Genomic DNA, 61259 nt, shown 5'->3' with positions numbered 1-61259 from the left:
AGAGCCTCACTGCATCAAATCAAGATTAGCAACACTGAAAATATAAAAGAAGAGTAATTATAATTATATATAATAATAATATATAATTATAATTATATATAATAATAATATATAATTATAAAATACTTATAATAATATTATAAAATAATATTATTTTTATAAAATATTTTATAAAAATACTCTTCGTAAAATATTATAAAAAATATGATGTATAAATCATTTTCGAAATAACAATTGATCGAAACGTGTTCATCGAACGAGTTGCCCTTCCCAGAAAATGTCCCCAACCCAAAAAGCCTAACTATCTCCTTACTGGAGTAGCTTTTTGTCCACACACTAGGCAACACCTCTTCACAAGAAAAAAATTGTATGAAAGAGACAAAACGCACTCCTTTTCTCTTCTTACAGCGGTGTCGGAGGGTGAGCTTTCAAGCATTTTCAGGGCCGGAACGTAGATACCACCTACATCTTTCTTTCCTTGCATTTGTAGGAGATATTTTACTTATCAAAAGTGGTAAAGAAAGAAAAAAGAAAAAAAACATGTTCTGCACGAAAACGAAGTTCAAAGCTAGCATTACAGTTATATCCTTAATATGCCGAGTAGCATAATAACAGCTTCATGCTGATCTTACTATATATGATGTTTGACTAAAACATTATCATCAAATGTCAAGTTCTTTTAGTGATTGATAATATTTTGATGAGATTTTACACGATCTATCACATTCATGGATTTCCATTACAAAGGCGTATGTTGATATGTATTAGGATTGAGCTTTCAAGATGGGGCTAGCAGAACCCACAAAGGATGATCCTAAACCACACAGAAACCTGACCTCTAATAAGAAGACACGATTGGCTATTGCCCATGAGAATGGAACCCACATATGTTTGTCTTGGTCTTCAATCTGTCACTGTCGGTCTCTGAGTGCGTTCCACATAGCATTTACTTCATATAGCACATTCCCATTTAAGGTACATCCCGACCAGAGGGTAAAGAGAGGTGATAACTTTTTTTTTATTTATTAAATAGACTTCATTTCATTTTATAAATTAAAATTACAGTTATAACTTATTAATACAGAAAAAATCTACACTATAAATCAAATTACGCATATGTTTTAAAACACTCTCACATACAAATTCATTTATGACAGATATTATCGTAATTTCTATAAAACTCTCTCTTAATAGAGAGAGCGCTCTGTAAAAAAAGAACTAAAATGACCTCTCTTCTAAAGAAGAGAAACATTAACTCTCTCCGTCCTTTCAAACAGGAGGAATACGAGACTCTACTATTATAGATATAAAGTCCAAAATAGCCTATTTATTTTTTATTAAAAACTAAAAAACATAAAACTAAAATCTAAAAACACAAAAAAAATATCAAGTGGGCCAGCCACCCCCTTCTACTTTTTTTTTTTTTTTTTTACTGCCTTCTACTACCTTCTTCTTCTGCGTATTACGAAGCCCGTCGCCCCCTCCGCCGCTCTCTCCCAAGCCCATCTTCCTCTCTGTGACTGCCACCCTCCATGAGCACCGGCATGAGCCCAGTACAGCACGCCCACCGCAAGCAGCGGCATCACGATTCAGGTAGGCCCCGGTTAATAAATTTCAGAAATAATGTTTGCTGAGGTCTTGCATTGGAGAATGTCTCGTTAACCGAAGCTCCCAAAAGATTGCATATTTTTTTCTTTCTTTCCTTCTGTTTTAATAGAATGTGAGATAAGAAATTTAATGATTTTATATAAAAGTTAAATGTTAAATAAAATAATATTATTTTGTAATTTGAAATGGTTAATTATTTATTTTATTTTATATAATAATTTAAAAAAATTATAATAATAAGATAAGATGAAATAATTTTTATATCGAAATAAAATTTTTGAGAAGTGAGTAATCCGATAAGTTGTGCAAATGGTATATATATATTTTTAAAAAAATTGTGATTTATTATTCAAAATTTAATTTTTTATATAAATTTTTTATTTATTATTTTTTTTAAAAAAATACACGAGGCTACTCTATAATTCTGCAAATAACATTTATCTAAATTTTACGTATTCACGTGGGTGAGTTGTAACATGTAAGAATAATGATAGCCTCCTAACTAAGGACTCGTTTATTTTTAGAGATAAGATGAGTTGAAATTAAAATTAAAAAGTTGAATAAAATATTATTATAATATACTTTTTAATATTATTTTTATTTCAAAATTTGAAAAAGTTAAATTATTTATTTTATTTTGTGTAGAGATTTGAAAAAATTATAATGATAAGATGAGATAAGATGAGATGCTTCTTGAAAACAAACGAGACCTAAATAACAACTTGTATACAACTATGTAATAGAATAATATTTTTTAAAATTTTATTTTGACTTTTACTTTTAATTTGATATGATTAAATCTAATAAAATATATTATTTCATTTAAAATTGTCTATAAGTTGTGAATAGGTTGTTAGCCTATCACTACTCAATTTGTAAAGGCTCAATGCTACAGTGAGAACAGTAAATGAGTCTTTGAAAGAGGGAAAATGATGTTGATATGTTTAACACGTGATATATAATATGTATTTAGAAGTAGTAATATATGATACGATTCATTAATCCACCACGACATGATAATAACATATTTAAGTTTAGTTTTAATGAATTCGGATAAAAATGAGTTGATCCGTTAAGATACGATTGCTTAACGGGTTAATAACGGGTCAACCCGTTATGATCCATTAGAAAAGTAAAAGTTACAATTATACCATTATACCTAAAAGTAAAATTGTTGAAATTTTAATTTCGATATTTTTATTGTTTGGATTATAATTTTAGATTTGTAGTTAGTTTTATATTTTTTTTATAGATATTGTGATTTTAATATTTATATAAAATTATGCTAAACTTAATCAGGTCAAATGAGTTAATTTCAGGTTTGCTCAATCCATTTATATAAAATGGTTGAAACGGGTCGTCGTGTCGTATTAACTTATTTCATAGTATTTACTAACGGGTTGACACGATACAATCCATTATGTTAATCGATCGTGTTAAGGTTTGAGATTTGGACACGATAAATTTAACGTGTCGTGTTTGAATTGATCTATATAGTATAATATACATATTTTGATACGATAGAAATATAACTTGTTAATACGATTTGACATCCCATTGTACTATGTATCAGTCTATCATATACCTTAGATATATGTCAGTCTGCTTTTTGAATAACTGGCTTTGTCCCGATATTGGGCTAATGGGGCTGGTTTCACAAGTTCAGTCATGAGATAAAGATTACCCAACAGGTTTGGTCATGAGATTTGGCCCATTTCAAGAACGATCGGAGTATGATTGGAAGGTTGCTGATACCAAAAGCTTTCACACAAGTCTTTAATTGTTGTATTCAGACTCAGAGGCCCAAAAGGCTCCCTTTCGGAAGCTACGTGCACTCTTTTTGAGTAATATTAGGTATAAATTCTAAATATACAAATTTTGTGCAAGACTTTTGTGAAGAGACAAAAGCCCAACAAACAAAATCCGGACCTAGGCCCATCCAAAATTTCCCCAACACTGGCAAGTTATTTGATCTATTTCTATATGATGTAATTATAGCTTTTTGGAAGGGAGAACTGATTTTTATAAAGTCTACCTTATAAAGAAAACCCTAAAATCAATTTATAGTGGTTTTTTGAAATTTTGAGAGGTAAGCCAAAATTAATTATTGGATTCACTATATGAAGAACATTAATTTATCTCATAAAAGGGAAAAAGAAATTAAGCGCTCGTTTGAATAGTGAGATGAAATGAGATGAGATGATTTTAGATGAGTTAAATAAAATATTATTTTTAATATTATTATTATTATTTTAGGATTTGAAAATGTTGAATTGTTTATTATATTTTGTGTGAGAATTTACAAAAATTATAATGATAAAATGAGATGAGATAATATCGTCTTTGTATCTAAACGAGTCCTAAATTCTAAGCTGTGTCCAACACAATAGAGGTATTGATAATATAACACTAATAATATATAAGAAATTATTGACTTGGGTCAAATGTCAATACTAAAAACTTAAATTGGTCGAAGATGCGACCTTTATGCCTCTTGCCACCAACCTAAGCTTTAAGTGATGATAATGGTGCTCGATCAATTGATTCATACCTACTTCCAACATTTGTACAGATCGTTCTGTTTTATATGGCACCTGAAACCATCATAGAGATCGTGCGAATGACTTTGTTTCCGGTATTCAAACTATTACTTTCTAGACACAGTAGTCAGAATTTCTTTCCTTTTTTTAAAAAGAGTTGTAGTGTATGGGCCTATGCTGATATCTGATCACGGGAATGAAAAATTCTATTTTATCAAAATTGGGTATCACATACTCCTTCCTTGTATTTCCAATGTAACGTCCCGATTGTGGATGAGCCGGAAAATTACTAATTGTCACCTAAAATCATCTCTCAATTGTAGAGAAGTAAACAACCCAGAAACTTACAATGGAAACTTCACACACTTTATTGATAAAATGCATGTCCCTTATATAGACTTTACAATTCTATCTAAGGAAATATACAGCTATTGAAAAACTGGAAAACAAATCAATTACAGAATATAATTACATAAATGAATTAATGTACATGCATGATACTTGGCTTGATTATTGCTGCAGTTACTTCCGAATTTGCTAGGAATTTGAAACTGATACTTGATTTGTGTCACATTCCTTAATACGTCCCTGCAAAATTGAGCTGCCATCAACAAGACCAATTTTGGTTCTTAAAAATTCTGTGCGTTCCTTGTACAGTGGCTTTGTGAGTAGATCAGCCAGTTGATCTTGAGTGTGGACATGACTCACTTTAAGTGTTCCTTTTTGAACTTGATCACGCACAAAGTGAAGATCAATTTGGATATGCTTCATTCTTGAATGGTGAACGGGATTAAAACTTAGATGGGTTGCTCCAAAATTATCACATAAAAGAAAAGGTGGCACCTTTAATGGAAAACCCAGTTCTTGAAGAAGTGCAAGTAAACACAGTGTTTCAGATGCGCCATTTGCAAGAGCTCAGTATTCTGCTTCCGTAGAGGATCGAGCAACAGCTCTTTATTTTTTTGAACTCCATGAGATTGGATTGCAGCCAAGAAAGGTAATATAAGCGTACGTGGAGGTGCGATCACAATGTTTCCAGCCTAGTCGGCATCACTGTAGGTTGTTAAGCACGGAGCTGCAGTTTTCTTGATGTGAATGCCATGAAAGATTGTTTTCTTGAGATATCGAAGAAGCCGCTTAGTAGCTGTCCAATGGGTAACCGTTGGCTTGTGTATAAATTGACAAAGCTTATTTACTGCAAAAGAAATGTCTGAGCGGGTTAAGGAGAGATATTGGAGGCTGCCAATGATGCGTCTGTACTCGGTGCTATCTACTGCAGCCATGCCATCCACTAGGTGAAGAGGCTGACTAGTAGACAAAGGAGTAGAAACATCCTTTGCACCAGCCATGTTTGTAGTCTCCAAAATATCTCTGACATACTTGTGTTGAGAGAGAAATAGACCTGCAGCAGTGGATATAACTTCTACTCTGAGGAAGTAGTGAAGTGAGCCCATATCTTTTAATGAAAATTGAGCACCAAGGTTGTTAATAACATGAGCTACAAAGTGGCTGCTATTCCCTGTAATGATTAAATCATCGACATAAACAAGGAAATAGCATATAACATAATCATGGCGATAAACAAAAAGGGACGAATCAGCTTTAGAGTTGTGAAACCCAATTTCTTGAAGAGCATTTCTTAAAACTGAATACCATGCCCTTGGGGCTTGTTTAAGACCATAATTTGATTTCCTTAACCTGCACACATAATCAAGTCTAGACAAATTTTTGAATCTTGGGGGTTGCATCATGTAAACAGTTTCAGACAAATTTCCATGCAAAAAAGCATTGTTTACATCCATTTGTCTCAAGGACCACCCATTCATGACTGCAATACTCAACATAGTCTGTATTGTTGCTGGTTTAACAACTGGACTAAAGGTTTCTTTATATTCATCTCCAGAACGCTGATTATAACCCTTTGCAACAAGTCTTGCTTTGAATTTATCAATAGAGCCATCTGCTTTCCGTTTGACTCTAAACACCCACTTACAACCCATTGGTTTACAATTTTTGGGTGGGGGAATTAAATCCCAAGTGCCATGGCGCATGAGGGCTGTTAATTCACTGGACATGGCTTCACGCCATTCAGGATGAGATACGGCTTGACTTACACATGTTGGTTCTAAAGGTAACGGAAGAGGATGCTTAGAGACAGTGTGCAATTGCTTGGGTTTGAAAATATTATTCATGGAACGAGTAGTCATGGAATGGGTTCGGGTTGATGGGATTTCATTTTGAGCAAGAATTTGTGAATCAGGGCCGAATATGTGTTCAGGTTCGGGTTGAGGTGGGGATGAACCATGTGGTGCAATAACATGTAAATCAGAATTTAAAGTCTCAGCACCAAGAAATTCATGAGATTCTGAAATATGAGGAGAGAGAGATGAGGGAATACCTGAAGGAGGTGCAGAGATGGCAGCAACAGCTTCCATGCTCGTCGGTGGTTGCGATTGACAATCGGGGAAGAGGGATTGTGCAGGAATCAACCGATTGAGCTGCGAAGGAGGAACATAGAGATTTGGTTGAGCAGGGACCGAGAGAGGAGAGGGGAAAGTGATAGGGCATGGGTTCATCGAAGGCAGGAAATGGGTTTGGGGACATGGGCTTGTTCTGGACATTGGGCCGTGTATGTAAGTTTTTTGAGTGGGCTTTGTGTTTCATCAAAGGTCACATGTTTGGAGAAGTAAATCCGGTCCGTGGAAAGGTCCATACATTTATATGCATTCTGTGTTTGGGAATATCCAAGGAAAACACAAGGAATTGATTTTGGTTGTAATTTGTGAGTGCTGTATGGCCTTGTGAGAGGGTAACATAAGCATCCAAATTTTCTCAGTTTAAGGTAATTTGGTCATTGCCCAAAAAGAATCTCAAATGGAGATTTGTTTTGAGAAGAGGAGTTGGTTGCCTAGTTATGAGATAGGTGGCGGTTTGAAAAGCATGAGGCCAATAGGAAAGTAGTAAGGAAGCATCATGGAGAAGAGTAAGACCCGTCTCGACAAGATGACAATGACGTCTTTCGAAAATACTGTTTTGTTGTGGGGTGTAGGGGCGGTAGTGTAATGGCTTATACCATGATCGGACAAATATTTTTTTAAACTTAGAAATTCTCCGCCATTGTTCGAGTATAAACTTTTGATAGAAGATTGAAACCTTTTTTCAACAAACAATTTAAATTGTGGAAAAATGCGAGAAACAAGGGATTTTGTAGACATTGGATAGAACCATATGTATTTGGTATAAGGATCCACGAAAATAAGATAATATCGTGCACCATTTAACCCTGTGATGTGGGTGGGACCCCAAATATCTGTGTATATAATTTCAAGTAGAGAATGACTTTGAAAACTTGTAGAACCAAATGGTTGTTGATGTACTGTATTGATAGAACAAAAAGTACAAGAAGATGGTAACTTATTTATGGTAAGAGGAAGAGAAAAAAATTGACAAGATTTTGAACAACTTTAATCGATGGGTGTCCTAGATGCTTGTGTCACCTGTCAATTGAAGTCCGTTCATGCACATAAGCAACCATTTTGGGGGTGGAAGAGGCCACCATTGAGTTTGGAAACATGTAGACGTCATTCTCACACGCTCCTCTTAGAAGTATCGCCCCCATGGATCGTTCCTTCACAAGAAAATAATATGGGTGAAATTCAAGAAAAACATCATTCTGTTTGGTGAAATGATGAACGGAAATAAAATTCTTGTGAATATGTGGAACACATAGGGTGTCATGTAAATGGAAGATTTTTTTGGGTGTGGGTAAGGTTAAAGAACCAATATGTGTAACTGCCAAACCTGTACCATCACCAAGAATGACTTCATCAGTGCCATCATACTCAGAGTGAATAGATAAATTTTGGAGATCACCTATGATATTATGTGAGGCTGCAGAGTCAATTAACCATTTTTGTTCTTGACCGTCAGATGTTCTTGCACAATTAACAGTTATTTCAGATGATTGTAATTTCGGGCAGGCCTTATCCGTGTGGCCCACTTGGTCACAGTATTGACATTTGGGCTGGAAGCGGCACTAATTTGGATTGGACCGGCCCGAAGAAGTGTTGCGCCTTTGCTCTCGAGATGGCCCATGAGAAGGACGAAACTGGGTTTGTCCTTGTTGACGTGAAGACCCGTTATTCTTAGGGTTCACTTTCGGTTGCTGGTTTGCAGAGAAACCAGTGCGGCGGCTTGTAAAATTTGCAGCAGCTACGAGCTGCTGTGTGGCAGCCTCCAGCCTCCTCAAGTAGCTCTCATGTCCAACAAGTAGATCATGGAGCTCTTCAAAAGCAAGGGATTTTTCTCTTGCCTGAATAGGAGCAGCAATCTCACGAAATTCGAGACCTAACCAGTTGAGGACATAGAGGGTGAGATCATCGTCGGAGATTGGGTGATCAATGAGAGCTATCTCATCAGCCAGTCCTTTAACCGCATGTAGATACTCCGGGATTGGTCGAGTTCCACGCTGAATCAAGGTCAGTTCTTCCTTGAGCTGCATTGCCCTTGTACGCAATTTACTTGCATACATAGTGAATAGTTTTTTCCATGCCTCATACGAGGTTTTGGCTATGGCAATGAGGGGTGTGATTGTGGGTGAAGTAGATGCAAGAATAGCGTTGAGAATTAGCTTATCTTGCCGAACCCAGTGATGCTTCTTGGCTATAGACGATGGAGTCCCATCGGAAGAGGGACAATGCGAATTTCCATTGACATAATCCATTAGATCATAACCAATTAGGAGTGCCTCAAATTAAGCTCGCCATTGGGGAAAAGATGAGGGTGTAAGTTTCTTATTAATCTGAGTTGTGATGTTAAAAACGACAAGGGGCAATTCTGAGGAAGAGATAGGTTGATTTTCGGAAGACATTTGGGTATTTTGGGAAGTATGGATTGAGGTCTCGTTGGAGGGTTGGTCGTCTGATACCATGTAGAGAAGTAAACAACCCAGAAACTTACAATGAAAACCTCACTCACTTTATTGATAAAATGCATGTCCCTTATATAGACTTTACAATTCTATCTAAGGAAATATACAGCTATTGAAAAACTGGAAAACAAATCAATTACAGAATATAATTACATAAATGAATTGATGTACATGCATGATACTTGGCTTGATTATTGCTGCAGTTACTTCTGAATTTGCTGGGAATTTGAAACTAATATTTGATTTGTGTCACCTTCCTTAATACCAATCACATAATATATATACTGTAAATTCTCTATAAAACATAAAATTCATTGTTTCAAATCAAATATCAAGTACAATTAATTTAAGACACCACAAAGTCATCAAAACATCCCAATAACCCAAGTCAACAGAACAAAACAAATATACTGAATACAATTATCCAGTCATCAAGGTACCCTCTTTTTACTTAATCCATTATACTCATATAGCCTTACCCATACTTCATATCCTTGATTCTCAGTTTAAACATCCAAAATATATGAAAAATATTATGGAAATAATAAGTGAGTTATCAACAACTCAGTAAGCAAAGAACATATATTAGTATGTAAACATGAGTATTTTCACAGAATTCAGAATGTAGAGCAAAATATTTTTAATTTCAGAATGCGGAACCAAAACATGTTCTCAAAATATGAGAGCAACAGTTTGGAAACATTCATATTCAAAAATCATTTAGCATAGTATAACTAAATATCATCATCATATCATCTCATATCATATTGTATCAGATTTCATATTCGCTCTTTTTGTACAGTTTAGAAATAGAATGTCAAAATTTTGCTCATGTCTACATGAGTCATGACAAAAATATTTTTCTCTTTTCTTATTCAGATATAATGAGTGATGCAGAACAAAACAACCAATGTTGTTTTCTAATTTTCTTTTCATTACAAAACATGCATATTTTTCATAAATAAATCACAGTCCATCTCTTTTTATATTCCCGACACACTCGTTTTGAGCCAGATCGTCGTAGGTGACACGGTTCAAATACTACATTTCTGATTGGGATATACTTTGATACTATTTGTATCTTTCCAATATAAGACATACAATTGGAGTCCTATTGGAATATTATAAAAAGCAGTAACTTTTCAATCACATGCAATGTATGATCTCATATACTACCTATCCTTGGAACATTAATTTATATTCCAGTAAAAGTTTATTTTTTTTTACCCTGTTAAACATTACGGGATAGAGACACAGACATGATTGATGGGAATGCATCAATTGAAACGCCAAACCAACCCCCCTTTTCGGTCTAGTTTGTTTTCACAATCATTCTCGTCACATCTCATCTAATTATGATGATAATTGAAACGCCTAACTACCCCTAATTCCCTTTTAGGTCTCATTTTTTTTTACAATTATTTTCATCTAATCATTACAACTTTAAAATAAACAATTCAACTTTTTCAAATTCTAAAATAAAAAAATATAAAAAAAATATTCTAATAATATTTTATTCAATTTTTAATTTTTATCTCATCTCATTTCATCTTATCAATAAAAATAAAGGAGGCCTTAGAGACTATTCAAGCGTGGCGTTGTCATCAAGCTTTTCTCTTCACCTAAAATGTTGGGCTACTGAGAGAGTACATGAGAGGGAGGGAGAGAGAGAGAGAGTACGGTTATATTATTACAAGATTGAAAGAAATATGTTAGACAACATCAACAACATTGTATGCGAGACAGGAAACCTGTCCTGGTAAAAAAAAAATTAAAATCCCCAAACTAATTGAAAGCAGTTTCAAGTTAATATGGGTAAATGATAGAAACATAACTGTACATAACCATTTATTTTAGAATAATATCAATATACTCTCTCATTTTATTTTCTCATTTTGACTGCTTATATATTTATTTATTTTTAATTTTTTAATTTATTAATTAAAAAAGTGATTATTAATGTAATGATATATTTTTTTAAATGTTTAAAGATATTAAAAAAATATAAAACAAAAAATTAAAAAAAGAAGAATGCACGCCTAACGGAATGGTGACAGCCTACCATTACTCTTTATTTTATTCTGATATGATAGTTTCACATAGACATAAAAGTCATATCTCTAACATTTTTTCTTGTATTATAATTCCCTGAGATCCTAAATTAATTAATCAAGACCTATGCATGCATGCCCACTAGCTAGCAGTGCCGAGTTGCCTGATCATTTCCAAGTCCCATCATCACATGGAGAGCAACCTTCTTGTGCAATATCAGAGATCTGAACTCCAGTGTCATATACTCCTGCAGGTTTCCAATCAGCAGGAAGAACATGTTGAGCCCAGATCCACTTCCCATCGTACCCAGCTGTTACTACAAACCGGAATTGCAGTGGCCCAGATGGCACTCTACTTGTGTCCCAGACTGCCCCATGATTTCTACTCATGAAACCCCAGTTCGACGAACCAACCTGGGAACATTGCAGCAATGTTGCATCAGTTTATGGTTATTTATATACATTTTAACAGTTTTAGTTTAACAAAAAGTCATGTTGCTATGCTTTTTGGCTCACCTGAGCTACATCAACACCTACTATTTCTGTTTGGCCACCTTGAAACAGAAATTTGATTGCCAAGTAATGTGGCTTTTGGCTTGATTCTTCCACTCGCAATGCCAAGTTCTGATTCTTGTATTGGCAGGGTATCCTGGTTTATGCAACCAAGAAGATTGGATTTTAGTGCTGCGTTTTTCCCCCTAAAGCATCTGATGCAGATTCAATATGATTCTCTAATGAATATATATTGGACCGTTACGAACAATAATGTGCTTGGCTTTTGTCTAAGGGGACATTTCTGGCCGATTTTGCAGAGGCCGCAGTGTCAGGTGGCCCACATCCGGAGTTAATCCATCTATTGTTTATGATTCTTTAGCCTAGAAGTGGTGGCTAATATTGAAATATCTTAATATCCTTACCTCTTGTACTCTACGTCGACAATCCCAAGTTTCAAAATGTGTTGGTCCATACCCTTTTGAGCCATAGCCATGAAAGCTCTGCTGCTGAGGACAAAGTCTGTTTGGTTATTGTGATTGAGATCCGTCAAAATCACTCTAGCCCCTTCTCTGCGACAAACGGTTGTGTTTTTGCATCTTACCTGCCAAACGAGCGTGGCTCCGATCAAAACATAGATAGGTAAAAGCATTCTCAAACAAAAGAAAGAAGGTTAATCTATAGACTATACAGACCTGAAAGCATGCTCCACAACCAGCTCCATCTTTGTAAAGGGAAGGAATACCAGCTGCAAGATGTCCACTGTTGAAACCTAATGCCAAGGAACCATACCCACAAGCCCCAGCTGCATCAAAGCCACAAAACAAGAATGACCCACTTAATATTTCCCTAAAACTTCGTCTGGGTCAATCTTACTTTTTTCCATTTCGTACCATATTGGTAACAATGAACTCGATCAAACAAACGCGATAATACAAGAGGAAAGAGAGGAAAACAAAGGTTGCATCTTACATAAAAGTGCTGAAGCTTTACTGAAATATGCAGCCTTAGTTTGGTGCACACAACGATCACAAGCAGTGGCAGATGAAATAAGAAAGAAGAGGAAGCAAATAAAGAAAGCCATCTTGTTAGTAATTCTATGATAAATGAATACGCAGGAGGAGCTAGGCAAGAGGTGAATATATATAGATGTAAAGGCTATATAGAAGAGTGTGGACTTTAGGTCAGCGTGTCCAATAAATGCTAGGATAGTTCTTTTAGATGGATCAAAGATTTGAATCCATTTGTTAGACCGTAACGTGCTTGCGTTGGAAGGCTTTTAAGTGAGAAAGAAAGAAAAGCATTTTTGCGCAAACGCGGTAGGACAAAGAAAAAGGGGATGGGGTCTCTCAGACTCTCACCGACTCTCTGCCTTCTGCAAACACAGCTATGCTATGAGAGAGAATTTGTGTCTTTCGGAGCCTTTAAATGGATATTGTTTAAGGGGACATACTCTTTGCACTTCCAGATGTTTCTTCCCTTTTTATTCCTCAGATTCTCACACTCCGAGACTTGTAAGTAGAAACTTAAATCAATAGAAAAGTTACATAGATTTCCAAGTACTCAAAAAGTATTGTGCCTCTTTTCAATCGATTTTGAGTCTTTTTTTACATAACAATTGGGTCGTGCATGAATGACTCAACCCTCCTGATAATTTAGCTTTTGAAAATGGTCGCTTCTACAACCATACAAGCAGTGTGGGACCTGTGGGTTGCAATATGCAAAAAATTGATTAAGAAAAGAAAAAGGGGAGAGAGAGAGAGAGAGAGAGGCATTTTGTGTGCTTTTCTTCACGCGTATGGTAGAACAAAAAGGAAAGAACATTTAAGTTTGAGATAAGTTTGGTGAATGTGAGGATTCTTTGTTAATGGGTGGTGCAAAGATAAGAACAAAGTCTACCCGAACCCCACAAGTAAAGCAAGATTAATAATGCTAAACTTGGACAACCATAGTGGGCAATAGAAACTTCTGTCATATTTATTATCTTAGACCATCCTTCTCATTTAGGTGTCGGTAACCAGGAAATTATAAAAGCAGCAGCAAGAGCACAGTAGCCACAGAGCATACAAATAATTATTATATCAATATAGATGTTCATCCTTTTACTGGCCATATTCCAAGATCTCTCATAGCCGAATGCCCAACTTATTTTTCATTTAAGACAGTGTATTTAGTATCAATTATTCAGACTAGTGAAAAAAAAACTTTTCCGGGCTCTGTTTATGTCAACAGAAGAAAGAAAAACTTCAAGACCTCCACTACCGAAAGTGTATACTATGGGTCTCTTGAATTTTTCCCGTGAGTAAAAGGGAATTAACAAAACACAGAGTAGTTCATGGGGATAAGACAGGGGTTGAGGGTAAATGAATGTGGGGTGGGATTCTCAGTATGAGAGAATGCATCCAATAATGTTGTTGGAGGCAATCCATATAGCGAGGTTGTGCTCTGGTTGGCACTTCTTACTTTATGCACACCAGCAAGAGAAGTCCTTTAGGATGTTGATGATATCCTTGACAAGGGGCTTAATCCTCCAATCTGTTGACACTCCTTGTTAGTAGCAAGGCAGATGTTCAAAGTTTGGTGACTGCCAAAAATGACTTTATTTTTCTATTCAATTCTTTCTTTTAGCTACAGGGACGTGTGCATAGGAATGGCACTTAAAAAAGAGTAATGGAAGTACAAGTGTCTCGTGTAACGGTGTAAATTTTGTGTAAAAAAATGAGTCATACTAATAAAAAATAATTTTATTTTTTATATTTTCTCCTTAAAAAGTCGGTTTCTGCACCGAGGATATGTCAAACAATATGGTTCTGTCTTTCAAGTTTCACCACCTACCTTTTTTATACGCGTTTCTCTGAGTTGTTTCCATTGAAGTCAAAGTTTTAAAAACTTTTTAGAAAACGGGATGTTCGTGGTATCATCATTCTTCGCTTTTCGTTAATGGCCTCTTGGGTGTATACCACTGCAAAGCTTTCATTAATTGCAGAGCTTTATTTAAGTGCTATAAAACAAGTGTTATCATATTAAAAACTTCACCTTCGTCTTTTATTGGACTGCTTAAATGACGATAAATTGCCCAAAAAAAAAAAAAAGAAAAGAAGAAGAAGTAATATGGAGCCCAAAAACGCTAAACCTTTGGATCCAGTTTGATTGCAGGATTCAACTGAGATCAATTCAATTCAGTCTAATTTTAAATTGAGTTTAATATTCAAATATCAAATTCTTAAATTATTAAACTTATCTCAACTTAAAACTTTTTTACACGTGAGACTCACAATTTTTTTCAATTTTTCATAAAATAGTACTATACTCATATTAATATCTAAACATATCTAAACTCATTTTAGATGAGCCTCGCATAACTCATTTCACCTATTCAACTTACTATTATTTATAAAGAATTCAGCTTAACTCAATTCAACGTCTAAACGAAGCCGTATTCAGTCTTATAGTTTTTATTGAATTGGATATGTAGAACACCAACTTCACATTATGAACAAAATTAAAAGAAAAATCTTTCATGCCAAAGAACCAAAAGCAGCACAGAGCTCGTCGAGTAAGCAAACAAATTACAGTTTTTGGATGTGGTTTTACTGCTAATGAATCAATCTAAAGCTCGAAGTCTGTGCTCACACTTAAAAAAAAGCTTTACTTTAACTATTTTTTTCTGATAGAGAACGAAAAACAAAGGGCAGAGCTTGGAGAAGGAAGTACCAGTTGAAAGCATTAATTTGCGGGTCATTTGGAAGACAGGCTTGAAGGGAGAAATGAGAGCAGGGTTAAGAATTTAATATAAATAATTAAATCGACCACTTTTCATCGATTTAAATTTTTGAGATAAGGTTATTTTTTCACATAGTATTAAAATAGAGGTTTTGAGTTATTCTATACTCTACTCCTGATTTATTGAGGAAGAGTCTGACCCACAAGTGTGAGAGAATATTAAAAATATAATACAAATAATTAAATCTATATATTTTTATCAGTTTAAACTTTTGAGATAAGTGACGATTTCACAACAAGAATATTTTTTGCCTATCTGGCTGCTGTGTAGAGAGTGTGGGAGCTTCAGGGTTTCCATGGCTTCTTCCCTATGATTTGGTTTTGATTTTCAAAAGGGCGTCTATAGTTTATATACGTTGAAGTATGAAGCATGGTCCATGGTATAAGCCACTTTTGAGAGGTTCCAAGTTTTTAGAGTAAATTCAAACTTTTTGGGGTATTTTTGAAGCCTAGGCTCGGGGAAGGGCTTATTGGGTTTCTGCAGGATCTATTCCCAATTCAGGAATATGGACTTCTTGACACCCGAATCTTAATTTAAGGACGTGCTTAAGTACACCAGTGTAGGAATATTCCTGGCCTCTCCAGTAGCCAAGGTTACATGAAATTAGAAATTTGAGAGTTCATTAACAATTTAGGAATGATGAGCTACAAGAAGATGGAAGAAAGAGGGGCAGTAAAAAGAGGAAAATGGAGAAACAAACATGCATCTTGTCTTGGATCTTGTTGACAAAAGTGTTTTGAGTGATCATAGCTTTTATCTGGGGCCCAAACTGCGGTTGCATGGATTTGGAAGAAGAAAACAACAGCATGAATAACGATAAACATCAATGGCCTACCCTGAAGTGTTGATTGCTTAATAGGGACCAGACATCCCCACAATCCCACCCTTCGGTTTGGTTTGATAATCACATGGCTATGCGTTATATCAGTAGAACACAAAGGAAACAGCAGAGTTTGGTGCTGTCTAACCTGGTGGATATATATCATAACCATCTATGTCTTCCCACAAAGCACTAGATCCAGAATCTGAAACATCAAACCTCTAGTACTCCTCTTACTTGTTGCTTATTCAGAACCCTCACTCTAAGCTGCAGCCATGATCAACCCAAAAAGGCTAATCCCAATGGCAAAGAAGTGGCAAAGAATGGCTGCAAATAAGCCTAAGAGGATTTCATGTCCAAAAAGTGATGTAGGTTTGCAGTCTTCAGTGGCCAATAAAGGCCATTTTGTTGTATACACCACTGACAATAAAAGGTTTGTGGTTCCCTTGGAATATCTCAGCAAGAATGTCTTTAGGGAGCTCTTGAGAATGTCTGAGGAGGAGTTTGGACTACCCAGCAATGGACCAATCAGATTGCCTTGTGATAGTACTTTATTGGAGTATGTTATTTATTTGGTTCAAGCACACATGGCTGAATATCTGGAGAAGGCTTTGCTCACTTCAATGGCAAAGTGTCACTGCTCCTGCTCGGCTTCATATTGCATTGCTTTAGGACAGAACCAACAGCAACCCCTTATTAACGGCTTTTGAAGGAATGCCCATCTCTATATTCTTTTGGAATTCTTGTATTATGCAGAAGAAGATCACTCGGTTCTGTAAATTTAGCAGCAGGAAATTTTGTTACATGATGAACATTTCTTCATAAGATGTTATTAACCGTTAAATAGTTCGTTATAAACATCCTTGTGCTGTATTGAACATATGTTCTCCCAAAGATGTTGCTAGAGCATTGCAACTATGGAAGCAAGGCTTTGTTTCTAGGGTTTGGTTTGGGTTCCTGTTAATGACAAATGAATTCAGGTTTTGGATGGTAGGCCTTAGGATGATGAGCTTAGAATCTCAGTTGAGCTGAAAGAGCAAGTTATCTCTCTCCTACTAGTTTTAGGCTGCGTTTGGATGTTGAATTGAATTGAGTTGAGTTGAGTTGAGTTGAGATGATAAAATATTATTAAAATATTATTTTGAGATTTGAAAAAGTTGAATTGATTATTATATTTTGTATTGGAATTTGAAAAATTTGTAAAGATGAGAAGAGATGAGTTGAGATGTGTTTAATAACCAAACGAAGCTTTTGAGAGAGATTTTTTTATTTATTGAAGTGATACAGTCACAAAATTTTTTTATAAGAATAAATTTACAAATTGACATGATTTCATATGATATTTTAGATCTATTTTACTTACAATAGAAATAGATTTACAATCTAATGTATCACATCAATTCATGTCAATTTGTGAGTTTATTTTTACGAAATTACTTTGTTGCTAAATCATTTCTCTTTTCTTGTTAATGTATTTTGAGCTCTATTTTATTAGGATGCATTATGTTTCCATTTTGTTCTCTATCTATATCAAGACTGTAAATTAGGGATTATAATTTTTTTTATAATGGCCTATTAATCCCGTTCCAAATTAATTAAACAGAGTTTAAGGTTTAGAACTTTAGATTGTTTACTTAAATAAGTTGGATTAAGATTGACTTAAGTATGATTTAAACTCGATATTTGATATTAACAACTGTACCTTATATCACGCAAACATATAACATCAAATGAATGGATTAAAATAAAAAAAATTTCTTGCTGTAAAATGGAAGAGAAGTGTTAGTTCTTATTTTATAAAATAAATTTAAAAAATAATTTGGTTTGATATAATAAATATCTATTTATAATTTCGAGTGTTATATTAAATTATTTTAATTTATAAATTTATTTTAAGAATTGATATTTGCAGTATTGGAGTACGCAAGCGCCGTGTAATCTTTTTGAAAAAAGTGAATAAATACGAGACTCACATAAAAAAAATTAATTTTTTAATAATAGACTACACTTCTTTTCAAAACGATTGTGTGACACTTACTTTTTTCATAATTGTACGTAGTATTACTTATTTATTTTTATAAGATTTCGATTATTCGACCAAATATTTAAAAGAAGAATAATATTATATACAATATTCTATGTAAATATTGAATAATTATTTTGAAAAATAGAATGGTTTATTATTAAATTTTTTTATATAAATTTTAGATTTATTATTTTTTTAAAAAATTGGAAAACGTTTACACGTTCGACGATGCAAATATAATTTAAAAATAATGGTGAAAAATGAAAATAAGAAGAAGAAGTAGTCTCTCGCATTGAGTACGCAAAGTACAAAGCTCAAACCTCGCATAAAAGCGGTCTCCCCCTTCCCATCGCTCAGTTCCAATCCCAAATCTTACCGTCTTTTTGTTCTTTGGGAAAGATTATATATTCATTTGTTTTTGTATAATTTTTTTAATATTTTCTGTCGATTTTGTTCTCATATAATCATTAATATATTAGACAGTTTTCATTCCGGAATACCAATTCTTCCTTCTGCCCACTCGGATAGATCGATTTTGAGGGCTTTTGATTTGCTTATTTCGCTTTCGCTTTTTTTTGGACCGATCGATTACTATGGGTGCTGAGGGGATTCGAGCGTGCCGAGAGTCGGTGGTGGTGGTGAAGAAGAACAAGTGGTGGCGATCAATGTCCGGTGCTCCAATGGTTCGAAATTCACCGTGAGGACCAGCCTCGATTCCACCGTTAGAGCATTCAAAGCGGTTCTGGCTCAGAATTGCGACGTCCCAGCTGATCAGCAGAGATTGATTTACAAAGGTCGCATCTTGAAAGATGATCAAACCCTAGAAAGCTATGGTACGTGTCTCGATTCCTTGTGAAAATTTTTGTGTTGGCTTCATTTAATTTAATTTTATAGCTAAAGTTTAGTTTAATTGGAGGTTGCAGTTGTTCCTGATATTTTTGCTGAATCGATGAGCTAAGTTTTTATTTTACTTTGCGTGTGAGAGTCATTTGAATTTCAACTTTTTATTGTGGTGGATATTTGGTTTTTTTTTTTTTTTTTTTTTTCAGTTCACTTATTAATAAGATCTCCTATTGCTTATCAATTTTTTTAGTTCGCGGAAAATCATTGACTCTCGGAGTAGATGATTTTCAATGATTTTCCTGTAGAATGTCCGTATTGATAGGAAAGTGGAGTGGGTTTTGTTAATATTTTGAGCTGCTAAAGTTTGTTTCTTTGGTTGGTGCTTCGTTTTTTAATGAGCTTTGTGAAACTCTCGGAGATTTTGAAGTTTTATTAAACTGTATGATTTTATTGAAATGCATCGGTAGACTATCATAGAGAAGCGTACAAAGCTTTATTAAACTGTGTGGCTTTGGAGGGCTATAAATACATTGGGTTTGGTATAAAAATGATATAAGCATAGCCTTTTCATGTGGAGGACATCCTCAATCATTTCACCTTTGAGGGCATGATTTTCTTTTGGTGGCAGAGTGAGGGGAAGGCAGAGGTGAAGCCACCACTGTTTGCACAGTATTTTTTTGAACAGCGGCAGGATATATTTTTTCTATTTTCTTTTTTGTGCTTGATTTACACAATCAAACAAATTAGGTTCCTGGTAATTTATCTGAGCCTTGTTTCCAGTAGCTTATACATGTGAATCATTAAAGAGTTTGCAATATGCTTTACAAGGGTCGGTCTGTCTTCTCCTCAGGTTGATCTTTTTTACCCTTTTTTTGTTGAAGGTTTGCAGGTGGAACACACTGTTCACATGGTTCGTGGGTTTGCTTCAGCTGCATCAAATCCTGCTGCTGCAAATGCTACTGCTGCTGGTAACTCTGGGAGTCCCAACAACAGTCCAGGTGTTACACAGGGTGTTGGTTCAAATGAACGTGGGGGATTGGGAAATGCTGGTCCTGGTGCATCTTTGTTTCCTGGACTGGGCTTCAATGCGTTAGGCGGTGGGGAGGCATCTGGTTTGTTTGGAGCTGGACTGCCAGAGTTTGAACAAGTGCAGCAGCAATTGACTCAGAATCCAAACATGATGAGGGAGATAATGAACATGCCTGCCATGCAGAGCCTAATGAACAACCCTGACTTAATGCGCAGCTTGATTATGAACAATCCTCAGATGCGTGATATCATCGACCGTAATCCAGAGCTTGCTCATGTACTTAATGACCCTGGGATTCTCCGACAGACGGTAGAAGCTGCAAGGAACCCTGAGCTTATGCGTGAGATGATGCGGAACACTGACAGGGCGATGAGCAACATTGAATCTTCCCCTGAGGGGTTTAACATGCTCAGACGAATGTATGAAAATGTTCTGGAACCATTTTCGAATGCTACAACGATGAGTCGAAATGCTGGAAATGATTTGAGTTCAAACCCGTTTGCAGCACTTCTTGGAAATCAAGGTGGGACACAAGTCAGGGATGGTGCTAATAACCCTTCGACTACTGGTTCTGAAACAAGCAGTGGACTTATTTCTCCGAATACAAACCCACTCCCTAACCCTTGGAGCAATACCACCGGTGAGCTTTGCCCTTGCTTACTCTTTCATATGTACTCTCTAACATTATAGAATAAAAAGAAAACGTTCTTACCCAAAAAGAAAAGTTTCTGCAAATTTAATTAATGGGTCTGGAATACCAGTACCATTTTTATATTAGTAAACAGGAATTTTATTATGGAGATTGATAGGCATATCAGTACCAATTTTTTAGTTGCTAATGCCACTATCCGTAGTTGTTTGAAGAACCCCTTTACTCTTATCTATGTGGTATACATATCTACTTGCATCAATCTCTGATGCTACGTTATTGGATCTATATGCTGTTCAGTTATCATATTGCAAGAATATTTAATTACGGGAATAACTGCGTTGGATAGAATATCTTACTTTCCTAGCAGAAATTTACTGCTTGCATGTCACTATCTTTCAATGTAGTTCAAATATGTTATTAGAAATTGTGAATTGAAACTTTTACTTATTAAAATCGGATGTCAGGAGGTACGCAGACAACAACTACGCAGCCAAATCGTGCTGGGGATGCAAGAGCACCTGGTATTGGTGGTCTTGGTGGGCTTGGTCTCCCCAATATGGAACACATGTTTAATGGCACTCCAGATGCTTCTCTACTGAGCCAATTTTTGCAAAACCCAGCTGTATCACAGATGATGCAAAGCTTGCTCTCTAATCCCCAATATATGAATCAGGTACTATGACTAGGAATATTGTCTTATCTGAATAGATTATATTTACGAGATTTGTGCTGTTTCATGTATTCAATAGGCTTTTTTGAATGATAGATTCTCAGCCTCAACCCGCAACTACGTGGCATGGTAGATACGAATCCTCAATTAAGAGAAATGATGCAAAACCCAGATCTTCTACGTCAATTAACTAACCCCGAGACAATGCAGGTTTATCTTTGCCCACATTGTCTCAATCTCATTCTGTCTATATCTGTGTGATATGTTCAAATTCTTTTTATGTGGTATATTCTTTCAAACTATTTTGTTGAGGGACAGTCATGTTTTATTTGATAACATGTCTTGGCTGCTAACAAATATGAGATTGATTGAATTTGGTGGCCGGGCATGAAGGTACTTATTGAAAAAACAAATGTTTTGACCATGAAGTTTAATGGTGAGTCACTGATGCTTGGCTTTTATTTTGTTCCATTTCATGTGTCTCTTGCAGCAAATGCTAGATTCCGGGCATGAAGTTACTTATTGAAAAAACAAATGTTTTGACCATGAAGTTTAATGGTGATTCACTGATGCTTGGCTTTTATTTTGTTCCGTTTCATGTCTCTTGCAGCAAATGCTAGCTTTACAGCAGGCACTCACGTCTCGGCTTAATCAACGGCAATCAACCCTGTAAGTGAGGATGTATATTTCTTTGTTACTTGAGTGGTGCCATTTGTTTGCTTGATGAGTTTGTGATGAGTTTATGCTGTTTTGTGCTCCCGTACAGTTACTGGTGGATAATCATGATTGTTTTCCAGATGACTAGTTAAAAATCAGGGCTTTCCTACTATAGATTTAGTTAATTACTTTTGATGGCAACTAATTCCTATTCCTTCTGAATATTATAGGGATTTATTAAGTATAATTGGTTTGTTACTTGTAAAAGATATTCTAAATGCTAAGACACATCCCCTTGTACTTTTTTGATTCTTTGTGACTTATGAAACATGCTTTATGCAAATGCATCATAAGCTTTTTAGCCTTTGTGCAGAGGTTTCTCTGCATTATTGTTGACCAGCAGTCATCAATTCATGGTGTTGTTGGTAACCGTTTCTAGTTCCTAACTAGGTGTAATCACATGTTTACTTTTTGTGTTCTTGGGCTTTGCCTATTTCTATATCAATAAAATATCTTCTTACTTATAAAAAAAAAAAAATCATTCTGTTGTTGGCCCTTGCATATGATTTGCTGCTGTCTTGCAGGGATCAAGCTCAGACTGGCAGGACTACAGGTACTTCTGAAGACTAGAACTTAAACTTGGAAGATAATGTCTTGTTTTCTCTTTCCAATTAAGTTTCCATTGATTTGATGTCCTTGCCTTTAAACAGGACCAGTGAATAATGCTGCACTGGAGTTGATGATGAATATGTTTGGTGGCCTTGGAGCTGGAAGCTTGACTGTTCCTAATAATCCGGATGGTCTGAATTATTTCATCGACCACATTTTAGGCTCTAGCTATTAGTTTGCCACTGATATTTGTCTTTTACTTCTAGCTATTAGTTTGCCACTGATATTTGTCTTTTACTTCTGTAGTACCCCCGGAGGAACTGTATGCAACTCAACTTTCACAGCTGCAAGAAATGGGTTTCTTTGATACTCAGGAGAATATCAGGGCACTGCGTGCTACAGCTGGGAATGTCCATGCTGCGGTTGAGCGACTTTTGGGGAATTCCAGACAATAAGCCTCATTGGATTTTTCCCTTTTTAATTGTTACTCAGGGCAACAGTCATTTGGACTTGTAAGAATAGTTAATTTGTACTAGTGGGTTGTAAAGGCACGCAATGTCCAGAAAAAAATTCCATTTTGAGCGTGTGAATAAGTGAAGACACGCTATGATAGAGCCGTGAGATTGTGAGTTGTAAGCATTTGCTGTACCTTTGGTTCCCTTTCACTGTCTGTCTCTCATGTACATACACAATTTACAAATATTTTCTATGAGACTACCTCTTGTTGATTTTATGGATTTTTGTGTATGCGCTGAAAAAACTCTCTTGGAGTGAGTGATGATACATGCACAACCCTTTTTACAACCATATTTTAAAATGAGGGTATTTATGTAAAGTGATGTTACTTTTTAAAGTTATTTTACAAAAATGCTCCTCATTTGAAATATAGTTGTAAAAAGGGTTGCATGTCTATCATTTTCTAGGGTGTATATGTTAAATTTCTCATTTAGTAAGAGCAAATGCTGCCAGCTTTGAAGCCTGTTCTTCTATTTCTCTCAGAGGTTCTTGCAATGAGCTAAGGTAACAACAATGCCCTTCCCTCTCTCCTTTGATTCGAAATCTTCTTCAATCTGAGTCTTGCTTTTTGAAATCTCCCCATTTGGATTGTTGCTTCACTTTGTTGGTATGCTAATTTTAGGTGTTTTTTTTTTTTTTTTTTCCTTTTTGTGGAAAATGAAGAAAATATTGATTGCATGTGCATCTGGTGTTTTTTTTTTTTTTTTTTTGGTGGAAAATGCTAATTTTAGACGTGATTTGAACATATTGATGAAATTTTATTGTAATCAAATTGAAAATATTATTGCATTGGTGGATTGGAGCGTATAAGGGTTCAATAGGCAGGAGCTAGAACACTTTGATGTTGTTGGTTAGGGATTTCCTTGTGGGTGGGAGTGAGATATTTATGCTTTGTTTTCATTTGATAATGTAGAAACCCACTTTAACATCTTGAGCATAAAAGGTAAGACAGTTTCTTGGTCAGTGTAATGCTAAGTGCTTAGACTATGCCAGATACTCTGTTTCCTTAATTGTACTTGTTACTTCCTTTATTTGTTTAAAAATTATTAAAATGTGTAGTTGTTCCATTAGGTTTTTGAACTACATAATTAGGCAAGCGAAATAAGGTTAGAGATACTTCAATAGGGAAAATTATTTGGCATTTTTTGGCAACGGAATATGTTCTGCTCAAGAAATTAATATGCTCTTGTTTAATCAAGACGAATTATGTTTCAATTGACAGTATTGCCATTATTGGATTTTTCTTGTGAATATAATTAGAGAACTTTGTATCAATTCTGATTCGAATTTTGGAATGCTATGTGTTCTGTCAAAAGAAGCTTCTTGGGAAATTCTTCTAACTGTTATCAAACTCTGACTTCCATACTAATATGTAGCAAAGCTTTATGCTGTTAGCTTGCAGATGTTCTTCTTATTAATTATAAAAAAAAAAGTTCGCAGATGTTCTTAAAGCTGCCCAATCAAGTTCTGTCACTTTTTTTGCCGTTTCAATTTGTTTAGGTGATGTGCATTTTTCATATCATTACGTTGTTAATGTCCTCTTAAAAAAGGTGATTAGTGCATGTTCTTGTTTGATGGTAGAAGCTTTACTTATGAGATATTTTGTTCTGCAAAGCCATGTGGGAATAATACACGTTCTAATTGATACTCATTTACATAGGAACCAATATCAATGACATGTATGTTCCATGCTATGCAGCCTGTATCTCATAAAAGTTATCTTCTGTTGATAAGTTTCACTCTCTGCTGTTTTGAGCCATGGTTTTTTAATCGTTTTATATTTCCAATTTCCCGATTTCCTTCTTTGGAAGTTAATTTGATTCAGATGGTTCAACAAACAATATACTCTAAATTCAGTGAATATGGGATGGGAAATACTGGAAGTGACTTTCCTAATCATGATAAGCAACTGCCTGTAGCTGTAAAGAAAGCAGCTTTGAGAGATTTGCAGAATGATAACTCTTGTTAGTATCAGTTATTTATGTATTATGCAGAAGCTGCTGAAGCATTGCAACTATGGAGGCAAGGTTTATTTGGTCACATCTCTCTCTCTCTCTCTCTCTCTCTCTCTCTCTCCCATTTTTTGTAAAGTGGTGCTTTGTTTCTTGGGTTTGGTTCGGGTTCCTTTTAATGACAAATGAATTCAGGTTTTGAATGGCATGCCTTGGGATGATGAGCTTGGGATCTCTGTTGAACTGAACGAGCAAGTTATGTTAAAGTGCAACTCTATTATTTGTATGGAAAATCGTCCTTAAAATGTGAACTTTGTTTAAAAATTAGGTTTTTTCCGTTATTTTCAACTGTTGAGTTGTGAGATTATGTGGTTGAATTAAGGTAAGTTTGTTTTTGCGAAAGTTGAATAGTATTATTTTTGTTTTGGGATTTAAAAAAATTGAATTTTTTATTTTATTTTGTGTAAAAATTTGAGAAAGTTGTAATGACTAGATGAAATGAGTTGAGAAGTGTTGTAAAAATAAACAAGTCATAAAGCGAAAAAACTATTATTTTAATATTTTAAAGTTGGAATAAGTTGTAACTGTATCGATAATTTATAATTTATAATTTTTTTTAATAACAAGTGAATCTTGTACGAAACTGCGATGCTCCCAATCCTTGCTTGGGATTGGACGGTAACTGAAGTGTTGGGACATGTCACTCAAGGCTATATACTCCTATACATGACAGTTAAGATGTAATGTACTTAATGTAATTTTAGCAATATGTAATAAATTGCAGCGGAAATTCTTGTAAGATGAGATGATAATTTTGTGAATAGTAATAAAATAGTTTATGAATAGTAGTGAGATAGTTTGAGTTGAGTATTTTTTGAGTTTTGGGAAAATAGAGATAAAGTTGAATAAAAAATATTATAAAGTTAAAATATTGTTAGAATATAGTTTTATAATATTATTTTTGTTTGAGATTTGAAAAAGTTGAATTATTTTTTATTTTTATTTTTTTGAAAGTTTGGAAAAATTGTAATGATTAGTTTGAAAATTTTGTAATGATTAGTTTGAAAATTTTGTATTTGAATCATGTTTGGAAATGAGATGTGATGAGATGAAATGAGATACGAATTTTGAGATGAGATCTATGTTCAAACAAGCCCTAAATATCTCAAAAAGATTTCATTGTTTGAACATCCTAAAAATACAAGATGGTCCAAAGGATAACAGCTCAAACCATTCCCTCTTTTAATTACAAGTTTTAGGATTCATTTCAAAATCCTACAAGGCCTTCTCTACTTTACCTTGTCCTTGTTGATTATCTTCCTCAATTCCTTAAAGAGTTGTAGCACATTAGTTATGAATTCGACTTCTAGCTTCTCCACCAAGGATGGCTTTGCCAAGTGCTCAGGGCTCTTCGGGGCCTCCTTGACTATCGGGGGTGCTGGCCTCTTGCGTTTTCCCATATCCGATCTCTTGTCCTGTAACAACTTCTACTATTCCTAGTTGGAAATAGTAGTGGAAATGACCATGGTGAGATTTCGAAAAATCTCAGTAAGTAAACAAACAATATATCACATATAACATATGTATATAAAGACAAACCATGATATGAATACATGGACATGTAGTTGACTCAAAACTTAATTCATGTAATTTAACTTTTCAAAAATATGTAACTTTGATCATTTGAACTTTCAATAAAATATCTTTGTCATTAGCACATTTTACAGTTACCTATAACACATCTTTAACTTATTGCATTGTTCACTTTCTGTAACATGTAATTTGGATACTTCACGACTCCGTTATGCATCGTTGATCCCCGCTAGTTACCGCATCACCCAATGAATCACTTGACCGTGGTGACTACGTCATAGTCCTTACTATGCGGCAGTTCGTCATTTCGCCTTCACCGTATATAACACATGTGGCACCCATTAGTTTTAGGTGTTACCCTGCTTCAGTATCCCTTCCACAAGGATCCATTCGAGACCCACTGACGGTACTTTGTTGACTCAGGGGCTACCATTCCAATTTACGTACTTCAGAGTGGACATAAGAGTTCCACTAGGACATTCCTCCGTCCTAGTATTTGGAGTCGTGATAAAACATCTACAGACTCTTTTCTTTGAAAACAATACACAATTCAAATGCATGTGACATGAAACTTGTGATATTTTTCTTTTAATGCATCATGTAAACATGTAAATGCCGAAAATCATATAATCATATGATACAATATTGAACATTTCATGTTATCGCTTAAAAATATTATAACATTCGAATACTCAGTTTACAAACATAAGTAATAACATTCGAGACATACCAAAGTAAAAGAATAATATCTTAAACCCGAAGATATATGCATGGTCGAATCATTTAAGGCTTACACAAACATATTATAACAAGTTACTCGAAGTAATATCTCTAAGCATATCCTAAACATCATGAATAAGTAAACATAGCAAGAATTTCATGCAAATCCGATTACAAGGCATCACATAGCAAGAGATTATATTCAATCAATTAGTTCATATAATAGCACATAAGAATGTAAAGTTTACACAACATATACAAATATTATCCAAAGCAGGTTGAGAGTCTACTTATAATTCAAAGCAATGAAATGTGATCAAGCAAGCTATAAAAAGTGTTTGTTCAAAATATTAGAAACAAGAAGACATAATCTAAATCCAACGTGGGTGTTCGTGCTAGGGCTTCTTTTTGCTCATGGTGAAACTCCAAGCATTCGGCCTAGAGATAATTGGTTAAAGGTGGTCGTGTTTTTCCTCTTGACCTCATTAGGTCTTAGGTGTGTGTATGAGTGTAAGGTGAAGTGCATGTTGTGCAAGGTGGCCAAGATTCCTGAGAATGAGGTGGGAATCTCTTCTCCTAGTTTCGGCTTCCCTCTTGGGAAATCCTAGTTTTTTCTCAAGAAATTCTCTCAAAGAAAGGTTGAACACCTGGGCATGATGGTGGTGGTCTTCCTTGGATCCGAAACCTTAATGACCCCATAACCCATGTGTGTGAGTGTGACTTGTGAGTAGTGAGAGTTAGAGTAGTACCGTGTGAAGTGTTCCTTAAGAACGTGGTTGTCACATTCTTCCTTGATCGTGACTAAGAAGAGAGAGTGAGAAATGGTGTTTGTTTAGAGAGAAAATGAATTTGGGCGTGTGAGAGGTGAAAAGATTGCAAAGCATGAACAAATGGCATTCAAAAGGCCTTCTAACTGTCGGCCTCGATCTTTTATATGCCCCAAGTGTCATTCCCTCATCATTTGGCCGAATCTCCTTTTCATCATCCCATATCTTTATTTTTCTTGGAAACTCAAAGGTCTCTTGACAAGTGGCGTGCTGGGCTCCAAAAACTGAAACCCTAATGCCTCTTCGAGTCCCTTTTCTATGTCCAGGTTCAATGAACATTTGGGACTTAAGGATCTTTTTACTAAACCCTAATCATCATGGGGAAAGTGGGTGTATGCATGCTTGCCACTTGGTAAGGGCGTGTGTGTTTGTGTTTTGGTTGGCCGCTCATCTCAAATTTCCAGAAGTTTTTTCCTCTTCTCTAAATACTTGGGGGGGGGGGGGGCATGTGGTGAACATTTCCTAGGCTTCCCTCTTCCCCATGAACATCATTCTAGAAGTCCTAAGTGAGTGACATGTGGCGTGTGTAAGGGAGAGTGGTGTAGTGGCCGAAACCTAAGGACCGGGGTTTTGTTTTATCCCATGCTCATCTTTCAATTCTAATTATATCCATCTTCTAGAAAGTTCCTTGCATGAACGACACTTGGCAAAAAGGTGGTTGGAACCTCTTAGGTAGGCGTGAACCTCTCTTTGGCCAAAACCCTAATCTCTTAGTAGAATGTGCCTTAGTCTCTTGAGCTCCCCCATGCGCCACTTTCTCATGCAAATCTTCTTGGGACTTACATGGGTTTGACAAGTTGCATGAAAAATGTGGGTGGTTGGTGAGTGGGTGCATTGGTCGAGTGATCATTGTCTTCCCTAGGTGTCTCATGATTGCTTTCTTCTAGAAAATCCTCCTACCATTTTTCATGTATGACAAGTGTCAAAATGTAATGCCTTGGTCCCGGATGGGTTGAAGAGTTACTTCTTATCACTTAAAATCATATCTATATAGATAAAATCTCCAACATCTCAATCATACATAGATCTCGTTGTTTTAACTCAACTACTCCGAATAATTAACTAGGAATACTACAAACTCTTAATATAAACGTCAAACTCTCAGCATATACCACGTCATCAGAACACAATAGATTTACATAATAAAATTCTCCAATAACCATGGCTTCCTTTTTGTGCTTAATCCACTATGCTCACATAGGCTTACCCATACTTTCTATTCTTGATCCTTAGATGAAACATGCAAAATATCTGAAAATATTGTAGAGATAAGGAATGGGTTATCAACAACTTAGTAAGCAAAAAACACATACTAGTATGTAAACATCACGAGACTTTTCATAAAGTTCAGAATGCATAAATAAAATATTTCAGTTTCAATATGTAGATCTCAAAACGTATTATTAGAAAATTAGAGCGACATTTCAAATTGTTCATATTCAAAAATAAACTGTTCATATTCAAAGATCCTTTGGCATAACATGATTGAACATCTTCATCTTATCATATCATTTCATATTATATCGTATCATATCATATCATATATCATGTTTAACCCCCGTGGTAGAGTTGTGTTATTCCTGGTGGCCAAACTAAGTAGTATCAAAATTCAAAATGTGAATTTTCACCTTATTCATTCTCGGAGCCCCATGTGTGCATACATGAAAGAACACACAGAAAAACCTCTTTGTTTCCAAAGTGGATGCATTCATATCAAAGATGTTAGTACCAATCATATAACAGAATTAGAGCCATCATATCAGAGCTAGAAATTGAATCAAATATAGAATCAGAACAAAATCAGAAAGTCATGCAAAATGTTTTTCAGATGCCATATCATATCAAACAGAGTACTAAACATTTTCATATCACTTTCACATAATAAAACGGATTCATAGCATCTTCATATAACATGTAGGAAATTCACATATTTCATATTAACTCTTTTGCACATTTCAGAAACAAGATGTTAAAATGTTACTCATGTCTACACCAGTCATGTTAGAAAATACTCTCTTTGTATAGATTTCATGAATAATGCAGAACACATAACCGAAATTATTTTCATGTTTCTTTTCAAAACATATCATGCACATTTTTCATAAAATCAATCTCAGTTCATTTTCTTTTTATGCAAAGTTTAGCATAGGAATCCAGCTTACCTGGACTTTTAACTTTTCTGAATTTTCTCACAATAGTGCCAAGAGCAAATAAACCATTACCTATAAAATAGTCGCGTACCTTGTGTAAATTTTTCAACAGAGCACATACCTCATAATTAAAGCCTGAGATATAAAAGTCTATATTCCCTTAATGTACTAAAAAAAATCCTCGAAACCCTAAAAAAAAATCGTCCCTCTCCAAAATACTTTGATTTTCATATAATTTCTTCAAATAATTTCACAAGTTTTCCTAAAATCATATTAGCTCCATAATATTGACATTAAAGTCATAAATCTAATATTCACATGTTCAACTTTAGTTTTCTAAACACGTCTATTTAAGGCATTTGCACTTAAATCTCTTTTCAACCTAGCCCAACTTAAAATGCTATACTAGTTTCCTCATTACAATAAAACCAAGTCCAAATAAAAATGCATTTCATATTTTATACCAACTCACACGGAACAAAACCTAGTTCAAGTCTATAATGCTTTCTGTCATGACCTACACGCTATGGGCAGCAAGACAATTGAATTTAAAAAATATATCATTTTCTAAACACTGGTAATGGGTTGCACCCAAGGTTGGAAAACATGAAAGGGAAGATATGTGTTTGGCGGCAGAGCTTACTGAGAGGAGAAAGATGCAGCGGCGCGGGGAGCTAGGTTAAGATTTTCGGTGGTCATGAGCGCGGCAGCACGACACTGTGTGTGTGTGTGTGTGTGTGAGAGAGAGAGAGAGAGAGAGAGAGACAACGGCTTATGGTATAATGGTGATCGATCTGGGGCAGTGTCTATTGGCTGGGCTACGGTTAGGGGTGAAAAAAAAACCGGTGAACCGGTAAACCAGACCGAACTGAACCGGTGGGTTTGGTTTGGTACCAGATTCAGTCCGATTCAGTACCGATTCTATTTTTCTCAAAATCAGTTCGGTTCTGGTTTTCCATTTTCTAACACTGGACCAGACCGGTTCATATATATACATTTTAATTTTATATATTATATATAATTTTGTATTATATGATAAATTATTAATTAATATAATATTAAATTTTAAAATCCTATATAAATAACTATATATTATCACTATAGTCTATTGTATTAGTAGTTATACTAATACTATATCACTATATATTATAATATATTACAATATATTATCACTATATTATTATATATTATAATATATACTATATTATATATACTATATAATATATTGAAAAAATTAGACCGAAACCGGTAAATTCAGAAATACCGGTTTAAGGGTGTAATCGGTGCGGTATTGGTTCTTCAAATCTCAAAACTGGTATATACCGGTTCGGTTCTAAAGTATGTCTAAAATCAGATCGAATCGGACCGGTTACACCCCTAGCTACGATGCAAGGGCAGTAAGTGACTGGGTGGCTTGTAGAGAAGCTGTGTTTAACGGAAGTTGTGCTTTGTTTTTGTGTGGTGAAACAGGGGTTATCTTGTATCGATGGAAGGAGCAGCATGGTGGCTAGCTGTTGGTTAGGTAGTGCACAGGGACGTGCACCACTGGGTTGTCTTTGGAGGTTGTGTCGAGTGTGGTCCTTTCTCTGTGGGCTTAAGTTGTGGTCTCCATCGCTGTGGGTCTACAATGCAGTGGTGTGTGTGGTGCAATGGTGACTCATGGTGCCCATGGGTAGGAGAAAAGAAACAATGATGGTGACTTGTCGTGGCTGGGGGTGGGCTTTGGTACGTGGTGCAGGTTGGTTTACAGTTTCTGCAAGGGTGGTGGTCGTGGCTTGTTGGGCGGCTATTCTGGTGGTTGGTTATGTAGAACAGAGGCTGTTTTAATGTGGTTTTGCAGATGTGTGGATTTTCATGTGATGAGGTGGTGGTTGGTGTCGTATGGCAGACGACAGAGGGCTCGCATAGGTCTGGGCAGGGAGATTACTTTGTGAGATGGAGGTTTGAGGTAGTGGGCGGCTTTCGTCGTGCAGGAGAGCTCAACAACGTTACTCAACATGCACGAGTCTCTCTCTCCATATATATCATCCTGTGTGTGTAGTGGCAGCTTGCGGTTTGGTTTGGCGTGGAGGAGGGAGTGCAATGTGGGGGAGAATGATGTTGCTAGGTGGTGAATGTGGTGAAGGATAACCAGAACTAGGGTTTGAAAACAAATAAGACCCACCACAATCTATGGGACTGTGGGTTTAAGAATTTTAATGAGAATGAGACTCCAGAGTTGTAACCCTAATATGTTTGAAATTGATAACAAATATTTCAAATACAAATCATAGGTTGGATCCTCGTAAACAAACTGGACCTTAATCCTCATGTCTAAAATAAATCTATCTTCCAATAATATCTCCAGGCTTTTAGAAGAACTTCTTTGGACACTTGCTAATTATTTAGGACTCATTTAGTCCATAGATATTAAATGGGCTTTTATCCAAATATTAAGTCCAATAAAACTCTTATAATTTATCATAATAATTTATGGGTTCGAAATCTTTCCAAAAATTACCCGACTAATCTAATTTTGGGCTTCTTAAAAAAAATATTTTTTAAATTTTATATGGGCTTGGCTTGAGCTTGGTGTTGGGCTTGTGTGTTACACAAAATCTGGTGCTCCTTTGTCATGGTTGGCGTGCGAGGATTTTTAGGTTATCGAAACCAGTCTCCCACCCTTTCGTCTCACAATCTTGTCTAGATTCATTGGGCCTTGAATGTGTGACAAGTGACCTGAAGGTTTGGTGTGTTGGGTGTGTGCCCCTTATTCCCTTAGGATTTTAGGCTTTAGCACAACAAGGACGGGCCGAAATCCTAAGGCCTGTTGGACCTCTCTTATGGGCTTAGATGGTCAGTGCACCAAGACAAATAAATAATTAACTAAACCCCAAGGTTTCTAAGTACTCTATACCTTTGGCACGACCCAAAATTAAATATAACATGGTGACAAAAGATAAGCAAGGACTTGACTAAGTTCAAATTGTCACATAAACTAATGATTTTTTTTTAATCTAGAAACTGATGAATTAAGAGGTTTAAGCGATTTAATTAAATAATTTGTATGGGCTTGTTGAGGTTTTGCAAATTGTAAATATCATTTTTTTTAATATTCGGTAATTAATGTCACGGCCGAATAAACGAATTAAGATTGACAACTAAATGATAAATTAAGCTTTCACTAATCTCGGATGTAGGGTGAGAGTTTCGCGAGAAAACAAAAAGGGAAGGAAAATATAAAAAAAAAAAACAATCTCTCGCGTTGGGCACCCAAAGTCCAAACCCCAAATAAAGCGCTCTCACGTCTCAACCCTTCCCCTCTCTCTGTTCCATTCCCAAATCTTACTGTCTTTTTTCTTTGGGAAAAATCATACGTTCATTTGTTTTTGTGTGATTTTTTAATATTTTCCGTTTATTTTTTGTGCTCATATAATCATTAACATATTAAACAGTTTTCATTCGGGAATACCAATTCTTCCTTCTGCACACCATCACAGATCGATTTTGGGGGGCTTTTGATTAACTTAGGGTTTGTGCTTTCGCTTTCGCTTTTTTTGAAAGATCGATTACTATGGGTTCCGAGGGTGATTCGAGCGAGCCGAGAGTCGGTGGTGGTGAAGAAGAACAAGTGGCGATCAATATCCGGTGCTCCAACGGTTCGAAATTTACTGTGAGGACCAGCCTCGCGTCCACCGTTAGCGCATTCAAAGCGGTTCTGGCTCAGAATTGCGACGTCCTAGCTGATCAGCAGAGATTGATTTACAAAGGTCGCATCTTGAAGGATGATCAAACCCTAGAAAGCTATGGTACGTACCTCGATTCCTTTATATGTACGAGAGAATTTTAATTAATATTTATTTCTTAAGTTTAGTTTAATAGGAGATTGCAGTTGTTCCTTCTATTTATGCGGAGTCGACGAGCTAAATTTTTATTTTACTTTGCATGTGTTAGACATTTGAATTTCAACTTTTTGTTGTATTGGATATTGGTTTTTCTTTTCAGTTCGCTTCTTAACAAGATCTTCTATTTATTAACTATGTTTTAGTTCTGCTTATAAAAAAAAAAAAAAAAACTATGTTTTAGTTCACTGAGAAATCTGTCGTAGTAATTTTTTAATTTGACTTTTTGTCACTGGGTTTCCTGTAGAAAGTCCGTATTGATAGCAAAGTGAAGTGGGTTTTGTTAAGATTCTGAGCTGCTAATGCTTGTTTTCTTTGGTTCATGCTACGTTATTGAATTAGCTTTGTGAAACTCTCGGAGATTTTGAAGTTCATTAAACTGTATGATTTGATTGAGATGCATCTGTAGACTATCATACAGAAGGGTACAAAGTTTTATTAAACTGTGTTGCTTTGGAAGTCTATTAGTATATTGGGCTTGGTATAAAAAATGATAGAAGAATAGTGTTTTCATGTCAAGGTCATCTTCAGTCATTCCACAGTAGTGGTGTACTTAAAGTGTATAATTACCACATTGAATACTTATTAAAAAAAAAAAATCTTCAGTCATTCCACCATGAGAACACGATTTTCTTTTAGTGGCAAAAGTGAGGGGAAGGCAGAGGTGAACTCACCACTGTTTGGGCCATATTTTTTTGAACAGCTGTAGAAGTTTTTTCCTTTTTGCTTTGCTTTTCATGCTTAATCAAACAAATCTGGTTCTGAGTAATTTATTTGAGCTTTATACCCAGTAAATAATTCGCAGGAAGCATTATAAGAGTTTGCAATATGCTTTATAAGGGTCTTTTCTTCTCCTCAGATTAATCATTTTCCCCTTCTTTTGTACATTTTTGTTGAAGGTTTGCAGGCAGAACACACTGTGCACATGGTTCGTGGGTTTGCTTCAGCTGCATCAACTCCTGCTGCTGCTGCTGCAAATGCTACTGCTACTGGTAACTCTGGAAGTCCCAACAACGGTCCAGGTGTTACACGGGGTGTTGGTCCAAATGAAGGTGGGGGCTTGGGAAATGCTGGTCTTGGTGCGTCTTTATTTCCTGGACTGGGCTTTAATGCGCTAGGCAGTGGGGACGAATCTGGTTTGTTTGGAGCTGGACTGCCAGAGTTTGAACAAGTGCAGCAACAATTGACTCAGAATCCAAACATGATGCGGGAAATAATGAACATGCCTGCCATGCAGAGCCTAATGAACAACCCTGAGTTAATGCGCAGCTTGATTATGAACAATCCTCAGATGCGTGAGATCATCGACCGTAATCCAGAGCTTGCTCATGTACTTAATGACCCTGGGATTCTTCGACAGACGGTAGAAGCTGCAAGGAACCCTGAGCTTATGCGTGAGATGATGCGGAACACTGACAGGGCGATGAGCAACATTGAATCTACCCCTGAGGGATTTAACATGCTCAGAAGAATGTATGAAAATGTTCAGGAACCATTTCTGAATGCTACAACGATGGGTGGAAATGCTGGAAATGATTCGAGTTCAAACCCGTTTGCAGCACTTTTCGGAAATCAAGGTGGGATACAAGTCAGGGATGGTGCTAATAACCCCTCGACTACTGGTTCTGAAACAACCAGTGAGCTTAGTTCTCCAAATACAAACCCACTCCCTAACCCTTGGAACAATACTGCTGGTGAGCTTTACCATTGCTTAGTCTTTCGAAGCTTTTATGTTCCGGCTTTAGTTATCATATGTACTCTCCAGCATTATAGAAGAAAGGAGTGTTACCCCCCAAAAAAAAATGGTTCTGCAAATTTAATTAATGGATCTGGATCGGTGCCATTTTTTATCAGTAAACAAGAATTTTATTGATGAGATTGACGGGCATATCATTACCATTTTATTAGTGGCTAATGCCATTATCCATAGTTGTTGGAAGAGCCTCTTTTCTCTTATCTATGCGGTATACATACTACTTGCACCAATCTCGAATGTTATGTTATTGGATTTATTCTCTATTACTTGCATGCTCAGTTATTATATTGCAAGCATATTTGATTTCCTGAATAACCATGTTGAATAGAATGTCTTACTTTCCTAGCAAAAAATCACTGCTTTTATGTCACTATCTTTCAATGTAGTTCAAAGATGTTATTAGAAATTGTGAATTATAACTTTTGCTTATTAAAATCTTCGTATGTATTCATATAATATGTCAGGAGGTACTCAGACAACAACTACACAACCAAATCCAGCTGGGGATGCCGGGGCACCTGGTATTGGTGGTCTTGGAGGGCTTGGTCTCCCCAATATGGAACACATGTTTAATGGCATCCCAGATGCTACTCTAATGAGCCAGTTTTTGCAGAACCCAGCTGTATCACAGATGATGCAAAGCTTGCTCTCTAATCCCCAATATATGAATCAGGTACTACGACTAGGACTTTGTCTTAGCTGAATAGATCATATTTATGAGATTTGTGCTGTTTCATTTATTTAATAGGCCTTTTTGAATGTTAGATTCTCAGCCTCAACCCACAACTACGTGGCATGGTAGATACGAATCCTCAATTAAGAGAAATGATGCAAAATCCAGATCTTCTGCGTCAATTAACCAACCCTGAGACAATGCAGGTTCATCTTTGCCCACATGGTCTTAATCTCATTCTCTCTGTATGTGTCTGATATGTTCAAATTCTATTTTTGTGGTATATTCTTCTAAATTAATTTATGCCATTTAATATTATGACTGAGTTTCTAAGTCATGGTCATGGTGAGAGACAATCATGTTTTCCTTGATAAACAGGTTTTGGCTGTTAAAAAATATGGGATTGATTGAATTTTGTGACAAGTGCATAAGTTACTTATTTAAAAAAAAAAAAGCAAATGTTTTTACCATGACGTTTAATGATGATTAACCCATGCTTGGCATTTCTTTTGTTCCTTTCCGTGCTTCCCTTGCAGCAAATGCTAGCTTTACAGCAGTCACTCACATCTCGGCTTAATCTACGGCAATCAACCTTGTAAGTGAGGATGTATCTTTCTTTGTTACTTGAGTGGTGCCATTTGTTTGCTTGGTGCAAGGTTGTGATGGGTTGTTGCTTTGTGCTCCCATACAGTTAAGATTGATAATCATTGATTTTTTGTTATAAGTAAAATGAATCATTGATTGTTTTTCGGATGATTAGTTCAAATCAGGGCTTTCTGACTAGAAACTTAGTTAATTACTTTTGATGGCTACTAATTCCTATTTCTTCTAAATATTATCAAAATTTAAGTATAATTGATTTGGTACTTGTAAAAGATATTCGGCCTTAAGGTGAATCTATCTAAATCTGAAATGGTTTCTGTTGGCTTGGTTCATAACTTAGGCGAATTGGCTGCTATCTTGAGCTGCAATGTGTCATCCTTGCCTATGAAGTATCTTGGTCTTCCCTTTGGGGCTCCTCATAAATTCAAGGCAATGTGGGATGGGATTGTTGAAAAGATTGAACATAGATTGGCGGGTTGGAAGAGGATCTACTTGTCTAAAGGCGGTACAATTTAGGACCACCTCAATCAAGAGCATGCTTTCTAATCTCCCAACATACTTTCTATCTTTATTCCCTTTGCCTACAGGGGTGGTAAATAAATTGGAGAAGATTTTTCTTGATTTCTTGTGGGGAGGCCTAGAGGATGAGAAAAAATTCCTTTTATCTTGTGGTGGTCTAGGGATCAAAAAGTTGAGAACCTTCAATAATGCATTATTGGGGAAATGGCTATGGCGGTATCATTAGGAAGGGGAGGCTCTTTGGAGGAATGTTATTGATGTCAAATATGGAGTATTTGGGGTGGTTGGTGCTCAAAAGAAGTAAGAGGAGCATATGGCATGGTTGGTGGGAGTTTGGAAATTTATTCGAAATGGTTGGGAAGATTTCTTCAGCAATTTCAGATTTGAGGTGGGAAGGGGAACACGGATCAGATTCTGGTACAATATTTGGCGTGGTGATGTTGCCTTGAAGAATGCTTTCCCTTCTCTTTATAGGATTGCGTTGGATAAGGATGCTTCAGTGGCCGATAACATGGACATTACCTTCTCTTCAATGGTCTGTGAGGTTTATTAGACCTTTCCAGGATTGGAAGGTGGGAGACATCACATAATTTTACAGTGCATTATATGCACTGAACTTAAAAGCGGAAGGGGGAGGACAGGTTGCTTTGGATTCATTTGGGGAGCAAGAACTTCTTGGTCAGATCCTTTTATAAGGTTATGTCGCCCCATTCTTCTATTGTTTTCCCTTGGAAGAGCATTTGGAGGAGTAATGTTCCGCTTAAGGTTGCTTTCTTTGGCTGGTTGGCCTCTCACGGGAAAATTTTGACCATTGATAAGTTGAGAAAGCGCGGTCTTTTTATAATGGATTGGTGCTTTATGTGTAAAAGAAACGGAGAAACAGCGGATCATCTCCTTCTTCACTGTGAGGTGGTTAAGGTTTTATGGGATGAAATCTTTACTAGGCTTGGTATTGCCTGGGTCATGCCTAGGAGGGTGGTGCTTACTGTCATGTTGGAGAGGAATTCAGGGTAATCGTCAAATAGTGGCTGTTTGGAAGATGGTACCTCTATGCTTAATGTGGTGTACTTGGAATGAAAGGAATGGTCGTTGTTTTGATAATAGGGAACGATCGATGGGAGTGTTCAGGGACTTTTTCTTTCATACATTGTTACTTTGGGCTTCGGCGATTGTAATTAGGTCGTAATTGAGCTTCGGCGATGGGCTTTGACAATTCTAATGAATGGGATTAGTTTTCATGACTTTTATGCTGATTTTCACAGCGCTTAACTTGTAATTAGGTTCATCTCTTTTATACTTCCTGTGTATCTCGGCCAGGCCTAATTATGTGGATCAATAAATTATTCTTACTTATCAAAAAAAGATATTCTTGGATTTTGAGAAGTGCCCACTTCTCCATGGCTTGTTAACCGCACTATTGTTCTGGGTAGATTATTTTCTTTGGACTTTGGAAGGGCCACTTCTCGATATTAATTAGAGGTTATAGTGCCACTGCTCTACATAAATCCCATCGGACTTGTGTGATTCTTTGTGAATTATGAAACATACCATATGCCTAATGCGTCATAGGCTTTTTAGCCTGTGTGCTTCCTAGAGGTTTCTCTGCATTATGTTGACCAGCAGTCATCAATTCTGTTGTTGGTCCTTACATATTTGCTGCTCTCTTTCAGGGATCAAGATCAGACTGGGGGGACTACAGGTACTTCAGAAGACAAGAACTTAATCTTAGAAGATAATGTCTTGTTTTCCCTTTCCAATTAAGTTTCCATTGATTTGATGCTCTTGCCTTTGAACAGGAGCACCAAATAATGCTGCTGCACTGGAGCTGATGATGAACATGTTTGGTGGCCTTGGAGCTGGAAGCTTGACTGTTCCAAATAACCCAGATGGTCAGAATTTTTTCATTGACCACATTTTAGGCACTCTAGCCGTTAGTTTGGCACTGATATTTGTCTTTTACTGCTGTAGTACCCCGGAAGAACTGTATGCAACTCAGCTTTCACAGCTCCAAGAAATGGGTTTCTTTGATACTCAGGAGAATATCAGGGCACTGCGTGCTACGGCTGGGAATGTCCATGCTGCGGTTGAGCGACTTTTGGGTAATTCCGGGCAATAAACTTATTGGGTTTTTCCTTTTTAATGGTTACTCTGGGCAGCCGTCATTTGGACTTGTAAGAGTAGTTATTTTGGACTAGTGGATCGTAAAGGCACGCGATGTCCAGACAAAGATTTCATTTTGAGCGTGTTAATCAGGACACGCTATGATAGAGCCGTGAGATTGTGAGTTATAAGCATTTGTTGGTACCGGATTATTTTGGTGCCCTTTCACTGTCTGTCTCTCATGTACATACACAATTTCCCCAAATATTTTCTGAGACTATCCTCTTGTTGATTTGTTGGATTTTCTTGTATGCACTCACGAAACCCACCTGGATTTTCATCTTTCAATACATAAATGAACTGGGAAAGCAAAGCAGGCATCAGAAATGCTGCACAACCTTACTTGAAACAAGGTCATGTATATCAAGCTCCTAATATGATTTCAGCGGATACTGGAAATGGAGATTATTTCAAATCTTCTATGTATGATTTCTGGTCTATACGCAGTTATGCAGTGTCCTTCAAAGCAAGGTGAATGCCCCTTCGGCAGGCTATGCCTTTGGTAACTTGGTTGATCTATATGCCTAATGGAGGAAAATGGAGTTCCATACAACTAATAACATCCCACATGGATATCCTATCGAAAAGAAGGTCTCATCAATTTCTTGTCCAAACTTGAGGTTCTCGTGTATCTTTTTCTCTCACTAGTGCCTATATTTCCCTTGCTTTTAGTATCAGTTATTCGTGTATTATGCAGAAGGCTCAAGGCTGGAAATTTAGTGACATGAACTTTTCTGTGTAAGATGTTACTAACTATTTTTCTTCATACTTGTGCTGTAATGAACAAATGTTCTCACGGCAAACAAGTTGCTGAAGCATTGGAAGCAAGGTTTATTTGGTAACAGCTCTCTCTCTCTCTCTCTCAAGTGGGGTTCTGTTTAGGCACGCTAATCCCGTACAATCCTTTGAATATTATTATTTTTTAAGCAAATTAACTTTAAAACTAGAAAGATGATACATGAGGAAGGGGTGAGGTTTTCCCAACAAACGTCCCAAAATAATAGAAAACAGTGCCAAATGGTGAACGGGTTTATTTTTTCAATAAATTGAACTCAAGTGAATTAGTTTTTTTTTTTTTTATACTGTGAATTCAGTTTTTTAAAGTGTTTCATGTTTGTACGCAGCATTATTCTTTTTACGATTAAAATTAATGAATTAAGAGTTAAAACTTATGAAATTGAAAATAAACTATACAATTTTCTAACAACAGTCAACTTATGTCACAGCCGAAGATGTCATAAAATTAAGATTGAAACGTTGATTTGTTTTATGAAAATTAAAATCTCCAATTTTGAGCCATTCAATTAGAAATGATATGGATACGGGTGGTGTTCCTAACATTGCGATTATTACTTTCTCGAGAGAAAAAGATAGAAAAAAAGAGCGGTCTCTCGCATTGGGCACGCAAAGTCCAAAGTTCCAAACCCCACATAAAAGCGATCCTTACCGTCTTTTTTCTTTGGGAAAAATCAAATATTCATTTGTTTTTCTCTGACTCTTTATTATTTTCCGTCGATTTTGTTCTCATATAATCATTAACGTAGTAAACAACTTTCATTCGGGAATACCACTTCTTCCTTCTGCACCAGGGCGCGCGCGCGCACTCGCACAGATCCATTTTTGCAGGGGGGTGGGGGGTTTTGATTCACATCGGATTTGTGTTTTCGCTTTCACCTTTTTTAAACGATTGATTACCATGGGTGGCGTGGGTGATTCCAGTGAGCCGAGAGTCGGTGGTGGTGATGAAGAAGAACAAGTGGTGCCGATCAATATCCGGTGCTCCAACGGTTCGAAATTCGCTGTGAGGACCAGCCTCCAGTCCACCGTTAGCGCATTCAAAGCGGTTCTGGCTCAGAATTGCGACGTCCTAGCTGATCAGCAGAGGTTGATTTACAAAGGTCGCATCTTGAAAGATGATCAAACCCTAGAAAGCTATGGTACGTGTCTCGATTCCTTGATATGTTCGTGAGAATTTTAGTTTTGACTTTTGACCTCATTTTATTTTATTTTATTACTCGAGTTTAATTTGATTGGAGGTTGCAGTTGTTCCTGATATTTATGCTGAATCGATGAGCTTAATTTTTATTTTACTTTGCGTGAGTCATCTCAATGTCAATTTTTCAGTGTATTGGATATTCCTTTTTATTAGTTCACTTATTAATAAGATCTTCTATTACTTATCAATTCCTTTAGTTCACTGAGAATTCTATCTGAGTTGTTTAGTTTTAGACTTTTAGTCAATGGTTTTCCTGTAGAATGCCCGTATTGGTAGGAAACTGAAGTGGGTTTCGTTGAGATTTTGAGCTGCTAATGTTTGTTTTCTTTGGTTCGTGCTACGTTTCTTGAATGAGCTTTGTGAAACTCTCGGAGATTTTGAAGTTTGTGGAAGTTTATGATTCGATTGAGATGCATCTGTAGACTATCATAGAGAAGGGTACAGAGTTTTATTTAACTATGTGGCGTTGGGGGTCCATTATATTGGGTTTGGTATAAAAAATGATAGAAACATAGCCTTTTAATGTTGAGGATATCTTCAGTAATTTCACCTTGAGGACATGATTTCTTTTGGTGGCAGAGTGAGGGGGTGGCAAATGTGAACCCATCATTGTTTGCACCATATTTTTTTGAACAGCTGCGGGAGATTTTCTTTTTGTTTTCTTTTTTCTTGCTTGATTTACACAATCAAACAAATTGGGTTTCTTAGTAATTTATTTGAGCCTTATTTCCTGTATTGTACACAGGGAATCATTAGAAGAGTTTGCAATATGCTTTATACGGGTCTTTCTTCTCCTCAGGGTAATCATTTCCCCCTTTTTGTTGAAGGTTTGCAGGCAGAACACACTGTTCACATGGTTCGTGGGTTTGCTTCAGCTGGATCAACTCCTGCTGCTGCTGCTGCTGCAAACGTAACTTCTACAGGTAACTCTGGAAGTGCCAACAACAGTCCAGGTGTTACTCGTGGTGTTGGTTCAAATGAAGGTGGGGGATTGGGAAATGCTGGTCTTGGTGCATCTTTATTTCCTGGACTTGGCTTCAATGCCCTAGGCAGTGGGGAGGCTCCTGGTTTGTTTGGAGCTGGACTGCCAGAGTTTGAACAAGTGCAGCAACAATTGACTCAGAATCCAAACATGATGAGGGAAATAATGAACATGCCTGCCATGCAGAGCCTAATGAGCAACCCTGACTTAATGCGCAGCTTGATTATGAACAATCCTCAGATGCGTGAGATCATCGACCGTAATCCAGAGCTTGCTCACGTACTTAATGATCCTGGGATTCTGCGACAGACAGTAGAAGCTGCAAGGAACCCTGAGCTTATGCGTGAGATGATGCGAAACACTGACAGGGCGATGAGCAACATTGAATCTTCCCCAGAGGGATTTAACATGCTCAGAAGAATGTATGAAAATGTTCAGGAACCATTTCTGAATGCTACAACTATGGGTGGAAATGCTGGAAATGATTCGAGTTCAAACCCGTTTGCAGCACTTTTCGGAAATCAAGGTGGGACACAAGTCAGGGATGGTGCTAATAACCCCTCGACTACTGGTTCTGAAACAACCAGTGGGCTTATTTCGCCGAATACAAACCCACTCCCTAACCCTTGGAACAATACCACCGGTGAGCTTTGCCCTTGCTTACTCTTTCAGATGTACTCTCTAGCATTATAGAAGAGAAAGAAAGACATTGTTACCCAAAAAGAAAAGGTTCTGCAAATTTGATTTATGGATCTGGATTATCGGTACCATTTTTTTTATCAGAAAACAATAATTTTATTTATGAGATTGATAGACATATCGGTACCAATTTATTAGTTGCTAATGCCACTATCCATGGTTGTCCCTTTGGTCTTATCTATGTGGTATGCATATCTACTTGCACCAATCTAGAATAATTTGCTGTTACTTGCATGCTCAGTTTTATTATATTGCAAGAATATTTAATTACTTGAATAACCACTTTGAATAGAATATCTTACTTTCCTGAAAGAAAATCGGTGCTTTTATGTCACTATCTTTCAATATAGTTGAAGATGTTATTACAAATTGTAAATTGTCATATGTATTCATATACATGTCAGGAGGTATGCAGACAACAACTACGCAGCCAAATCCTGCTGGGGATGCAAGGGCACCTGGTATTGGTGGTCTTGGAGGGCTTGGTCTCCCCAATATGGAGCACATGCTTAATGGAATGCCAGATGCTACTATAATGAACCAGCTTTTGCAAAACCCAGCTGTATCACAGATGATGCAAAGCTTGCTATCTAATCCCCAATATATGAATCAGGTACTATGACAGAATATTATCTTGGCTGAATGGATCATATTTTTGAGATTTGTGCTGTTTCATGTATTCAATAGGCTTTTTTGAATGTTAGATTCTCAGCCTCAACCCGCAATTACGTGGTATGGTAGATACAAACCCTCAATTGAGAGAAATGATGCAAAACCCAGATCTTCTACGTCAATTAACTAACCCCGAGACAATGCAGGTTCATCTTTACCCACATGGTCTCAATCTCATTCTCTCTGCTTGTGTGTTATGTTCAAATTCTTTATATGTGGTATATTCTTTCAAACCGTTTTGGTGAGAGAAAATTATGGTGGGAGACAATCATGTTTTACTTGATAACAGGTTTTTGCTGGTAAGAAATATGGGATTGATTGAATTTGGCGGCATGCATGAAGTTACTTGTCTAAAAAACAAATGGGTTCACCATGAAGTTTAACGGTGATTCACCCATGCTTGACTACTTTTATTTTGTTCCGTTCTGTGTGTCTCTTGCAGCAAATGCTAGCTTTACAGCAATCACTCACGTCTCGGCTTAATCAACGGCAATCAACATTGTAAGTGAGGATGTATATTTCTTTGTTACTTGAGTGGTGCCATTTCTTTACTTGCTGCAAGGTTGTGAGGGGTTTATTTGGTTTTGTGCCCCCGGACAGTTATTGATGGATAATCATGATTGTTTTCCAGATGATTAGTTCAAAATCAGGGCTTTCCTACCAGAGATGCAGTTAATTACTTATGATAACTCCTTTTCCTTCTGAATATTATAGGAATTTAATAAGTATAATTGATTTGGTACTTGTAAGCGCTTTTCCAAATGCTAACACAGATCCCCTTGGACTTTTTTAATTCTGTCACTTATTGAACATACCACATGTAAATGCATTTTTAGACTTTTTAGCCTGTGTGCTTCTTAGAGGTTTCTCTTCATTATGTTGATCAAATCATGCCGTTGTTGGCCCTTACATATGATTTGCTTTTATCTCGCAGGGATCAAGCTCAGACTGGTGGGACTCCAGGTACTTCAGAAGACAAGAACTTAAACTTAGAAGAGAATGTATTGTTTTCCCTTTCCAATTAAGTTTCCATTGATTTGATGTTCTTGCCTTTTAACAGGAGCACCGAATAATGCTGCTGCACTGGAGTTGATGATGAACATGTTTGGAGGTCTTGGAGCTGGGAGCTTGACCGTTCCAAATAACCCAGATGGTCAGAATTCTTTCATTTACCACATTTTAGGTACTCTAGCCGTTAATTTGCCACTGATATTTGTCTTATACTTCTGTAGTACCCCCGGAGGAACTGTATGCAACTCAACTTTCACAGCTCCAAGAAATGGGTTTCTTTGATACTCAGGAGAATATCAGGGCACTGCGTGCTACGGCGGGGAATGTCCATGCTGCAGTGGAGCGACTTTTGGGGAATTCCGGGCTATAAAGCTCATTGGGTTTTTCCCTCTTTAATAGTTACTCAGGCAACAGTCATTTGGACTTTGTAAGAATCGTTAATTTGGACTAGAGCCTTTGTAAAGGCACTCGATGTCCAGACAAACATTCCATTTTGAGCGTGTTAATAAGCGAGAGGACACGCTATGATAGAGCCGTGAGATTGTGAGTTATAAGCATTTGCTGTACCGGTTTATTTTGGTGCCCTTTCACTGTCTGTCTCGTGTACATACACAATTTACATATATTTTCTCTGTGACTGCCTATTGTTGCTTTTTTTGGATTTTTGCGCTCACAAAACCCTCCTGGATTTTCATTATTTGTCATGTCAACCATTTTTGTTTGAATAAATTTAAAAAGTTCCTCAATATTCTAACTCAAGACTTTTTTTTCTCTTGGTTCCGCGTAGGAAAAAGATAAAAGGAGTTGAAGAGACCAATGAAGGATGGAAGAAAGACACCTTCGAGGTCTAAAAAATAATACATCTTTTTTTTGTAAAAATATTTTGGAACCAAGCTTTTGAGGTGTGTCTATATAAATATATATATATATATATATATATATATATCTCCCTATACTTAAAAGTGTCTATAAGATATGAACAGTGATAATAAGTAATTCTTGTTTAACATTTTTATTCCATCAATGCCCTTGGTAGTTAGGTGTTATTATGATTTTAGCCTTATTTTTGTGCTTTACTTTTTCTATTAACACTTTGTCAGCCACTCTTAGTTAATTTGTCATTACGGTTTTAATCTTCTGGTTTTGTCAGCCAACCATTCATCTTGAATCCCTATATTTAATCCAACGGTAGAGATTAAAATATTGAAAATAAACTAACTTAAATAAATAATTAAAAGATAAATATCATATCATATATTTAAAATTAATTTTAATTTATAAAATACTAATCTTTCATCGTTAAATAAATGATGAAATTTTGCTAAATATTTTTAAGAGAGTAAAACCATATAAATAATTAGAAATTTTAACATAATTTAAATCTCATAATAATTAGGTTATTTACTAATCAATCTTATGTACTCTTTTAATCTTAATGATTGTGAACTAACATCTAATTCAATTATTCAAGATTATTTACTGCATGTAGGGTGTCACTTTATTTACAGTTTGGACACATTATTTTTAAGAATTTTGTTTTCTCTACCAATTAGGCAAATGTTAAGCTACTGCTAGTGTGTGTGTGTGTGTGTATATATATATATATATATATATTCAAAATTGGACTCCAAAATATAAGGAAGATTATGCATTTTTTACTTGTAAAAAAATTAATGGACAATACTACCTGTTATTTTAGAGTTGCATTTGCTGGCAATTCATGCATGCATACAATATATATAGATAATATTTCCTTAACCAAATGAAGTGAGATATGAATATTATGAGATAAAATTAGAAAGTCCTTTTGTTCCTTCCATTTTCATTTCTTTTTTCATTATAAATTGACGTGACTTGATGTTATATGTGAGATGTTAAAATTATTTTTATCACAATAGATCTAAACTATTTATGTGGCACGCGAGATTGTAAAATTATTTTATTATAAAGTAGATCTAACATAAAATAAAGTCATACTAGTTTGTAAGCGTACATTTGTAAAATTTATTAACAACTACGCCCTCCTTTTTACTTGTATTTCTTAATTGAAATTTTGACTCATGGTTTGATGTGGTATGTGAGACGTTAACATTATTTTTATTACAATAGATCTAAACTAATGTGAGTTTATGTGATATGCGAGATTGTTAAATTATTTTATTTTTTAAAATTATAAAATTATTTTATTATAAAATAGATCTAACATCTCAAATACAGTCATATTAGTTTGTAAGCGTACATTTGTAAAAATTATTTACGACTACACCCTCCTCTTTACTTGTATTTCTTAATTGAAATTTTGACTCCTAGTTTTAAGATTGTTCAAAGATTAGGAAAAAATTTCAAGTGGTGAAAGCCTTGGTCTTAGGATATTACTTCCTTCAAGATCCAAGGTTCAACACCTCATGGGTGCAAACAATCTTTTGGGGCCATACTCCATAGTGAAAAGTCAGTGATTTAACCAGTTCTGTGTAGGAAAACTTCTGAGGGTGCGGTACACGAGATTGTAGTTTACTCTACAGGAGTGAGTCCGAAGGGTCCTGACTTGGAGAAGTTCCCTAACATTTAAAAAAATAAAAAAGATTAGGGAAAAGCTTGAAGCCGCTGTCCATTCCCTTTTTTACACCCGCCAGTAAAATGTGGTAGACTTACTGGACTTACGGTGGGTGCACACCCATTCTCCCCTCCCTCCAACCCATCTTCGTCTCCTTCAAGAGATCCCAACGGGGAAAGAAAATGGTAACTGAAGCAGATTGAATGGGAGACCTTGAATTCGTAGAAGCAGGAGGCGTGGAGATTGATCATATGGGACTGTTCGACTGGCGAGGACGACTTGAGTTTGCACCAAACGGAAAACGAAGAAATCATTTGGAGAATTGAGAACGGAGGTCATTGCTCACTCTGTGGCGATATGTGGTGGATACGAATCTTTTGATTCAGGAACTAGAATTTCTAGCAATATGTGTAAGGAACAAAGAATGCAGGAGATAGACATGTAGAAATATAAGTTTATTGGCCCCATCAAATTTGTTGTATTCTTTGATTGTTTTGCAAATTTTACCCCTTCCCGTGACAACACTCTAGTCCATCATAACTTCTCTACGGGGACCCCTCGAGTCAACAAAGCGCATTTAGAGGACATAATTCCTAGTTCCATTTCAAAGCCATCTCCCAAAAAGAAACTGGTTGAACTTTTCTGAGAGAGCATCTAACAAGACCTAGATATTGAGGACCAAAACACCTCTGGCAATTAGAACATTTCCAAGGGAAAGATAAAAGTTAAACACGTTATTCTAAGAGGTGTGATCACCAAACAGTGTACCCTTTAGAATGATACCCTCTAACATAGTGATGGTTCTCATGAGGGGTAATGTTTAAGAAAGTATTAATAGACACAGTCTTTTGATTTAGTCAAAAGGTTGTGTGTGTCTAGTAAAGTGTCAAGAAACACAACCTTTTTATTTAGTCAAAATGTTGTGTCACTTCTTAAGATTGTGACCTTTGGGTTACCATTGGTTTACCAATGGATGTGCCATTTGCCAACTGGTACATGATGGCCTATAAATAGGGATCATTGGTGCACAAATGAATGCACTTAATTCTCTTTATTCATCACCAACTTGTAGGATATATATCCTCACGGGAGTGTCACCATATTGCCAAAATTTTGCTTCTATTTATTCTTTATTTCTCATCAAAACAAACTGTACTTGACCTCCCTCCAAAGTCAACACATGATACTCCATATGGAACTAACTCAGTATGTAGTAGTGAAAGAACCCCAAATGAAGACCTTTTAATAGAAAATGAGAAACCAATTAGGCCTATGTAGTGTTGTCTTCCAAGCTTGATTTCATGTCGTAGCTTTCGTGAGAGGAAGAAGAAGATGAAGCCTGCTATAACAGTTTTTGATTAACCTTAGTTTGCAATGACTCTGGTACAAGATAAATGGAAGAATCCAGCTTCTTCAGTCTCTAGGACCACAACTTCTAAGCTCCTCTGACCTGAGTTTTTTCAGATACAACAAAGTATACGAGATAAGGTCTGTTAAATTGGGAACTGGAAATTTCATTCTATTTAAACTCAAGCCGATGATGTACTGATCAGGTTTTGAGGCCGACGAGGGTGGGGGAGGAGAAGACAGGCCGAAGGGAGTTTTATTTTACACAGAGAGAGAGAGAGAGATTGGGCACACAGAGAATACAAAAACGTGATCAACTATGCAGGCCTATTGTTTATTTTGTTGAAACCCATACGTGGCAACTTCTCATTTGTCAGCTTAAAAATGGGTATAACACCCGATCGGCTACTGCCAAAGATTAATGAGTGTTGTTAGGGTACCACCCATAAGTTAGCCGTGCCCCTATACAAAATTTCCCTTTTTAATTTTTTTTTCTTATTCATATTTTTTTAGTATTTTTAAACATTTTAAAAAATATATAAAAAAATATCAATACACTAATAGTCACTTCTTTAATTAGTAAATAAAAGAAAAAAATATAAAAAAAAATTAAATGCATGAGCGGCCAAAATGAGAGGACAAAATGGAACTACATATTAGTATTATTTAAGATTAATTAGGTCTCTCTAACTTGACATGTCACACACTACACGTTAAAAAAATTAAATAAAAATCTCAATACATATAAAACTTCATACCCAAAAAAAAAATGCTATTCAAATAATTAAAAGATGATAATAACAGCTTTATCTTAATTCAAAAATATTACCCTCAAGTGGTTTAATAAGGCAATCTTGATTTTTGTGGAAAAAAAAAGGGTAATATATATATATATATATATTTATATATATATATTATATAGATATCCGAATAGTCAGGGGAGCGAGTCTGAGAGTGAGCACGTCTCAAACTCTCTTGTTAAAAGATTTGATTTTGATCAGATCCACGGAAGGGCCGTACAGAATTGAACTTCCTTTGCCTCCAAGAATGCAATACCAATTCACTATTTCGCCCTCGCTTGCTTCTATCCCACATGCCACTCCCACCAGGGCATCCCTGTAATCTGCACCCATGCAGCACACATAACCACTAACTCGATCACTTCCCAACTGAAACTAACTGCACCATTCCAACTCTCTCTCTCTCTCTCTCTCTCTCAGCCTCGCAGAGCTATAGCAACCGCCGACCCTACATATACAATCCCTCCGACATTTTCTATATTTCTCTTTTCCTTTGCCTTTCAATTTGGCAGGAAATCTCGATGAAGAAGAACACCTCTGACTCCGGTCTCCGCTTTCCCTCCTCGCCACATCTTTCCGACGACAACACCCGCCGCAAGAAGCGTTCGAAAGTGATTAGAATCGATGAAGTGATGGTGCTGAGCTCGAGCGGCGTGGTTTCGAAGTCGAAACATGGGAAGAAACCAGACTCGTCAAGTGCGCCCAAGATCATGCGGCCGTGTAGCGAGTGCGGGAAGAAATTCTGGTCGTGGAAGGCCTTGTTCGGACACATGCGGTGCCACCCGGAACGACAGTGGCGCGGGATTAATCCCCCGCCGAATCTGCGCAGACCCGTACCGCCGCCAGCTAGTAGTTCGGAACGGCCTGTAATGATGACTGAAGAGGATTACGAAGCTGCAGCGTGCTTGTTAATGATGGCCAATGGGGGCATTGAGAGTAAGAGCAAGAGTGTTTCTGGTAGCTATCATCATGGGGTTCAAGAATCAGGTGGGTCTTTTCTCAAGGAGGATGCGGCCGAGGAGGCAAGCTGCCGGTTCGAGTGTATGAGCTGCAAGAAGGTATTTGGGTCGCACCGGGCGTTAGGAGGGCATAGGGCGAGTCACAAGAATGTGAAAGGGTGTTTCGCCATAACGAGGAGCGATGGTGATCAGGAGGTTGAGGATCACCATGGCCGCGATGAAAGGGATAGCGTGGAGGACAATGGGGTGATGGTTTTGGGATCAGGGCACAAGTGCAGCATTTGTTTGAGAGTGTTTTCAAGTGGGCAAGCTTTGGGTGGGCATAAGAGGTGGCATTGGGAGAAAGGGGATGAACCATCAATGCTAAGCCGACAAGGTCTCAGCCCTTCTGGAACAAAGGAGCTGGGTTCTAGCTTCGATTTGAATATGCCTGCCCCAGTGGAATTTGAAGGTTCCTCCTCTTCTTATGCTTCTTCAGGATTGACTTTGGATTTAAGGTTGGGACTATGATAGAGTACAGATTCTAACGTCAATTGGGTTCTCTGCTAAACTGATATATATGTTGTAATCTAGTATATTCTCTAACATTGAGGGTGTTTGGCTTGATGGAAAAAATGTGTCTTTGTTTTGGCTCCACAATCGGGAGATAGGAATTTGTATTTCATATGCAAACAACATATGGAAAGACACATCTTATTACCACTAAATTCACAGAGATTATTAATTAGCTAGATTGAGGTTGATGAATCCTTTTAGCTTATGCCATGCACATTTTTTCCACTTAATACTTTGATTTGGGCGCGTGTTTGAAACATTTATGTACGGTGTTCCTTGCAAGATGGTTAATTTCAACATGTTTGCAGGGATGATTAATTGTCGCTGCACATAACATAAGATTTCCGTTGGCCATTGCTCCAGCAGAGATTTCCCGCAACCTTGCCATAGCATCAGCAAATTATAACACTGACCAATTCAGTCCTTATCCTATGTTTTGGGTACGTACCTTAAATCATTATAATGTGCATGCAAGTCCCATTTCGTGGAATTTGCATTAGATTTTGAAGTATTTTCTAGAATTCATAGTTGTAATTAGTGTTCTTAATCTGTTTTGATTTGATTGATGCAATGAGCTACTTAAGGTATTGAGTGTTCGGAGAGCAATCCTCTATGTTGTATGTAGGGCCCGCTTACACATGTAGGATGACAGATGTCAACCTCTCCTTTAGCCATTCCATCTCACCATCTTGTATTCTATTTGAATCACCTATGTTGACCACCTAGCCATCATCAACTTCACCAATATCATTCTAGTTACCTAGATATATTGACTACCTAGCTATCAACATCCCTGTTCAACACCACTCCATCTTCCAATTCAACCTTACACATTCTCATGAACCATATCCATATTCCTCGTATAAATTCACAGCTCTTCCTTGATCACATGGAATGTCGTGCTTATCTTATTTGGATAGGTTTGACAAAAATCTATGACCTTTTCATGACCACTATATAGCTGTACCCTAAGCTTGCTTCCAAGCAACCCACCACAAAATATCCTACCAAGAAGGCAAAAACTAAGGATAGTGATATGTGGCCCTGTCTCTAACCCTCCTCAACTTTATAACTTTCTTCTATTTTTTGCAAGTGTGGTCCAGCTAGCCCAAGTTATTCTCTCTTTTGATGCAATGCCTTCCAGCCTAAGTTATCCCCTCTATTGAAGCAATGCCTTTATCAAGGAGGAACACATTTTTCCTCATCTAGTTTGATCTTTTTTCTATTTTTGTTTGCATTGTTGGGTATGTAAATCATATGGATATCATAAATCATATGGATATCATCTCTCTGGTTTCGAGTGTTAACTACTACTTTTGGGCCCATGATCTCTTTCATTTTGAACTCCAACTCTAGGGATGCAGTCCCCCAAGTTGTAAGGTCTGGCCTTTGGACCTCGGATTTGGCTCTTGATCCACATGGATTCTGAGTTACAAGCCATATGATCGTCTATAGCATTTCTTTGGTTTAAACAACTCAACATTTTATTATGTGGTTGTGCCAAAAGTTGTGTCAAAGCAAAACTAACAACCTCCTTGCTTTACCAAGATGGGTTCTCCTCCAAATACCCGTCCCGCCGGGATCTTAAAACTGAATTTGGAAATTTTTTCCAGAAACCAGTGTTAGTTGACACTGCTAGAGATCAACATTGATCATCTTGTCTTGATAAGTAACAAAAATTTTACATAAAGTTTATGGAAAACACTTCAACCAGCAATGATCCCCCAAAAACAGATTCTTTATTCGGTAAAAAGGGGATGCGGTTTCAGAAGATTATTGACCTGAAATGATGTTCAGGTGAAGAGGAGCTGAGGTCGGTTAACTTTTTATGTATCTTCTTTCCCAATTGAAATTAAAAACTTACAAATTTATATTTTAAGTCTCCTTCTTTTCTGCCTTTTCTCTCTGCTTCTATATTTGTTTTATGCCACTTGCACAGGAATACTCAGAAGTCAGAACCCTTCCATGAATCTCTTACAAGTGTGATAATGAGCTCTTGAGAACACAAGATTATATGCCACTTTTTACACCTTAGTGGCTTCCCATTAATCCATCTGCATTCAAAGGAACTGTCAAGAACTTGATACTTGATTTCACATCTCAAAAGAAAACATGGTTGAGCTCAATTATCTCAGTAACTCATTTTCAGTGTACTCAGTTCCCTATAACTTTTATAGTGCTTTAGCTACTTTAGATTAGTCTTTCCATTCAAAAGCTTCTTCAGAGTCGTGTCACCAATCACCAGGGAGCACATTTCTGCATCACAACTCTTATATAATTTTTCTTCATTGTTTTGGAATAATCTGATTCTTGATAGTGATTGTGTGAAGCTATGGCAAGATCCTCTGTACTATGGCAGAGAACGTCATTCAAGTTTCAGTTTCTCTAGTCATTAAGCTTATTTTCTGTTTGGTTCAAGGAATCATGTTGATTGCCTGTTTCCCCCAGTTCTCTCTATTTTTATACCAACTTTCCTTAAGATCAAACTTCCTCATGTGCGTTAATTTAGTTAACATGAGTTACAGTTGATCTTTTCAAACTCCTGGTCTGCTTTGAAAAGTGCTCCAACCATTTGTTTCTAGAAGACTTCTGTTACCTGCCATACAAGAACTGAGCAAGCACAAACGGTATTTGTTGAACCATGATGTTTATATTAGTGGCCCTGCTAGAACGAGCCATCTCTTTTATAAATTACACGAGGAAAATTAAGAAAAAAGTAATGTCATAGACAGAGAATCATGGAAGATGGGATCCACTTTACATTGGTCAAAAAAGGAGTACGTGATCCCAAGTAGAGAAAATCTTTTTTGTTCATGTACTTTGCATCGATTGCCAAACAGTTTTTCAAGATGTTGGATCGTGAACTGTCAATCCAACTAAAATCCATTGATATTAGGAAGGACGCGTTCGAATGTTTTATGGTACTCAACATCATACCCTGTATGTTTATTTTTAGAATGGACGCAGAGAACAGTATTGTGGACACATCACTACACCAGTTGTAGTGCTGCAAGGGTTGAATGTTTTATGAGCATTTCTATACATCAGCCTACAGCCCGCAGCACACCTCACATTATTTTTTATTTTTTATTTTTTTTACCGCAGCACAATGAGGTGTATTGCGGCTGTAGGCTGATGCATACATATTTCCATGTTTTATATATATATATTTGAGGAATGCTATACATCAGTTACCATTCACTCCCACACCCCACACCTATAGCTTTTTCATAAGGTGTGGAGTGTGGGTGGTGAATAGTGACTGATAAGAAGAATTTTTCTTTTTTTATTTATCTTTCAGGCTACAAGAGTGGTACCAAATCCAGGCAAATTAACTCAAGATACCAGATCTTTCGAAAAATCTTAAACATATTTATGAGATCGAGTATGGATTGATCACACAGAGAATTTATTACATTAATATAGTTATTGTCACACCTTGGATTGCATTGTATAGATAAGAAATAGAAAAATAATATTTGCAGTTCTAGAATGTATAAGTTCCATTTAAAAAAAGTGGATAAATCTAGAACTTACATGAAAAAATTATTTTTTAATGGCGGACTCAACTTTTCTTCAAAGAAAGTGCGTGGGGCTTGCTCCACCCTATGATTATATCTAGCATTACTTATAATTAAGTAAATTTAAGAATATCTAACTATGAATAGTCTTTCTATCATATCCATGCATATCTTGGTATAGGTTACTGAGAGTAAAATTGAGGAGCATGATCCGATAATCATGTTTTCCTTCTTTCAGACATACCAGCAATATTAGAGCCTCTTAATTCCCAAATTAAATCAAAAGGTACATATCATTCCTTTATAATTTTCATCATCAATCTAACTTAATATCTATATATATATATATATATATATATATATAAGTCTGAATTTTTCCAGACCCCACACATTAGTCACCAATAGAAAAAAGAAGTGTGGCGCCCTCGACCCCCACGTGTTATTTTTATGGAGTTCGTGACACCGAGATGATGACCACACGGATCATGCACCCCAATAACTCTCAGTGCTCAAAGTGTGTACAACATACATAAAATGTACAGTAATTTTCGCAGTGGTGAAATAAAAGGTCTTTCTTTATTAAGTACCAGAATTGTTCATAAAACAGCAAAATAACTTTACAAATATTTTACAGTCTTCCGTCAGATAATTTAAAGAAAGCAAATAACATAATAGAAACAAGTCCCAAAACGCTGAACAACATAACAGCGACTTAAGCTTCTGGCAGAGTTGGTCCTTCAGGTTCATACACGGGCTCTGCGTCAAACTCTACGGCACCATAAAACGGAACTGTAGGGTAAACACCACTATGAGATTATGACATCTCAGCAAGTAATTAACCAAAATAACATCCAAGAGATTTAAAACATATTTATACAAACACGTGTTCCCATGCGGACAAATAACAACTTACATTTCTTTCCCAAAAATATCATTTTATTCTTTCACCCAAAAATTCCATTTTTGTCTCATTCATATTTATTATGAATTCACGCATGCACCACGGTCTCCCCTATGGACCGTCCGCACACCCTGGCTCTCTTCGTCACATCACGGGTAACGTCCGTGCATGAGACTTCGTAACGAGCGATGCTCAGTTCCGCGCCCAGCGCGTACATGGCCAAGCATCCTCTAACCTCGCCAGCCAAAGGTCACGGAATCGGTACGAGAGCGTTACCGTCTCGTCCGTTCCCGTCGTCGCCCTGCGACAACTCAGAGGATGTCACGTCAGTCTGTTACGCTTCCGAGTGACTAGAGAAGCTCCACCGAGATAATGCCCCATCTCGGCTTGGGGTCGTGAAACACACGCACCCACGCAACAATATCAATATCCAACAGACTTCGTGACATTACCGCATAATTTAACAAAATGATCATTTATGCATTTCAACAGTTTATTAGAATACGCATTTAAATAATTCATTTTTACACGTTTTCAATAAACGCCGAAACACAATTTCATAAATACACGCATAGTCCCATCCGCTAATCCGGCCCAAGGCCCAATTACATTTAAAATCCCAACAACTTTGACGGCCCAAGGCCCATTTTTTCACAATACCATTAAAGCCCAACACTTCAATAAATACAATACATTTTCATCAAACCAATAATGTACAAATAAACAACAGTTTATAAAGCCAATAAATACAACAATTTATTTATAAAATTGAGAAATTACAAATAATATTTAAATAAAGAGAAAATTACATACACACGATGAAATTGATAAAAATCTGGAAGATCACGTAAAAGGAAGTGCTGCCAACAGTGGCGATGGCGTCTCACGGCTGAAAACCGTTTCTCTCAACTCACGGGTTGTAACAAAACCAGATGAAAACTCAACAACAACCCAACCAAAATACAAGATTTTGAAAGCACAAAGAGCTCGGCAAACATCACAACAGCTCACGGATTTACAAACAAAAAACCCAAAAATTTCAAGAGAAAATTGTTCTCGGATCACACCAAAAATCCCGATTAATTTATCCAAAGCAAAAACCAAACACACTCCAACGGAGATCCCCAAACCATGAGAAGCCGTGGTCTACTTATAGGCCAAAAATGGCGGTTCGCATGGCGTGCGTGTCGCACGGTGGAGGAAGGAAATAACGGCAGCATGCCGTGGAGAAAAAGAAGTCCTCTCGCGGACGCGTGGCACGGTGGCACTCACGGAAGCCATGCCCATCGCCACCGAGGAGCTTGCGGAAGAGCTAGTGACCGTGCGATGCCACGGGTTGACAGCAAACCTTCGGGGTGCATGCCGAACGACACGAGAGAGTGAGACGTAGGTGGAGGTGGCTCTTGGCTGGGATCTATTTTCGGCAGCAGCTGCGTGGAGATCCGGTGGGAGAAGTAGAAATGAAGAAGAAAAAGGAAGAAGAAGAATCGGGAAGAAGGGTAGCAGAGTGCGGCGCGAGAGAAGGGAATAAGATGGAGCTAGGGCTCCATCAAAACGACACCGTTTCACACTGAAGAGACTGGGTTCTCACGGGCCGCACGGCTGGGCCGTGTTCCGCACAAGGCCTGGGCCCCCCTGCTGGGCTGGGCCGGATTTCGGGTCACCAAAAAAATGCACACACACACCCTCGGCCCACAGAGAAAAACACACACACAGAGCCCAATAATAATCAAGCAAATAAAAAGCCCAAAAATAAACACAAGTCCAAAAATAAAAACAATACAAATAATTAAAATAACATTCTCTAAATTAAATTAAAATAAAATACCAAAACAAATAACATATTTAATTAACACATTAAAATAAAATAACACCTCAAAATAATAAGGATTAAAAATCAAGTGAAACTAGAGATCTCACAAGAAGATACTAAATAAAAAGAAAATCTTGAATCCACATCAAAGTGATGTGATTATTACTGATCATGATCAATTATAATTCGATAGTACTGATCTGTAATTAATTGGTAAAACGAAAAACTTTTCTCACCTTCATGGTTTATAATATATAAGACTATTTCAAATGGATTTACAACCATTATATATAAATAATCTTTATCAGAATGCATGGGTACATACGTAAAAATATAAGTGACAACCTTTTAATTTTGACTGGTTAAATCTAATTCTTATATTTTATTGCTTAAAAAATACTTAATATTTCATTTCTTAAGATTAAGAACAAATAGTACTTAGCTGCTAAATAACTGCATCCATCTCTAATAAATTTCCAATTGGTACATGATAGAAAATATAATATAATAGGAAAGAATATAGAGGAGAGAACGATGGAGAGAATTTAGGACTACATATAATTTGAATTATACTCGAATACAAAGCATTGATCTCTACTTACAGAAAAATTACATGAAGATGAGATAGAGTAATGTTAGATACAGTCGTGGAATGCATAAATGCCGTGCAATCCTTTTGAAAAAGAGCGAAATCCACTATTAACAAATTAGTTTTTTTTTTCCATGTGGGTCGACTCGTATTTACTCACTCTTTTTAAGAGGTTGCGCGATACTTACATACTTTACTACTGCAAATATTATTTCTAGTAACCCCTATTTTGAGGTTAGAATTGTTCGTGTATGATGACCTCATTTTCTCCACGTAATTAAGGTGTCATTTGGATAGTGAGTTGAGATGAAAATTAAAAGTTGAATAAAATATTGTTATAATATTATTTCTTAATATTATTATTATTTTAGGATTTGAAAAAATTGAATTGTTTAGTATATTTGTGTGAAAATATAAAATTATAATGATGAAATGAGATAAGATGAAACAAGTTTTGTATCTAAACTGGCCTAAGTTCCACCATATATAGTGGTTTAATGACAGTACTACAATATTATGTGTGAGGTCGATCCATGCAGCTTCAACTGGACATTGAAAAACAAAACCAAGAAACAAAAACAATTCCCTCTGGCACCACAAGACCCCTATATTGCCAAGAAAAATTATATTCATCATCTCAATCTTCATCATCCTCACATAATTCCATGATGTGGCATTAGATGATAAGTTTACAAGTAAAATATAATAAATAATTTCTAATCACCTAATGTCACATCATAGAATGATGGGAAGATGATAAAAGTTGAGATGATGAGTATCATTACTCTATTGTCAATGAGTTGCAAATAATTCATTGTATCTGACTAGACACCAACGTCAATCAGATCGAGGTGAAATCATAATTAATTGGTTCATTATCAAACATAATATATATATATATATATTTATATATATATAGTGAATAAATAAATGGCAATAGAGGTGAGCAATAAGATTATCGTCCTTCATCCCATCCGTTTTTTTGAATGTTTTGACTTTTTTATCCTTTTATATTTTTCTTTTGTGTCCGTTTACATGGGAATAATTTAGTCTTTTTACTGTAGTGGTGTCAGAAGTTTTTCTGATTAATTAACATATATCTATTAAGGAAGGTTCCATAGATCAAGCCAAGACACAAGATCAGATTTCATAGATCAAGCCAAGACACAAGATCAGATTTCCAGCTCATGTTTTCTGACTGTTACAATCTGTCCATTTATTGTAAATTCATCATTCCTTGTATAGCACAAACTGTGCAATAGTCTAAGCATAATTTCTATATTAGAATACTTGCCTTAAATACTTCTCAGTAACTAGTGTATATAATCGATTGTATACATCAATGAGAATCAAGGTGTTTTTTACATTGAAATATTGTACAGTGTATTTCTCTATATGGTATCAGACAGCCCTTTCTCTAACGAGCAAATCGATCCAACTCTGGCTATGTCTTCCTCCTTAGACTTAAACACACCCCAACCCCAACCCCCCCCCCCCCGGGCGCTTACCCATAACCAACCCATTTCTTCCACTAAAAATGCACTCATTGCTGTTAACATCACTGCCCAAATAAATAAAAAGCTCACACCTTCCACGTTTCCGCAATGGCGAGCTCAGTTTGAAGCTCTGCTTATAGGTTATGATCTCCTAGACTACGTCAATGGCATTCTTCCGTGTCCTTCCCCTGCAGGCACATCCTCTTCAGATCTAAACAAAACTCATTGGGTTCGTTAAGATAAACTCATTTTGAGTGTTATTTTGGCCTCTACGTCCACTACCATTACTCCTCTTATTGCTACCTTCAAAACCTCTCATGAGGCTTGGAAGAAACTCAACCATATGTATGCTAGTAAATCACGAACCCGTGCTATGCAACTCAAGGAAGAGCTTACCTTAATCCAGCGAGGGAATCGCACCATTCCCGATTACTTGCACGCTGTGAAAGCTCTTGCCGACGAGATCACTCTAATCGATCATCCCATCTCCGATGATGATCTCACTTTGTATGTCCTCAATGGACTCGGTGCCGACTTCAGAGATATCGCAGCCCCAATCCGAGCCAAGGAAACCTCATTGGTGTTCGAAGAGCTTCATGATCTCCTCGTGAGTCATGAGAACTACCTGCGGCGGCTGGAGAGTGCAACTCAACAACTAGTTGCCACTGCAAATTACTCTCATCGGCAGAGGAACACGATGAACTCTCCAAATGGGTCTCAATTCAAGGGCTCCTCTAAAACAAATGGGCCTCAGCGCTCCTAGGGGCAATCTCGCCCATCCACCGGCTATTCCAAGGAGTTCCGCAAGCCCAATAATAATTCGAGCAGATCCACTCAGAGGCGCTATCAACCAAAATGTCAGCTTTGCAATCAAATGGGCCACACGCAAAAAACTATCCCCGGTTGCATCCCTCTAAAGTCACTGTCAACTGTGCTTCTGCTACAAATCAACATGACAAAAAATGGCTTCTTGACTCTGCCGCCTCTCACAACATTACGGGCGATCTCGAAAATTTATCCATTCATACTGAGTATGATGGAACTGATGAAGTTGTTATTGGTGATGGGTCAGGTTTGACTGTTTCACATATTGGTTCCTTGGCTTTACACTCACCCAAACGGACGTTTATTTTACGTGATACACTTTGTGTGCCTCATATAAAAAAAAAAAAAAAAATCTAATTTCTATTTACCATTTCACCACTCAAAATCATGTTTTTATTGAGTTTCATCGGTCTTTTTTTTCTTCTGAAGGATCAGATCACGGGGGCGACCCTACTAAGAGGTGCATGTGAAAATGAC

At 36.6% G+C, this 61259-nt stretch overlaps 6 protein-coding genes and 1 pseudogene across 7 annotated transcripts; 6 read left to right on the top strand and 1 right to left on the bottom strand.

Annotated features, from left to right (window-relative positions):
• Positions 1-11225: 11225 nt before the first annotated feature.
• On the bottom strand, positions 11226-13116 carry LOC121257498 (expansin-like A2). The gene is made up of 5 exons (XM_041158513.1): positions 12594-13116; positions 12317-12426; positions 12047-12225; positions 11646-11778; positions 11226-11543 (listed from the first exon to the last, which is right to left on the bottom strand). The coding sequence occupies exons 1-5, from the start codon at positions 12703-12705 to the stop codon at positions 11298-11300; spliced, it is 780 nt and encodes a 259-aa protein (XP_041014447.1). The 5' UTR covers positions 12706-13116; the 3' UTR covers positions 11226-11297.
• Positions 13117-16362: 3246 nt separating this feature from the next.
• LOC121257497 (auxin-responsive protein SAUR64-like) lies at positions 16363-17259 on the top strand. The gene has a single exon (XM_041158512.1). The coding sequence runs from the start codon at positions 16501-16503 to the stop codon at positions 16933-16935; it is 435 nt and encodes a 144-aa protein (XP_041014446.1). The 5' UTR covers positions 16363-16500; the 3' UTR covers positions 16936-17259.
• A 1327-nt stretch (positions 17260-18586) lies between these two features.
• On the top strand, positions 18587-23444 carry LOC121257496 (ubiquitin domain-containing protein DSK2b-like). Its single transcript, XM_041158511.1, has 8 exons — positions 18587-19084; positions 19976-20764; positions 21241-21449; positions 21543-21656; positions 22057-22115; positions 22688-22716; positions 22814-22903; positions 23019-23444. The coding sequence occupies exons 2-8, from the start codon at positions 20002-20004 to the stop codon at positions 23165-23167; spliced, it is 1413 nt and encodes a 470-aa protein (XP_041014445.1). The 5' UTR covers positions 18587-19084; positions 19976-20001; the 3' UTR covers positions 23168-23444.
• A 10239-nt stretch (positions 23445-33683) lies between these two features.
• Positions 33684-40282, top strand: LOC121257494 (ubiquitin domain-containing protein DSK2a-like). Of its 2 annotated transcripts, none has more exons than XM_041158508.1 (8): positions 33684-34258; positions 35251-36045; positions 36572-36780; positions 36873-36986; positions 37317-37375; positions 39573-39601; positions 39699-39794; positions 39873-40018. In XM_041158508.1, the coding sequence occupies exons 1-8, from the start codon at positions 34024-34026 to the stop codon at positions 40016-40018; spliced, it is 1683 nt and encodes a 560-aa protein (XP_041014442.1). In that variant the 5' UTR covers positions 33684-34023. The 2 variants fall into 2 exon arrangements, with proteins under 2 accessions (XP_041014442.1, XP_041014441.1); XM_041158507.1 differs by having other exon boundaries at positions 33686-34258; positions 39699-39791; positions 39871-40282.
• A 1137-nt stretch (positions 40283-41419) lies between these two features.
• On the top strand, positions 41420-46071 carry LOC121257495 (ubiquitin domain-containing protein DSK2b-like). The gene is made up of 9 exons (XM_041158509.1): positions 41420-41999; positions 42886-43683; positions 44144-44352; positions 44444-44557; positions 44854-44912; positions 45346-45374; positions 45472-45564; positions 45644-45795; positions 45837-46071. Exons 1-8 carry the CDS (start codon positions 41759-41761, stop codon positions 45790-45792), a joined length of 1692 nt encoding a protein of 563 aa, XP_041014443.1. The 5' UTR covers positions 41420-41758; the 3' UTR covers positions 45793-45795; positions 45837-46071.
• A 2108-nt stretch (positions 46072-48179) lies between these two features.
• LOC121258800 lies at positions 48180-49338 on the top strand (annotated as a pseudogene).
• A 1177-nt stretch (positions 49339-50515) lies between these two features.
• Positions 50516-51823, top strand: LOC121257492 (zinc finger protein ZAT3-like). Its single transcript, XM_041158506.1, has one exon. It carries the CDS (start codon positions 50645-50647, stop codon positions 51590-51592), a length of 948 nt encoding a protein of 315 aa, XP_041014440.1. The 5' UTR covers positions 50516-50644; the 3' UTR covers positions 51593-51823.
• Positions 51824-61259: the final 9436 nt, after the last annotated feature.

The sequence above is a fragment of the Juglans microcarpa x Juglans regia genome, chromosome 3S (genome assembly GCF_004785595.1).
Source record: "Juglans microcarpa x Juglans regia isolate MS1-56 chromosome 3S, Jm3101_v1.0, whole genome shotgun sequence".
Lineage (NCBI taxonomy): Eukaryota > Viridiplantae > Streptophyta > Magnoliopsida > Fagales > Juglandaceae > Juglans > Juglans microcarpa x Juglans regia.
Note: the sequence above shows the minus strand (reverse complement) of the source record. Positions and strands in the feature narration are given on the sequence as shown.

Bases quoted from the DNA above. Each gene is read 5' to 3' on its own strand.
- LOC121257498 (XM_041158513.1), bottom strand. From the start codon at position 12,705: ATGGCTTTCTTTATTTGCTTCCTCTTCTTTCTTATTTCATCTGCCACT. The intron at 12,427-12,593 runs GTAAGATGCAAC...GCTTTGATGCAG, and splicing joins TAAAGCTTCAGCACTTTTAT to CTGGGGCTTGTGGGTATGGT. The intron at 12,226-12,316 runs GTCTGTATAGTC...CTCGTTTGGCAG, and splicing joins GTTGTGGAGCATGCTTTCAG to GTAAGATGCAAAAACACAAC.
- LOC121257497 (XM_041158512.1), top strand. From the start codon at position 16,501: ATGATCAACCCAAAAAGGCTAATCCCAATGGCAAAGAAGTGGCAAAGA.
- LOC121257496 (XM_041158511.1), top strand. From the start codon at position 20,002: ATGGTTCGTGGGTTTGCTTCAGCTGCATCAAATCCTGCTGCTGCAAAT. The intron at 22,116-22,687 runs GTAAGTGAGGAT...GCTGTCTTGCAG, and splicing joins AATCAACGGCAATCAACCCT to GGATCAAGCTCAGACTGGCA. The intron at 22,717-22,813 runs GTACTTCTGAAG...GCCTTTAAACAG, and splicing joins TCAGACTGGCAGGACTACAG to GACCAGTGAATAATGCTGCA.
- LOC121257494 (XM_041158507.1), top strand. From the start codon at position 34,024: ATGGGTTCCGAGGGTGATTCGAGCGAGCCGAGAGTCGGTGGTGGTGAA. The intron at 36,781-36,872 runs GTACTACGACTA...TTTGAATGTTAG, and splicing joins ATCCCCAATATATGAATCAG to ATTCTCAGCCTCAACCCACA. The intron at 39,792-39,870 runs GTCAGAATTTTT...TTACTGCTGTAG, and splicing joins TGTTCCAAATAACCCAGATG to TACCCCGGAAGAACTGTATG.
- LOC121257495 (XM_041158509.1), top strand. From the start codon at position 41,759: ATGGGTGGCGTGGGTGATTCCAGTGAGCCGAGAGTCGGTGGTGGTGAT. The intron at 44,353-44,443 runs GTACTATGACAG...TTTGAATGTTAG, and splicing joins ATCCCCAATATATGAATCAG to ATTCTCAGCCTCAACCCGCA. The intron at 45,375-45,471 runs GTACTTCAGAAG...GCCTTTTAACAG, and splicing joins TCAGACTGGTGGGACTCCAG to GAGCACCGAATAATGCTGCT.
- LOC121257492 (XM_041158506.1), top strand. From the start codon at position 50,645: ATGAAGAAGAACACCTCTGACTCCGGTCTCCGCTTTCCCTCCTCGCCA.